The following is a 72089-nucleotide window of genomic DNA, read 5'->3' as shown; positions in this document are numbered from 1 at the left end:
ATGACCATAGGTTAGATTGGAACGTATGAGTATACTTAAATGCTTAGTAACCTTGGTAAGAATTGTGATATGAATTTAGTGCTTGTTTGATGAACTATAAATGATGAATTGATGATGCTATGTGTATGCATATATATGTTGAATAGGTAAAATGATATCCTATTGATGTATTGAGAGGTTGAAGTATGATGTTGTTGAGTTGAAAAATGGTAGAATTGTGAAGATTGTTGTGATATTGATAAAGATATGTTGTATTGATGATTATAAGTATGATGAGTTGAGTTGGAGTGAGTTTTTAAAAGAAAGTGGAGGTTTTGAGGTTTGTGGAAAAATTAGTTTTTGACCGAACTTTGGCAAGCCATAACCTGGCTTCCGGATCCCCAAATGGTTTCAAACTCATTTTATATAAAAATTGTGTCCGTGGAGTTTATGGCGTTTGAAAAATGGAGGAAAAATGATTTAAAACAAAAAAGTTATGCGCATTGGAAGTTTGGGGTTAAAAATTGGAATTCTGCAACTTTTTCAAGCTTAGTAAAATTTTTGGAAAAATGTACGCCCACGCGTACGCGTGACATGGAAATTTTGCGCATGCATACACTCTGTTCGCGGACTGTCGCCACTGCCTTCTCCCTATGCGTACGCGAAAAAGCCTATGCGTACGCGTAATGGGCTAGGATGCATGTCCAAGCGTACGCGTGACCCACACGTACGTGTGACATGGGATGCTTGCGTACGCGAAACTCCCATGTGCATCCGTGCGCTTCTGTTAGGCGCCCATGCGTACGCGTATATAGGGGATGCGTACGCGTAATGGTCTGTTTGCACGCCCACGCGTACGGGTGGCCCATGCGTATGCGTGACTCCCCTGTTTTCAGCAAAGGTATTTTGAGCTCAATTTTGAACCTCCAAACCTCTATTTTCTCCCCTTTTAGCCCTAGAACATAATGATAGGCCTAGTAATAACTTGGAGGAACGTAATAGAGGTAACTTGGGAATGAACTAATGGTTAAAAGTGATGAGTATATGAGGAGAATGTGCATGCATGAAGGATATATGATGCCATGGTTGTATGAACAATTATGTAATGAATATGAACGATTATGAATACTTATGTGGCTTATGCATTTAATGTTATCTGAGATACGAGTTTTTTTGGGTAGAATACCGTGGCTTGCCACCACGTATACCAGGTTGAGACTCGATACTCTGTTGACCCTACGTCGTAAAGATGACCGGGCACGTATAAATTTTCGGGAATGGCTATCCCTCATTGAATAAAATTATATATGGATGTATGATTTATGAATGAAATGAGAAAAAAAAGCTATGCATAGACTCATGGAGATGCTCAACGGGTGGATAGTCCAAGGGTTTCGAACTTGTCGGGTTGGCTTGATAGCCAATAGATGAGCCTCATCAGCCATAGGACATGCATACATCATGTGCATTTTGTTTATTTGTTTGCAATGCCTTATTTGGGAATGCCTAACTGAATATATTATGTTAATTGTAATAATTGCTACTTGCACTACTTGTCTCCTACCTGTGCTTGTAATTGTCTGTTGGTTTGTCTTTGCAAATTCACCGGAGATGGAGGAACGAAGGAAAGGTGGACAGGTTGAGTGTTAAGATTAAGTTTAAGTTGAGTTTAGAATTCCCTAAATACATACCCTTTTTTCATGGTTTCTGTTTAATACTTTTAAGCTTTTCAATCTGAGTGTCGGCGTTCTAGGATTGCCTTTAGCATTCCCAGGGCCTTATATATTATGTGTGTGGCACCTTTACCATGATGAGAACCTTCGGTTCTCACCCCCATAATGTGTTGTTATTTTTAGATGCAGGTCGAGAGGCTCCTCGGTAGACATCTGGATTTCTGAAGCGGAGCAGGTTCTGGGTTCCTTTTTGCTGTATAGTTTATGTGTATATATACTTAGCTTCCTCTCTGAATAACTTATTTATTTTGTTCCTCTTAGAGGTTTAAGGAGAGTTAGGTTTCATCTATGTATTTTGGGTTTTTGGGATATGTATATATGTATGTAAATATTCTCCGGCCAGCTTTGACTTCGCACGCTGAGTTAGGAGCTAGTTATTCTGTATCCTTGACTCTCTATTCCCATTTTTTGTTTATTTATGCCCATGATCATTAGTTTTATTCGCACGCAAGTAATCTCGTTTCCTGAGTGAGGCGCTTTTATTTTCGCGATTTTGTTTCATCTGTTTTTCAAGGCTCCTAGTTTATTATATTCTTTCCGCTACTATATGTATATAGTTATTTTAGAGGTCGTAATACCACACCACCTCTATTTTACGGCTTAAGCGTAAAGTTCTGTGTGGTAGGGTGTTACAAGAAGCATGCCGCCGCTGTTCTTCGCCGCGGCTAGTTATTGGAAACACTTCTTCTAATGGAGGGAAACGACCCCGTTCCAGTTTCTGTCTGATCTCTTCCAATTCCAACCCCAAATTCTCAATTCCAAACCTTAATTCAATTCTCTTATCTTCTTCTCTTCTGTTGTTGCTGTTAATCTGTTATGGCGGAAAATCTAAACCTAAACCCAACCATGGTCGGCCAGAAGCAGAGACTTACCATGGCCGCTCGCATCCAGTTCCCTACCAACCCCTTCTTCTTGGGTTCCAATGATGACAAACTGGAACGCACTACACGTGCGGCTGACATCCGCCGCAAGAACGTCGCCGCCAACTTGAACTCCCAATCCTCCGACGCCAACTCCAACCTGTGCCTCAACAAGCAGCAGATTCTCGGTTTGTTCCAGAACTGCATCAAGCTTGCCAGCGAAAATGTAAGACAGACAGAAAAAGAATAAGAAAAAAGTTTTTGTTAAAATAAATTGTGTTTCGATTATTTGATATTTGAAATTCAGATTTATTTTTTTATTTTTTTCTATTTTATTTGTTTATTATATTATTTCTGCTTCTGATTTTATTGTTGTTGTTGCTGATGTTGTGATGAAAAAGAAGAAAAAGAAGAAGAGATGATGCTGTGATAAAGAAGAAGAAGGGAAATTGAATATTTTGGTGATGAAGGAGAAGGGTAGTTTAGTCCAAAGGACGATTTTAAAATTAAGCCAAACCTTAGGCACAATTTTAAGTGCAAAAAAGGGTTGGAGATGAAAAAAATTTTCAACTTCTACCTTAAAAACCAAAATCGTACTTAACATTTATTTTAATTATGGTTGTAACCCATGATTTTGGTAAATTGAAAAATAAGTCCATTTGTGATTTGAACTCTATAATTTCAAATAATTTTTTTTTTTTATAAGTGGAGCAAGAGCAACAATAAGCAAACAGAAAAGTTAAAAAAAATTGCAAAAAGACTCATCAACTAGTTTTTGTGCTCCTCTTTTCTATAGTGTACTCCTAATTTTGTACTCGTAGAAATATCTCCAGCCACTCCAATCTTACTAAAACTCTGTCAAACCGATTGTAAGATCGCTAAGCAGAAGTCTACCAATTGCATATCTTATTGTATCCAATTCTTACTAAAACACTGTTAATCTGACAACATCTTTTCTCCCCTCCACTTGCACAATCTCATTAAAGTCTCCTATAAAGACTGACATAATCCTGCAATATCACTCCATTCCTCCCACACAGCAATTTTCTCTTTTCTTGTATGAGCCCCATACACCAAAGAAAGCATAATTAAAATTATTTTTGATAAGACCCCTTCAACACACAACCAAAGCTCTCCTTCATAACAGCGACTCATTTTAAACATTATTTCATCCCAAATTAACAGTAAACCACTTGAGGCACCTTCCAACTCAACATATTCTCATCTTGCAACATCACTCTCCCAAATTCTTATTGCATCAAACTTCGTCATTACCTGCCACTTAGTCTCAAACAAGCTTAATATATTCAACCCCCTAACTTTCCAAGAACAAAATTATTTTAATAAATTATTACACACTTTTTTTATTTTTGGCCCTGTAGCGTCTTGCTTTCTCTTTCTATTTTGCCAATCTTCTTTTTTAAGCAATTTTTTCATTCTGTGCTTGGAGAATAGCCATAATATCATCTTCTTCATTGTATAAAATTGCACCTGATTCCAACGCAAGGTCCCAAAATTTTCTATTTTCAAGTATCTGCTCCTCCAAAATACTATCTCTGTTTTCCTTACTTCCTTCATTCTTGTCCAAACCACCATCATCAACAACTCTCTTCCCAGCTACTTCTTCATCGTGTTCCGATAGCTCCCCTTGTCCCTTTGTCAATGTTGTTCCCTTTATGCCGGAACCCATGCCACTGTCATTCACAATGTCGTCCCTATCACCCGTTCCTTTATCAACATCTTCCGCACCACCATCATCAACATACACACCCAACCCACCAGTCCCTCCATTCAATGTCACCGCCGGGAGAGTAGTGGCTTGGTTCTCCGCCACCAACTCTTCTTCGATCTCATGACCCAACATAGGTGGCGTCAGGATTGCACATCTCCCTTGCCATGTTGAGCCTCCTCTGCCGTGGCCAGCCTTTAACTTCCCTCCTTCAACACCGATTCGGTCTCCCTCGGTCATCTCCGCACCGGTCTCTAGTGCAAGTTTCGCAGATGCAGCTTCCTGCACACTTGCCGTAGACCCTTTCCTAGTGTGTTCATCCCTATCGTGGAAACCGTGCTCTATTTCTATCAAGCCTGACCCGAATTCTAGACCCAACCCAACATCACTGAATCGGTTGATTGAGGAAACTGGACCCAAGGATCCTTCCCTACCTTTTTTGGACATCCTTGAATTATTGGACCTAGCACAAAGCTTACAAAGAACCTTCTTTTTCTTATTCCTTTTGTCCCTCCTTTCCAACCCATTAAAGTTACCTTCATAAACCCATGTAACTGTATTTTCAGAATCAGCTTCATAATTAATATAATCACATCCCACACAATCCGATCTCCCTTCAATTCCTTAATAAATTGGTTGATATGTTACCGTTTTTACTTGATTTTGTTTTGAATGATCATTAATCCACTCATTCAAAATAATTTCAGGAATTACCAACCTACCCTTATCTTCTCGGTCTTCCCTCAGGTCCCCATCACCACATCGGCTGCCTGGTCGTTGAAAACCGCCGGTTTTGTAGCCCGTGCGCTCCTTAAACTCGTACACGCACACTCTCTTTCCGCATCTGTTCTTCGTTGTTCATAGTTATAGTCACTTTTTCCATTAGCTTCTTCATAACAATTCAATTCAAAAGTCTCCTGTCCCACTTCTTTCACTAGCACATCGAATCCACTGATACCTATTGTGATATGGACTCATTCATTAATCATATCCATGATACAAGTATCAATTTGCACTCGTCTAACACTAAAAGACATGCACGAATCTGTCACTTTGTCACAACCGACTACTTTTCCCATTGGCCTCCTAACATACTAAATGTATCTGCTGACCACGCATGTAATGAAACTCCGTAGCATTCTAACCATACTCTTCGAGTTTCACATCGCTCCATCTCATCCCATCTCCATATACTATGGAAAAATTGCAAGAGACTATGCATTTTAAACGTATATGCTTCTTTCGCATTCAACACAGAATCAAAAGTCAAAAGAACTTTATACGCTCCCAGTTTCCGTACTTGGACAACGTGAGGTAGGTTTTTTCCAATCATCTTCCTCAAGGAACTAAAGTCAATTGCCTTCGTCGTACCGCCGACCAGACTTCTCTGTAGCCAGTCCAGATTCTCTTTCACCACCGATACTTTCACTTTCTTCATCCACCCATTTCCATGCGGGTCTGGTTCTTTTTGGTGCCTTATTAATTTCTCTACCTGTCTTTGGTTATCTCCTCCCTGAGGCTAAGAATTTGTCTTGTTCCAACTATCACCTCCTTCCTGAGTTGTCTTTCGGACCTTTGTCTCAGTTGTTCGTCTATACTTTGCTTCTCCCACGTACACAATCTTTCCTCTCAACCTCATACGATTCATTTCTGATATAGCTTTCAGAGCTCCACCTTTCATTTTATATCGGATGAACGCAAAAACATACATACCACCTTTTTGTTTTCGCGATACATAGATGTTGTTAATGCGTCCAGTCCACTTAAACAGATGGAATAATTCATTCTTCGAAATGTCTTCAGGGAGATTATCAACAAAGATGGAGAAAGACTCATTTTCCAACCGTTGGTACTCTTCTCGATTCCAAATCTTGAAATCTTTTGCATGTTCCCTAGTTCTAACCCACCCTGTGTTTTCCATTCTCTCTCTCACTCCTTCTCTCATCTCTCAACATGTTAGAAAATAAGATTATTCAATTATAAATAAGGATTAATATTTATAAAATAGAAGTGGAAAGGAAAAAGAAAGAATAAGAGATGATTTCACCTAAGTATCACAACACACCTACATAATATTAAATGATTCCTTTTCAATTTCAAATAATTTTTATGTGTTATTTGTTAATAAAAGTAATTAGATATCAATATAAGAAAAATTAAACTTAATCTTAAAAAATTTGTAACACATTATGAAAATCATCAAATGAGAAAACTTTCTACACACGCATGCATAAATTTTTTTTATTATTTTATTTTGATAAGAAAAAAATGGGTGAGAATAGAAGAACCAAAGAGCTCGAAGAAAGAGAAGAAAAAGAAAAAAAGAGTCCTCATAAGGAGAATAAAAAATTTTAGAGTTTTCGATCTTGTTTGTTATTTTACCATTGAATTGAGAGTAAATAGTTAAATTAGTTCCTAAAAGATTATTCATTTTTTAAATTAATTTCGAAAAATTTTTTTAATCAAATTCGTCTTTTAAAAATTTTAAATTAATTATGTTAATCCTTCTGTCACTTTTTTTTATTGATGGTGTCAAAAATTGCTAATGTGGTACGTTAAGTGACACCCCAACACATACCCATGAATCTTAATTGACTGTTAACATAATAAATTTATGAAATTAGATCATAATAAAACTTAATTGAGGAGAAAATTTCAGCCATTAGAATCTCTCAATTTTGGGGTTGATTTAAATTAATTTCATAAACTAATTATATTAATAGTCAATTAGGATTATTAGGTGTATATTTTGATATTACTTAACATACAACATCAACAAAATTTGATGCTGTTAGCAGTGGAAGTGGCCAAAGAACTAACATGACTAATTTAAAATCTTTAAAAGATGATTTGATTAAAAAAATCTTTCGAGAACTAATTTAAAAAACGAGTGATCTTTTAAAGATTAATTTGACCATTTACTCATTGAATCGATAAAGATAAGAAAAGAAGAGAGAAGTTCGGCTATATACTAATATCACCATCATACCATCATCATCTTGGAGTACATGGACGTGGGCAACCCAATCTATTCCGACCCGATCCGATTACTATGGGTATTGTACGGTAGGTAATCGAGTCTAGTTGGATAAAATTTAATTATACTCGATTTTTATTAGTCCGAATATGTATCGTTTTTGAAACTGTAAAATTCGATTTGACCTAATTATTCAAAATATTATATATAACTTTTACCAACCTAACCCTAATTATACTCATCCCTATCCACCAAAAATATTATTAAGAGTACAATATCATTTTTGTCTCCAACGTTTAGGATAAGCCTTATTTGTGTCCCTAACGTTTAAATCATCTTATTTGTATTTCTAACGTTTATAAAAGTGATTCAACGTTATCCTGCCGTTAATTATACTAATAGATCAGATTGTATTTTTTAATTATTCTCACTTAAATGTATTCATTCTCAATTAGGTCTCATGTAAATGTGTTCGATTTTAATAGTGTACCCAAAATTTGTGTTCAGGTTCAATTATGTCCCTAAAAAAAAGTGAATTATGTAAATATTACAGGGATTAGTTTCAACTTTTTAATGAGTTATTATCCGGAGTGGATTATCGATTTTGACCCAAATATTTGTATTCTAACTTCAAAAAGAGATTTTCAGAACTCCAACTAAAGCTCATGATGTGATGTGTAATCGACAACAGGATAACATTGAATCACTTTTGCAAACATTAGAGATACAAATAGGACGATTTAAACGTTAAGAACACAAATGAAACTTACCCCAAAGATTAAGAACAAAAATAATCCTTTACTCTATTATTAATATGTAATTCATCTGATTTTTTTTATTTAATTTCTTAGTGTTATAGATTTTTTTTCTTTCTATTTTTTCAATTTTTTACAAACGTAATTTTGATCAAGTATCTGATTATTAGAGCCTATCTAATCCAAACTTAATTATAAATGTATTTGGTGTTTTGAAATAGCACAATTAATTTTTTTTTATAAATATTAAGAGAATTAATTAAGTGGCAAAGCAAATCAAAATAGATATAAAAAAAAAACATCTAGGTTAGTTTAATTTTTGAACAGAACAAATATTTTAGTTTTCAATAAATTTTTATTATTCTAAAAATCTTTAGAATTTATTGGTATCAGACAAATAAATCATTCTATGATTCTATCGTTTCTAATAAAATTTTTAACATGTAAATTAAATAAATAATTTTTTAATAAATTAGTATAAGATAATTAAATTTTAAAAATATTATTATAAAATAAATTATATTTTTCATAAAAGGAGAAGTTTAAAAACTTTTAGAATAATAAAAACATATGGAGAATCAAAATATCTAATACATTTTTTTATACTAATTTGAGTATTTTTCTCGAATATTGATTAGAATCAGAACTCATAAGTCATAAGGGAGAGCATCTGGATCCTTGTTAAGGGAGGTCACTGCTGCGGACCCCACCTTTTCCTCTTTAAAGTATAAACAAGAGAGCCACCCACTCCTACTCTAATCAAATTTCTTTCCTTTTCTCATTTTACTTTTTAATTTCAATATTTCTTTTTACTTTCCATTCCAAACCCATTTAATAAAATTTTAATTTATACATATTATTTGTCATATAATATATTAAATATAAATACTACCCATTTCTTTTCAAAATAGTTATCCAATAAATAAAAAACATATATTTCAAAGACATAGTTATCAATTTATAAATTTTTACTCTAAGTTATTCTCATACATCCTAGACTTAATTTTGAAAAATAAAAGAGAATTAATTTTTATATGTGTTTATTTATTTAAAAATAATTTTATATATTTAGGTAATACAAGATTCTTTTATTATTTTTCTCAATTTTTATATTTTTCTTTCGGATAGTTATTTTAAAATAAAAAGAATGAGATTACCTTTACAACGTTTATATTTATTAAAAAGATTTAACACAACATCATAAACACACAATCAGACTTTTCTTTTTCTGTTCTTTTTAATGTTTTTCTCTTTCCCTAATTGCCAATTTCATCTGTGACACCCTGGCATCCTCGTCCGTACTATGTCTCCCTTTCTCTCTCCCACTTGCACCGGCTACCGGACCATCCAGTCACCTCTCCCACACGTGCCATCTGCGGCAAACCCTCTCACACGTGCCACCCTCACCCATACAGCATCCTCCTTTCTGTGGTGCAACAAATAAAAAGCTAAGATACAAAGAAGACCAAAATAAAGAGATAGAGAGCGTGTGTCTCTGCTACAAACATGAGAGACTTTGATACAGAAAAAGCCGTAGATTTCAGATTTTTCCCTTCTTATGTCTTCTTCTTACCATGAGCTAGATTAGTGTATCTTTACTGTTTTACCCTTTTGTTTCTCTCTCTAAGCATACTCGCACCTTGTTTTTTCATCATTATTTTTCCCCATATCTCTCTAGAACCGAAAGATCGCTTCTGGTGTGAAAGTTCTGAAGGCTTAAACCGAATCTCTTGAGCTAGAGAGGGAATTAAGTTCATCCATTTCATTCCAATAATCTTGCACCTATGAGGATCCGGAAGAGACAAGTGCCTTTTCCTCTCTCTCAGGTGTCTCCAGATCCCAACCGGATCAGCCGGTCACCGGTCATGGTGCAACTCAACCAAGCTGCCCCTGCCGACGTAGCCACGTCCTCGAAACGTTCTTGCACTGACGTTTCGGCTGCTGCGCCGGCACACAGCTTGGATCCATCTCAGCCGTCTGATCAGACGCTACACCCACCGATCGGTGAGGATGGAGAGCTTGCGAGGCTGCAGCGGAAGAAGAAGGAGGAATATCTGGTTAGTGGCGAAATTATTTTACATGAATCATCTTCAATTTTTGGTCTTCTTAGCTTATTTTCTTTTTGCGGTTGAGTTTGTAAAATTAGTGCACTTTTGTCCGATATTATCGCAAGTGTAATAGATTAAAATTGTTGTTAATATTTTTAATTTTTATTTGCCGTTCACAGAGGGATGTGTTATTAGTGGGTCCTATATATGTTGGTATGGTTGATTTTTGCAGGTAGAAGATGAAGATGGGAAGACACAAGAGGAGGGAGAAGGGGGACAAAAGGGTAATGATACCAGGTAAGAATAATGAAAGACACCAGTACACATGAAATAATATAAAATGATTAGTAAAATAAAATTAAGTAATATAATCTTCTTATAATGTTATTTCATCTCCGTTAATGTCTCGTGAAATCTCGTAGTGAAAAACATGGAGACCCATAACTACTTCATTTTATTAGCCAAGACATATAAATTATTTGAAGTTATATATATGCTTTTAATTTGTAGAATAGTGTTAGTGGAATGAAATACTATTGAAGTGTTTTAATTAAGGACATGTTTGGTTAGCAAAACTAGCAACTATACCCCCTATCTAAACCGATCGTTCTTTTTTTCAAAATTGGCTAACTACCATTTGCCCTTGAGGTGCACAATTAAGAAGCACCAAATGCTGGTCCCCAGCTACACATCACATCTATCCTTCATCTACATACACAAAATATTGCACATTCGATTCTATATATACTACTTTTCTTTTACTCCCTTTTTAATCTGGCCTTAAATTTTATGTGAATAATGTATATATTATATGTAGTTGTGGGCCATTCTCGGTCTTCTTTTGTTCGTAGGAAAGCATGCAATATGGGTTCCGAAACACCACCTGATGCCCTCTCACCCTCAAGCACCACTTGTAAACAAGGTAATAATAATAATAATATATTTTCATCAAAGTAACTTTTGAATGCATGAAATTTGTGGTCACTAGCGCTGAACACTTCATCTATGTATATATGTTCATTTGTTTTAAAAATTACTGCAGTACACAACTGGAGTAATATTATCGTTGCAATGTTGCAATGCATGCTGAATTTGCATTATTGCAGCAGTAGTAATTCTCTTTTCTTTCTTTTTTTTTTTTGTTATTTTAGTTTATATAAATCTTGTAGAATTCCAACGCCAAAAAAAAGTGAGGTAGAGTTGGTGTAGTTTATATTAGAGATATAATTATTCATGTCATTCTTTTTATGGGATTGAAAGGTTTAGAGTTTAATACTTTGTTATTTCAAATTAAATCATGAAGCATAATCACGCACTGTATGTCTATATTAGATTTGAGATGGCGCGAGGTAGAGAAGGCAATTCCGCTAAAGAAAAGAAGAGGAGATCAGTTTGATAATAACATGGAAGGAAATATTAGCGACAGCAACAGAAAGAAGACGAACAAAATCCAGAGTCGTAGCAGCAGAACGAAGATGAACATGGCATGGGAGCAAGATGATGACGAAATTATCAAAGAGGAAGAAAAAGAAGCCGAGGAAGAAGTAGTAGCAGTAGATGAAGAAGAAGAAGAAGAAGTAAGAGAAAGAATCCAAACGAAAAAGGTTAGTAAGAAGAAGAGGGTAAGGGGTGGTGCACTGATGGAAGGTTCTAGATGCAGCCGCGTTAATGGGAGAGGATGGAGGTGTTGTCAGCCAACATTAGTTGGTTACTCACTTTGCGAGCATCATTTAGGAAAAGGAAGGTTGAGAAGCATGACAAGTGTTAGAAGCCGCTCTATTGCTACTCCAACCACTGCTGGTGCACCCAAGAAGCTTCACCGCCAGTTAGTTCCACCATCTCATAATGAAGCTGCTAATTCGTCTTCTTCGTATTCGAACAACAATGCAAAAGAAACCAATTGTGTCGTCGCTCGCCATGATGATGACGGTTATGCTAACCACCACGCTGGAGGCGGTGGCCAAGACGACCATGACGATGAGAAGAAGCCGGTGACGGTTACCACCAAGAAGAGGGTGAAGCTTGGAACGGTTAAGGCAAGATCGATAAGCAGCTTGCTGGGACAAACAAACAACGAAATTACTATGCCTGACAACAACAACAATAATAATAATAATGTGAACTGAGTACTTACTCTTAAGTGCACAAAACTGTTATCATTTTATATGTAGTTTAATTGGTTTGGAAGATAATTTTGATACTGTGGAGTGTGGTGCAAGTGTGCAACTTCTTCATATTCAATTCTAGCTTACGTGCTTTATTTCTATGTCATAGTTTTCATATTCATGTTTTGATAAGCCTTATTATTGGTGTAGTTTGCACTCTCTTCTTTGCTCTCTGTGTGGTGAGAAATATTATTGAATTATATATATACATATATAAAGAGTTAGTATTAATTTAAATATAGGATAAATATAAAAAAATATATTAATAATCTAACATTTTATATATATAACAGTGTAAAATGAGAAATGATATTTAATTATTTATATTACTTTTTAAAATTATTATATATACAAAAAAAATTAGTTATCATTAAATTAATTATTATATATTTATATATAAATATATAAATTATTTAATTTATTTTTAATTGTATGTTTTATATTTTAATATGTATTTTATGTTGATAATAGATTTAAAGGCTGATTTTTAGTATGCATATAATATGTTATTATTTTTTAGTATATTATTTTAATTGTGTACTTTTTTACTTGGTATTATTAAAGGATATTTTTTTTTATTTTTTCTTCTAAAATTTCACTTTACATATTAAACAATTATACTTAAAAATAGTATATATTATAATTTTTTTTATAATTTTGTAGTATCAAATATTAAGGTAGCGTTTGGTGGAGAGACAGAGACGTAAAGACTGAGACTGAGAGACAGAGACTAAGAGACAGATATTGAAATAAATCTCAGTATTCTGTTTGGTGCAAAATGGGAGACAGAAATTGAAACAAGAATGAAACTCTAATTTAATTTGCACAAAGGGTAAAATTAGAATTAATTAATTGAAATGGGGTATTTTAGGTATAAAATGTTATTAAAGTTTCAGTCTCCATCTTTAAAAATTTTAGTCCCCTGTCTCTCTACTTTTTGGAGGTACTGAAATACTGAAATTTTGGAGACAGAGACAAAAATTTTAGTACCAGTCTCTGAACCAACAAACATGATATTGAGTCACAGTCTCTCAATCTTTGTCTCAGTACCTCAAAACAAACGCTACGTAAGAGTTAAATGTTTATGAACCATATAGTATAAGATTTCTGTAGTAAAGATATTCAATTGGGTGCTATATATTATGTAAATATAAAAGTAATTAATTAATATTCGTATTTACTAACTAAAATAAATAGCTTTTATGTATGTGACAGCATCTTATATTTGTTATATATAATGCTATTAGCATTATATCAAATTTAGATATATATATTCACTTCACATCTGATCTGTGTCTCCTCTGACCAAGGAAACAGCTTGAACTCTATCACGTGATGAAATGTTACGTATAACTGCATATAGAAGGAAAGTCAAATAACTGAACACATATACAATTTGGTGTAACATATGATCTTAGTAAACCATTCGGCATGGTCTCAACTCTCAACAATTGCGTTGATTTAAACATATAGGTCACATAAAGGCTACCGCTGCTACCAATGATAACTAAATACTAAAAAATAAAGAGTAAAACTCCAATCGGGTCTAATTCATTCACAAATTTCTAGCTATTTTATTTGTTCCTCATTAATTAAAAAATGATATTGCAGTCTTTAATAATTAATTTTATCAAATTTTCTACTTTTTCTGTTAAAGTATCCAGATTCCATTTATTTATATGTGTAATATTAATCCATTACGTATCAAACAGCTATTTAAAGGAACAAAATGTTTCTGTCCAGTCAACTTATCATTGTCGTTTTGGAGAATTTTAAAAAAGTTTTATTTTTTTTCTTTGTTTTTCATGCATTTAAAATCCTAAATAAAAGGATGAACTACACAGAACAATCTTCAATTTCTCACCATTCATAAAAGACTATGGAGAGGTTGATGAGATGTTATCAAAGTAAGATTGAGAATAATGAAACAGAAAGGAAGAAGAAATTCGAACACTCAAGTTTTAATTGCGGACGTTATGCAATTCTATTAGAATCTAGAACAAAAATGAATCCTAGTAGGTTGTTCTTTGGTTACTGTTACTTTAAGGTATGCTACCTTTCACATTTAGATTTGGTGTGACAAAAGACAAACGCCTCACAATGAGTTATTTTGTTCTCTATGGTCTTGCTTTTAGTATGATCCCCGATAGAATGTCAATGTATTGTGTGGCTGGTGCAGAAGGATTAACATTGTCCTCTTGTACCTACAAAAAAAGATTACAAAATAATTCCGATTTCAGATTGAAAAATCAATGATAGAGTCTATCAACAAATAAAAAGAAAAATATAGTAGTTCATAAAGTATGACGGAACTCTAAATTACTTGCCGGCCTTGTTTGGTGGTGGCAACCTTAGTTCTTGGCTTCTTCTTCTTTGGTTCCAACTAGGATCCCTTGGAGTACCTTTACAAGGCTTATAATAGTGACCCTTTTTCACTATATTTTCTGCATGTAACCTGGAAGGCTTTCTTAACTTTGTTTCCATTCCCAATTATTTGGTTTTCAGCATTTCCCTTGAGCTTTGGACGTCCAAGTGATCTCTTAATAGGGGGAGCCTGTGACCTTAAGTATGACGTTGGTTCCAAAGTCGCCACCACGATGTCACCGTATCGTCACTATACACACTGTCACGCCACCGTCAATGGCTCTTTGATTCTTGGATTTCTTGCACCAAGTGTGGAAAGCTTATGGTTCTGTTGTAAACTTGTAATTGTGAGAGACGAAAGCCGGTTAGTGAAATAGTTAGGACCGGGTTAGAGTTTTACTCAAAATAATTAAGTAAGAGAAAATTATATTATTGCCTTTAATAATAGAGTTTAATTTTAAACAATGTAAAACATTTTATATAATCGTCTAATTATATCTATTCTTTTAGATAATTATTTATATAATAAATATAAAATATAATTATTTTTATTAATGTGAGATTGTATAATTAGATACATGTGTAAAAATTATTTTATATTAATTAATAATATATCAAAAATAAATTATTAATAATAATAGTTGTAAACTTACAGTAAAATTTAGATGTCTTTAAAGTTTTTAAATAGTTTATAATTTTATATATATATTAGATCTCTTTTTTTAATAAATTAGTTTTTAGAGTTGTCAATGTAACTCAAATGGCATAATTTTTTTAGAGATCTTAAATTCTGAATTTAAAAAAAAAAAAACTAATTTTTAGAATTAACTAAGTTAGATTCACTTAATCTCAATTACAATATAGTATTAGAATCTGTTCGATGTAATATTGCTAGACAATCCACCCTGAATAAAACCGCTCCTCAAAATTTGTTTTTTTGAGTAACCACCTTAATCTTTCATTTTTGTTTCTATTAGTTTTAAAATTTATAAACCGTAAGACGTATTTTTTTTTATAAGTTTTTGTGATTTGGAGTTAAATTTAAATATTCTCTTTTATAAATTTAGGAACTATTCTATTTTCCAATTTATAAATTTAGAAATTAAAATAAATAGCCATTCAAAAACAGTTTAAAGACCAAGTTGAAATTATATTCTACTTGTGAATGTTTTGTATAAATATAACAAGTAATAAGGTCATTGTTATATACTAATATAAAGAGTGAATATCCGGTCCGTTCCTGACAATTTTTACGAAAGACAACAAGGCTCTTAGAAAAAAAAAACTACATTTTGGTCTCTGAAATTTTTTTTATGAGACAAATTAGCCCCTACGTCAATAATTTATTTTTGGGGTTAATAGAACGTGAATACGTGGCAAGTTAAGATGGTGATGTGTCCGTTAAGTGCTAGTTTGGATTGGCATATTAATGAATCACCCAACCCGATCTCTGACAATTTTTTGAAAATATAATTTCATGTTTTATCTGCACTTCACATAACATGATGAGCCCTAAACGCCTCTTCCTCCTTCCTTCTTGTGTAGAACCCTAACTGTCTACCACCATGAGCCATGAAGATCATTCTTTGGAAACTAGGAGTCGCAACCTGCGTGGTTATAGTGTTGGCGAAGAGAGTAAGTGCTGCACCTTTTCTTCTGGAAGAGTTTGGCAGCCAAGAAAGAAGAAATTCATATCTCCGAAATGTCACTGTGGGTCCTATGCAATTCTCTTCCAATCTTGCACAGAACTTAATCCGGATAGGTTCTTCTTGGGATGCCCTAATTACAATGTAAGTATTGATTTTTTTGTATATTTCGTAAATTTGAAAAATTAATGTAATTTTGGTTTTTTTAACAATCAAAATTTTTTTATTTCTAGGCACCCATCTCACATTGCAAGCATTTCAAGTGGCTAGATGTATTAGTTTACGAAAATATGGATGAGGACATTACTTCTGACAATGCTATTTTAATGGAAAGGAGATTGAAGGAGGTAGAACATAGAATGAAAGAGTTAGAGATGGAATTGAATTTGAAAAATCAAAACGAAATTGAATCTCAAGGTGGTAGATATTACTGCAGATGTTTTAGGCTCATAATTTTGGGTATAATTAATAACATAATTGCTGTAGTCTTTAGGATATGTCCTAAGTAATTGTCATAATCTTAGCTGTGACATTTTGTGATAATTATGTTGCGTTGTAATGCTTTCAAGATGTAACTGAATCTGTGTAATATTATGTTTTATGTTAATAAATTTGCTATCACTTTAATCTGAGATGATCTTGTATTGAAAGAAATTAGATTATATTACAAATGTGTAATCACATATTTTGATGGATGAAGATATAAAAATCTGGGTATGCAATGATTGTAAGCTAAATATATGTTTCATCAAATTAAAAAAAAGTCTGTACAATATGATTTTCATATGTGCTATATGATAATAAAGATGGAGCTATAAATACAATCCAACTAAATTGCCAGTTGTCTAACTTATATACCAGCGAATTCATTTACAACTATTAAAGAATCAAAAGATAATTAATTGAGTTCATAAGATACATATGAATCTTCACTTATAGACCAACAAAATACATGATCTTCACTTGGTGTTTTTAATCCATTAATGAATCTCCTCAAGTGTTAGTTGGAGGCCTAAAACCAGGTATTGGCATGAAGGTAAACAAGCTACCGAATGCCCTGAGGTAGCTGGTCCAAGTGACTCTAAATGGTTTTGAGTGGGTGGTATTGGTGGCCTCACAATGGTTTGCTTCATTCGAAACCCAACAAGAGGTCCAGAAATTTGCTATGTGGCATGCACAAGATAGAAGAACCATTTCAGCACAAAAAATCAGCAAGACAAAAGTCACCAAATATAATCCTATACTCACAGGTCTATCATTAGGGGATGCAGATTGAGATAAATCAATCTCTTCACCAAAATCTACATTGGATGAGGCTTTCAGTTTTGGCATCTTTTTCTTATTCTGTTTTGTCTTTGCCTGGAAATGATGATGCAAATATAACATATAGATTCAGCAATTTGCAATCAACAACATATGATAGACCTAGCACAATTAACATAATTAAAAAAAATAAAATACACAAAATAACAAATGCAACCTATGGATCATGTTGTTGTCCTAGCTTGTTTGTTGCTGCTCCAACGGAAGTTTCTGATTGAGTCTTGCTTTCCTTCTTTGTCTTTTTAGTCTTTGACTGCCAATTTAGATCCTTAGGTGCACCTTTGCAAGTCTTGTGATAATGACCTTTCTCTCCACACTTACTACAAGTTATTTGGTGCGATCCCCTAACCTTATTGCCAATCACCATTTTGATAGGAGCTTTCATTCTCCTAAGTTTTGACCGGCCAGCTGGACGTACGATTGGGGGAGGGAGGATTCCTTGACAATCTGTGGGGATCCAATATTCCTCACTATTTACTGGTTGGATCACATAGGAGTATGCTGCTTGGACAGCATCCATTGTCAGTGACTTATCGACAAAGTCCTCTAATTTGTATCCCATATTTTTCAATCTAAAAATTGCAGCAACTGCATGCTTGCATGGAAGCCCAACATACAATTTTAGTAAATCAAATACCATAATGACATAGCAGATAAACTTGAGATTTACAATTTTAATAAATTAAATAGCATAGTATACATGAATTACCTGTGAGCTGCCACACATTGCATGTGCATGTGTGCTCTTTGAGATTTACACCAACCTTGTGAAAATTTTTTTGAACTTCATAGATAATTTTATCATTATCTCCATTCCATACTGCATTTCACTTGTTACTTTCAGGCATAACAATTTGTTCCAGCTTAATCTGTTGCACAGGAGCCAATTTACTATTGTATATAGCTAGTTTTCTCTTGTGATTGGCCATTTTTTGAATAATATAGCATCTCAATTCCTCACACAATGTTAATATTGGTTTTTTTCCTATAACCAACCATCTTAACATTCCATACTTCACACATATTGTTGGTTATGTTGTCTACTTTTGATCCGTGACTGAAGTGTGATTTTGACCAACATGATGGAGGAAATCTCATCATATGCTCCCATGCATGACAACTTATCTGCTTCAACTTTTTCATGTTGTTATGGAACTGCATCTTAGTAGTTGACTTTGCACACCTCCATACCATGCTTTTGGACTCTTTGTCTTTAAATTTTTTTGTGAAATTCTTCCAAAGGTGAAGTACACAGTTTCGATGATTTGCATTGGGCATAACATTATTAAGGGCAGCTGCCAACTCCTGATTCAGTCCATCAACAAAATTCACAAACAAAGTTCACTAATAAAATAAACTAACAAACAGCGCTACAAATTAAATTAACTAATACAAATATACTAAATGCATTGACCCTAACATCCACTAATATCCTTCATTGATAAATTCTTATACTAGAATTCAGCAAAACCATAATGAAAGTAGATAAAATTCAGAAATAAAGTCCTACACCAGACTTCAGGAAAATCATAACATCATAACGAAATGAAATCATAACTCTAATAATAGAATTTATGTTATAGAATGCTTATTTTTTGTTGGTCCGAGATGAAATTTAGTTCTTCATTGCAAACATCACCCAAGTCTTCTTTCAACCTTGTTAGAAACCACTTCCATGTCTCAGTATTTTCACTGTCCACCACCGCATAAGATATCACAAAGAAATGATTGTTTCCGTCTTGTGCTATTGCGGATAGGAGCTGTCCACCATAATATCCTTTCAGAAAGCATCCGTCAAGGCCAATCAACCGCCTGCAGCCAACCTTGAACCCAAACATACAAGCCTCAAGCGAGATGTAAAGCCTATCAAATAGTGGCAGACCCTCTGGTTGAGGTATTGTCCACATCATTGCAGTGGAACCTGGGTTGCTCTTTAACAGCTCACTCAAGTAGTCTTGTAGTATACCGTATTGTTCTCCTTCCTTTCCAATTACTTGTTCCCTTGCAGCCTTTAAGCCTCTTGCGACCATCTTGTAATGCAGTTGCACATTATACTCGTCAACCATGTGCACCTTAGCCTCTTTTGGTGTCAAGTCCGGCCGAGTTTCTAACACCTTAACCAACTTGCTTGCAACCCACTTGTAGTCGGCCAAATTAGAAACAAAATCTCTCCCACATGTATGATTATCTACAAAGGTTTTGATCTGATAGCAACAATCTCTAGAATTGTATGAGGTATAGATTAACCATGGACATTCTTCGTCAGCACACATCGCCCTAATTCTTTTTGGTTCATTCCTAATATATCGGCATTCCTTTCTCTCATAAACGAAGTAATCCTTCAAGCACTCCTTGAACTCAGCCATTGTGTCAAATTCCATACCCAATTCAAAGTACACTTCTCCATAGCCATAACCGATTTTGTGCTCCGGCCATTCGTGTTTATTACCTCCTTCATCATCTGATGAAATAGGGGACACAAATGCTTTACTCTCATAAACATACTCCTTCTCTTCTTCAGAATCAACTTCTTCTATAATGGGTTCAACACCCTTAGTGTGACTTGACCCACTTTTATCTTGTCTAGAACCAGGTTGGGCCTTAGAACCACTAAGCCCAGTATGTTGTCCACCTATATTGCCCCCTAAACGAAATCTAACATTACCCTTTCCACTAGGACTAAAGTTGGGCCAAGCATGTTTCTTTCTTTTCCCTGCATACTTCCTTGAATTAGCCCTCTTCTTGTCCGTATTCACATTTCTAGCAGCCTTCTCGTCAGCACCACCATTCTCATTATCACAATCATCTTTCTCATCAGCAGCCTTCTTATTAGTATGTGTCCTTAGTTTCATTCTGTCTTCGTCACTATCAGTGTCACTACTCTCATCATATGCATCTGAAGGAGGATTGTATGCCTCATCCTCTAAACTTCCATCATCTTCATCAGATGAGGATGAGGAGGAAGAATCCTTAACTTGAGTGGCAGCCTGTCCTAAATCCTCATTAGCATAGCAAGGCTCACCAACTGGGTGTTCAAAGTATAAATTAAATTCTAAATAGTTATTCGCCAATAAAATGTTTCTCAAATCATTTGTCTCAGAATCTCCCTTAATCACATGCAGACCAAATTCTAAATTTCGAGCTGTGGGTTCTAACCAATACATTACAGCATAATCAGCATATCCTAAACTCTTTAGTAGTTCTTCTAGATAAAAAAAGTTCACTAAATTTAAGTCTATTGGAGAAAATTTATGTACCTTTCCATCCAAATACTTCAACATCCCATTACTATCCTTCCCAAGTTTCTCACCATGATGAAACACGGGTACTGCAAAATTAGACATCTGCAGCACCAATAAAAGACAAATTCAGCAACAATAACAATAGGTAATAGATAGATATATTTAAAAGTAATGTAGATTATTTAGTAATTTTAATAATTGATATATCAAATTTTAATACATAGATAGACAATTTTTAATGTACATTATTCATTAAACAGGACAATGTGAATTATATTTCAATTTATCTAAAATTTAGCAACAATAACAATAACTAATAGACTACATTAGTCAATTAGTAAATTTACTTTACTAAATTAGTAAATCTGCAGTGTGCAGTAAAAGCCATATCTTAATAAATCATTATTAAACCTTGAGGCTTTGAATCATAATATGGTCAGAAACGTATAATCACTGAATAGTTTTCATGTGCTAATACAAGTATATGCAGTAGCTATGATCCTGGGTTGTTAAATATTGATGATCAATTTAAGGAACTATTAAGTGTTAGCGGTACACAAATTCAGGATCCCAACCCAAAGCACACAATTTTTAGCAGCCTCCAATCACATTAGCTGTAGCCTACACCAGTTGACAACACAAGCAAATCCATTGAAAACTCAGAGGGAGCAGGAGCACTGAACGATTTTTTTTTTTTTTGTAAATACATAAGCTTTTCAGTCAAAATATACAGAGCATATTTGTTGTTATTGAATCCTAAACTATGTTCTAATTCAACCCTTCATGCAAAATTTGAATATAAAAACTCCAAATCATAGGTTTCAAAGCATGTTCAATGGCAGAGAGTGTGAATAAAACCACCTTCAACTTGATCATACACATGCAATGGCAGAGAGAGTGAATAACAAAGCTTACCTCTCAACTATGCAATTCTCCGTCACGACGCCATCAATAGCTCTGTCGGGACCAACGTCTTCCTCTAAGTCAAGCGTCTTCAACAAATTTTAGAAGGGAGAGCATTAGGGTTTTTTGTAATTCTGGAGAGTAGAAGAGGAATTATGTGTCATCACATATAAAATTTGTTTATTTTTAATGGAATTGTTAGGGGCCGAGTTGGATGGCCCATTAATCTGCCCATCCAAGTTAACATTTAACTGATATGTCATTAACTTAACGTGTCATGTAGGCATAGTGAATCAGTTTTAGAGACAAATTATTAACGAAAGGACTAACTTGTTTAACGGAATTAAAAAATAGGGTCAGATAAAAATTTCTTTTTTTTTAGAGGTTTCGTTGTCTTTTTATGTTATTGTCAGGGACGTTTTAATATTTTTCTCCAATATAAATTACTATGTATCTGATGTAATAATATATATATATCTTCTGTTTGCACTTGTTATATATAGATATTATCGAAATGGAATTACCCGTGGATGCTTTTTCTGAGCCTAATTGGGATTTACTTTTTCTTTCTTTTTAAAAGAAAAATAGAATTAATCAACTGAAAATACAAATTTTGAATTGATAGAGGTTAGTTACACACACAAATATTTTAAAATAATATTATATATTCAAATATTTTTGTTAGTTAAATTTAATTAAATTAGTTTAATATTAATAAAAATTAATTATAAATTTTATTATTTAATTTAACTAGATTTTATTTATAAAAAAATTTAAACGTGTAGTATTATTCTATTTTTTATGCGTTGTTTAATACAATGTATGTGTGTCTTCAGTTACCATTTACCAATAAGAATGATATTATATTTCGAGAGACATCTTGAGAGTTAAGCTTTTGTTTCGTATGAACGGAATCCTATATAAGTGTGTGTGTATATATATATATATATCGTCTTTTTCCACTCGTAACATGATTACCTACATTTCCGGTAAAGTCAAGCACCTTTAATTTGTCTCTATTCTTAATAAAATTAGTTTTTGTGTGAGTAAACACTCATTTCAGTCTATGTTTATTTACACTAAAAACGATATCAGTCTTAACAAAAAAAAAAAAAAAAAAAAAGGATAACGATCCCTCATTTATTATTTTGATTTTTGAGACAACATAACTTTTGTCATAACGTTAAAAAGTATATCAAATACTAACAAAAATTAATTCAACGACGATTTTGTGGAACTTTTGTTTTAACCCCACAAACTATTCAGTTTGAAAAATCAAAAATGTATTACGCTTTCGTTATAAAATAGATCTAAATATCTCTACAATAACAACCACTATCCGTTTAATACTTATTTAGTTGTGCTAGATTTGACCAAAAGAACTGTTTTAGTCAACGGAAAAAAAAATCAGAAAGCCATTAGATTGCCAAAGCAGTCCAATTTTATTAGATACAGTCTCATGGGGCTGCATGCATGTTATCATTCTCTCTCTCATTTTGTTGCATTCTCGGCTTTGCATAAAAAGATAGTAAACAATATTGTGGATATGAGGGGAGAAAATATTGGTTGAAATTTTATAAGGTACTAAAATGGATTAAATTTATTGGATTAATTTATTTATCTGTTTAAATAAATAAGTTTAATTTAATTAATTTAAAAAAATAACGAATTAAACGGATTAGTATGTAAACTAAACAAGTAGTTCGTTTTATTTTTTTATATATTTTTTTATAAAAAATAATATTTTTTGTCAATATTTTTTTATTCAATTTGAAAATCTGACCTATTAACGAAAAAAATACTGTTTAAAATTTTTTATTTAAAAATAATATTTTTGTCAAAATATTTAAAAAAATAAAATAAAAAAGTAAACAGGCCATTTTATTTAATCTAACATATTGTTGATAAATAATTCGAATTTAAAAATTATGGTCCATAAATAAAATTAATTTAAATGAACCAATTTATTTAACTTATAAATTTAAATAAAATAGACCTAAATAAATCAGACTGGTCCATTTGACAGGCTTAGAATTTTGAAATGTATGCATTGATATTTTTTAAAGCTATCGATTGAAAACAATCGGCACAATCCAATTTTGTATCCCGTCAACAAATTAAAGGTAAAGTTTTTCTATTATTCCTTGAGCAAGCTACTAGTGAAAAAGCATATGATAGTATATATAGGTGGACCCAATGATATGTATATATAGATGATGATTAACTCCAAAAATATCACTATGGTACGTAATTGACTTTCATTTCTATTAGCCTGTATTTAGAAGAGAAATTAAGAGTGAGAGGCAGAATTTAAAAAATAAAAATTAAGAAATAAAAATTAAATTAAATTAAATTTTTATATTATATTTAATATAAAATATACAAAAATATTATATTTTAATATTATATTTGATTTAAAATAAATATATATAAACGTTAAAAAATAAATTTAAAAATTAAAAATTAAATAAAAATATTTTTTTTAAAATATTATTAAAATTTCAATTTTTATTTTTAAAAATTTTAATTTTATATGTATTTTTATTTTTTAAAAATATTAAAAAGATTAAAATTATTTCATAATTAAAACTTTAGTTCTAATCTTTGATCAATAAACACAATATTCATTCTCAATTCTATTTGCAGAAAACAAACATAGCTTTATGGTACTATTGTGGTGATATATTTGTACTCATTATTAAATTCATTTTGAGAAATGAACTTTTATAAAAAAAATCATTAATTAATGTTGCTATTGTTATAATGTACACGATCTTTTTTAGTAAGTCGTATATGTATTTTAGGAAATTTACGTATATAAAGAAATAAACATTTATTATAAGAATACATAAATATTTGCTTATAAAAATATTTTAATTTTATTTATTTTTAATAATCTATTTAAAAAATATATTTTTCTAGATAATAAATATTTATTTTTTGTATATAACACTTAAGTACTATTTATTTTCTATAAGATTTATTTTTCTATATTATGACTCTTTTTATATAAAATATATTTACTAACAAAATAAATATAAAATATATATAAAAGAAGGTGTATAGCAAAACTCTCTCTTTAACTTAGCATATCATCACTGAATTGGAGAGGATTCTACGATTATTTTTTATTTTTTATTTTTTACATTTGTTCCCTTTCATTTACGGATTAAAATATCACGCTTAGTGTGTCTCTTAATATAACTCCAACTGAACAAACAACATTTAGAAATGAATTTTTATTTTATCGCTAAATTTGTAATAAGGGGAAGAAAAGTTGAGGTCGAGATATGATGCTTGGCATGGGCCGCATGCTGCATAATTAAGGTAGACCCCTATGGGGCAGCATTTTTCCAATTCCTGCTGGAATACAGTAACAATGTCTCTCTTTGATAATCCCACACAGGGAGCAGATAATTTTGCAAATCTAGCAAAGACCATTCAATGTTTTTGTTTACTCGCTGTTTCTTAATTTCACAACAATAATGGCACACTAGCAGTGATAAAGCTAAGATTTATACCATATCTCACAAATTAAAGACTTAAGTTTGATTTTTATTTATTGTGTGCGAGAGTAATAAAAATAAAAATAAATACTTAGTGAATAAGTTATTTTTTGGGTAATTCACTTTCATAAACAAAAGTCACTCTAATATTACTTGAATCCCACAAATCTAAAAATATTACGTGGTTGTCTCATTGCATATTTTTATGTAAATCGAATTTATCAAATTCGAATTAAGGTTGTTAGTAATAAATCGAATCTACTATATTCAAATTACTTGAAGTTGTGATACAAAAGTAAATCGAATTCAAAGAATTCGAATTAGGTCATCCTCTATTAGATCAATCTATAAGTTTCGATTTATATGGACTATACTAAATCGAATCCATAAAGTTCGATTTAGCCCCCTTAGTAAATCGAATCCATTAAAGTCGATTTACAGTGAGTATTGGGTAATGGTAAATCGAAATCATTAGATTCGATTTACTAGAAAATATTCCATATGTATAATTCGAAACAGATTAATTCGATTTAGTATAGTCCTAACATATATAAATACGAGCTGAATGTGAATTTTTCACCATAATGGGACTCACAATGGCTAGTGATGAGAGTTTTTTAGTTTTGGTGCATTATAGAGGGTCCATTAAGAAGAAAACGTGATTAGGAACAAAATTTACTGATAAGGACCCGCTGAGTGTTTTCCTCAAACCTTTGACGAATTTCACTGAGTTTCAGAATACTATACTCTAGAAATTGGGGCTACATGGCGTGAAATGCGTGGAGAAGTTATTCCACAGAATTTCAATTTTCGTGTTACGCGATGATGTGAAGTACGATTCATTTGTCATAGGCAGTGACGAATATTTACAAGTTCTGTTCCATTGTCAACTTCTCGAGATGAGGACCCCTGAGCTGTTGGCGAAGCTTGTGGATGTGGTCTATAGTTTTGGAAGATCGAATCGAAATCCTCAATCCTCAGCAATGCCAGCCTGTTCTAGTTCTATGCCTGTTGGTGCCTCGTCAGCTGTACCCGTGATTATACCCGAAGCAATTTTAGTTGCATCTCCGTTCGTTGCAGCTAATCTGAATCGCGGTCGTGATGGAGGAATAGGTGACATTGGACCCTTGGGTGAGGTTGCGATTACGACACCTGGTACTCCTATTATGGTCCCGGTTTTCGAAGAAGGTGAAGTGTCGAATGGCGTTGAGGATGCACTGCATGATGATGATGATGATGATGATGATGATGATGTAGAGCCTGCCACGATAGATGATGATATAGCAAGGACTACTCCAGTTGTGGGTGGAGGAGCATATAGTTCAGGAACTCATCAATGCCCCCTCCCCCCCCCCCCCCCGGCGCATTTTTCAACTTTGAACTTGGATGCCATGGCACAGTCGGGGGATCTGGGAGTACCTATTGATTTCGGGTCAATAAAGGATTGAGTATAAAGTGTTGGAATCCGATCATCGTAAGTACTATGGCAAGTGCAAGAAGTTCGGCAACGGGTGCACATGGCTCATTCGGATCAGCCTCCGCCAGTGCAGAGGTATTTGGGAGGTAAAATGGTATAATGGTTTTCATACTTGCCTGGCCACATCGATATCCAGTGATCACAAGATGCTTGATTATCATGTCATATCGGCCTTCATACTGCCCATGATCAGAGCTGATGCTGCTGTCTCGATCAAGGTACTGCAGAATGCAACAGAGGAACATTTTGGGTTTAGACCGACTTATAGGAGGATTTGGATAGTTAAACAGAAGGCTATGGCACAGATTTATGGAGATTAGAAAGAGTCATATAATAATTTGCTGCGATGAGTACTGGGTGTGCAGATCACGATGCCAGGTAGTGTCATGATGTTGAGGACGAACCATGTGCGGGTTGGTTAGCAAGTGGATGACTAATCAGCTTATTTTCATCGGCTTTTGACGGAGGAAAATGTCGGTAAAGATTTTCACAAAAATATCGCGTTGCAAGTATAGTTCTAAACCGACAACTAAACCTCAGTCAATGTTTAAATTGTTTGTCACTTAAAGCAAACCCAATAAAATTAACCGAAGTATTTAAATCTCGGGTTGTCTCTCAAGGAATTGCAGGGAAGTATGTTACTATTGGTTATAGAAAAGTATTTTTAGGGTTTTTGTGATAAGAGACAAGTAATGTAAATAACAAGGAAATAAAATAACAACTAAGAAAAGTCCTAGCAAGGATTGAGAATTGGAATTCCTATCCTCATTATCATCATCAATTGTGATGGTAATTGCCTTTTACTTTCACTTAGTTAACCTCTAACAATGAAGAAAAGTCAAGTGAGAAAAATCAACTTAAGTTCACAAGTCCTAATCAAAGACTAGATTTAGTGAAGTCTAAGCCAACCAGCAAGTCTCAATCTCCATTCAACAAGAGACTTTTGATAACTCAAGAGTCTCTAATTGGTCAATCCAAGTTAAGAACATAAAAATCTAATTTAAAATCCAACCAAACATTTTATCAAACACTTGGAAGGCCTAAAATAAAACTTAGAAAACTAACAAGACATAGCAAAATCTAAAACCAACCAAAGCAAAGAAATAACAATAACAAAGCAATTGAACAATAAGAAACGTGAAACATAAATTGCATTAATGAAAATTGAGAGTAACACATGAACTCATAAACTAAATTAGCAAAGTAAAGGAATCAATGAGAGAAGTAAACAAAACAAAGTACTAGAACAAATGAAAGTAGAAGAAAACTAAATAAAAGCAAGGTAGAAATCTGAATTTGAGAAAAGCTAAACCTAAAAACTCTAAAACTTAGAGAGAGGAGAGAATATCTCTCTCTAAAAAACTACATCTAAAACCTAAAATGTGTGTATAAAAGTGTGAATGATTGAATGACCCCCTTCCAGCTCACTCTGCAGTCTCTAATAAGTATTTTCGGGCCTGAAACTGGGTCCAAAACAGCCCAGAAATCGCCCCCAGCATTTTCTATTTAATGCAGCACGTGACGCTCGTCACGCGTACGTGTCAGCCATGGGTACGCATCGCTGAACAAATTCCTGGTCACGCGTACGCGTCATCCACGCGTACGCGTCGCTTGCCTGATGCACTAGTCACGCGTACGCGTCATCCATGCGTGCGCGTCGCTACCAGATCCTCAAAACTTCAATTTCTTGTGTTCCTTCCATTTTTGCATGCTTCCTTTCCATCCTCTAAGCCATTCCTGTCCTGGAAAACCTGAAATCACTTAACAAACATATCATGGCATCAGATGGTAATAAGAGAAGATTAAAATTAGCGAATTTAATGTCAAAGAAGCATGTTTTCAATCATAGTACAAAATTAGGAAGGAAAATGTAAAACATGCAAATTATATGAATAAGTGTGAGAATAATGGATAAAATCCGATCAATTCAATACAAAATAAACCATAACATCACGGTTTATCAGCTTTTTTGGGCATTTCCACCGTGTATCGAGGCCTCCGTCATTGCAAGCCGTTGGTCAGTGTCGACGAGACCCAACTGTACGGCAAACTACTTGTCGTGATTGCTCAGGACAAAAACTCCAATATTATTTCTATTGAATTTGCACTTGTAGAGGGTGAGAATGCAGAATCATGGTCATTCTTTTTATCTCACCTTTGGCAGCATGTAACGCCTCAGTAATCATAAACAGTAAACAGTGCAAACACAACATTAGCGATCAACAAATTGAAACCATGAATACTCACATTCCCGGACTGAAGTAAATCTATCCTAAGCCTCCACTGCATGACTTGAGGCCCCTTGTCGCTCAACGTCGGCTGATAACCTGACCATCTGAAAACCAAAACATTTTATCAAGAAAGTAAATTGATAACTTATTAAAAACATGGTGCATAACCCAAAAGCAAGTACCTCGACGCCAATAGCTAATGAAATATATCAAATCCATCCAGCCGGAAAACAGAGAACCTCCAAAAGATCCACGATTGCAGGAGCTGTAATGGACCGGCTAACTTGACGATATTCCTATTGGCCACATGATATATCCACTTGTATAACCATGACAGAGCAGCAGACCCCTAACTATACCGACCCATGTCCTCTAGCCTGGCGACGTAGGGTAGCCAACGAATGTGAAGACGTGTACCAAACTTATTCCCGAATAGCTGCGTCGATAAGAGCATCATGATATACGCCTAGGCATACCTCCTAACCGTCTCATCGTCTCTACCCTACGGAAGCTCACTAAATGTCTCCTGCATCCAAGTGCACTTCACCGTGAACTTATCGATGTAGTTCGTAGGAGGAAAAACACCCAACAGCTCCTCGAACCATGCCCACGCTGGGCGGCCACCATCAATATGTCGCTCAAAGTCCGTGAGGTATCCGCTAACATACTAACCGTCGATCAGGAGCCCTAACTGGTACACTGCATCTTCCAACGTGATCGTGCACTCCTCAACTGACATGTAAAAAGTATGCGTCTCTGGACGCCATCTCTCCATGGATCGGACACGCTCACTAATGGCTCATCCAATCTAAACTAAGTCTCATTCAGCCTTGCAAGATGGTATAAATCAGTCATCTACAAGTACGGCACGATCCTGTCATCTAATGGTATACCTGTTGCCTTCTCATGTTGGTGATATATCGATAGATTGGACAACGATAGAAAACTGTTTATCACAACTGTAACAAAACAATGTTCGATTAATAAAATTCTAAAAATGCTAAACACTGCACGCCCTAATTTTAAAAAAATCATTTACAATAACCATAAACAAAATTGTTCATAGAAACCAATACAAAACGCTAAATAATGCATGACCCAATTCAATTAAAAAGAAACTTAACCCAAATATATAATCTCACACGTTCAAACAAAGGTAGAAAATGCTAAAACTAATGGGTTTAAGTAGGTGACTACTCTAAAAAAATTTATCTTTATTGTATAAAAAAATCTCGCAATACTCAATCAGCATCATGCCTGCCACAATTATGTCATATTAAACCCTAATCCTAAACTAAATCTCGCCGAATATAAAACTAATAACTTAACAAATCTAACATAGCCTACAATCCTAACTAACATTTTTAGATACCATTTCAAGTTGTCAAAATCTAACCAACTAATACCTTACTACTTTTAACCAGTGATTATATTAAAAAAAATTAATTTTTTAATTACTAACTAAGGACTATAAACAACTACTACAAGAACCATGTTAACATTACTATGATGAATAATTTATGTTCAAAACAAAAATTTTTGTTCACTAACCTCTTCATGGACGGCACCAGCAATATGCGCGACTCCATTTAACTGATAGAGATGATTCGGATCTCCTCCATTCGTTCATATTTGAATTTTCTGGGGTTTCTTTCCAAGATTTTGGATTCGGGTTGTGTGTGGTGGCCGCTATGATGCACGGACACTAACACGGATACGACACATCACGGGACACGCATACATATAAAATCTTATAAGACATGGGGACACGCATACATATAAAATATAAAGTATTTTTTAGATAAATCGTAATGATATTTTGATATTTTATTGATATTAAAATATAAATTAATGTTTTAATTATTTTTAATGTCTTATTTTAATTATATCAAGTATTTAAAATATTTTTTGTTTTAATAAATAATAATATATACTATATCTAAATTTATTTCAAGAATATATGTTAAGAATAAGACTGAACATGTTGACACGTTATGGTATTTAAATGTGTCCAAGCGTACGTCCAGAAAAGAATTTTTTACTTTTTATTAAGACACGGTTGGATACAGCAGACACACGTGTCGGTCGAGTGTCGGTGAGTGTTGTATCTGAAATATGTCTGACACGCAGACACGACAACTCAGCGAAGTGTCCTTGCTTCATACCACGCTCGGTGGCTGGAAAGGGTGGTGTTTAATTCGAATTCTATATTTATAGGTACAATAACACTAAATTAACCCCATTTGATTCGATTTAGTATAGACAAGCAATGGTAGTAAATCGAAGCTATTAAGTTCGATTTAGCAATGCCACTGATTCGAAACTACTTGTTTCGATTTAGTACCAGCGAAATTCAAATCTATACAAACCCATTGTAAAATCAGCCTCAATCAATTTGATTTAGTAAGGAGGAAGCTAAATTGTGTCTACTTTATTTGATTTAGTAGTAGATTTTTAATTCAAGTAATTTGAATCCAATAGATTCAATTTACTATTAAGAACCATAATTCGAATTTGATGAATTCGATTTATATAGAAATATTCAACGAGACATTCATGTAACGTTTTTACATTTGGAAATTTAAGTAATATTGGGGTTAGTTTGGTTTAGGAAGATAAATTACCCTTATTTTTTAATTAAATTTAATTAAATATTTTTTATATTTGTTTAACTAAAACTTTTATGATTAATTTTTAGATTATTAAATTAATTAAATTTAATTAATAAAATAATTTAATCATCTAATATATAATGTTAAGAAGATTATAAAAATCAATCTAAAAAATTTAAAATTATTTTATTTAATATTTATTAATTATTTTTAAAATAATTATATAATTTTAAATATAATAAATATATAATTATAAATATTATATATATAAAATTATAAATATGATATTATATAAAATAATTTAGTATTATCCAGGTCACTCTAAAAACCCAAATTTGACTTTAAAAACATTCTCCCGTTTCTCCCACCACTCTCTAAAACCCCTCGTTACGAGCATTTGCTCTCTTCCTCTCCATCTCTGGTCTCTATTTCTTCTACTCTTCTCTCTCCGCCTCTTGATGTTAGTGACACCCCATCCTCCCTTTCTCTTTTTCTCATGTAGCCTCTATTCACGAATTGGCAATGCTGCCTCATAGCTCTCTCACATGACAGTTTTATGAAAGGTTGATGGCGGTGATATCTTCTTTTAGTGTAATTGTCATGGAAGTTCGTCTTTGCTACTAGTTTTAATTGGTAGTATTGCCATCCAGCTGCTTGTTGGTACGTGATAGAGGGCGAAAGTGTGAGGTTGGAGAGAGAAAAACAGAAAGAATAGCTTGTGTATGTGTGAGTACAATGAAATTATAAATTGATTATTCGTCATCTTTTAAATTAGTTGCTATATTTAGTTCGTACTATATATGATGATACAAAAGAAGTAACTAACCAATTTAACTTTTTTTTAAAGGAATTTAACTTATTCTAGTGTAACTAATTTTTATTATTTGGTGATGAAAATATTAGACCCATAGTTGCAGCAGTAAAAAAATATTATTATTCTTTTAATAGTTATATTATTTTTTAAAAAACACAGATAAAAAATGGCAATTGTTCATTTAAAAATAAAAATAATTAAAAAGATGAAGACTCCTTTTTAATTTTAACCTTCCATACTTGAAGTGGGGAAGCCAGAAGCACCTGAGGTGCATAAACTCCACCCTGGAGAAGTAGATGACTAACTTGTACCTACTATTACAAAGGAAAAGATGCCGTCAATGGAAGCTCTGTAAGGCAAAGGATGCAGAGGTTTCACCAGTGCGATTTGGTGCAGCGTGGTACCCCCGAGAGTGGAGCTATTTGGGTGGTTTGTGCTAGTGGATAGAGTTAATACCAAGGAGCGGTTGAGCAGATTGGGTGTTATTCCTATTATTGACAATGTTTGTGTCCTGTGTAAAAAGGAGATGGAGACTGTACAGCACTTATTTCTCCTATGTGAGGTTACATGGCAGGTGTGGTGCATGTTAGAGAATCATTAGCATCAATTTACATCAATTAGTATCGTCTATATTTATATAGTATATCTGTATATTAATTATAGGATTCTATGCCTTTATTACTCTGATTCATTTAGCACCTATAAATACCTCTTGTATATTGTACCTTTTCACACAATTGAATAATACACTTTTCAGATTACTCTGTCAGTCTCTTGTTTCTAACATGGTATCAGAGCCATGGTATCCTCCTTGAAGAGGATAGGTTGTTTTCCTTGAGGTGAAATCACCGTAGTTTTTTGCATTTTTTTTTCTATGTCATTCATCTTTCTATTTTGTCACTCCTTTGAAACTTTTTCACCTCATCGACTAGCCTATTTTCTCTGTCCTCTATTTTTTTCGAGTTGAATGATCAAACACCATTGTCATCCGCTGCTTACCTATTCTCATGAAGAAATCATATAGTTTTCGCTCTCTTTCGGCAGTTCCGTCTGCGTTCTCTCGTGGCAGTTCCGTCTGTGTTCTCCTGTGGCAGTTCTGTCTGCGTTCTCCCGTGGCAGTTTTGTCTGCGTTTTCCCGTGGCAGTTCCGTCTGCGTTCTCCCGTGGCAGTTCCGTCTGCGTGTTTCCTTGTGGCAGTTCCGTATGCGTTTCTTTCTGGCAGTTCCATCTGCGCTTCCTTCAGATAGCGGCAGTTCCGTCTGCGCTTCCTTCAGACAAGCGGCAGTTCCGTCTGCGCTTCCTTCAGACAAGTAGCAGTTCCGTCTGTGCTTCTTTCATATAGCGGTAGTTCCGTCTGCGCTTCCTTCAGACTAACGGCAGTTCCATCTGCGCTTCTTTCTGGCAGTTCCGTCTGCACCCGTTTTATCAATTTATGCAGTTTTTTTTTTCTATTTATTTCATTGTTTTAAATATGTTTCAAACTCAAGTTATCACTTGAGTTTGAGGGGGGATGTTAGAGAATCATTAGCATCAATTTACATCAATTAGTATCGTCTATATTTATATAGTATATCTGTATATTAATTATAGGATTCTATGCCTTTATTACTCTGATTCATTTAGCACCTATAAATACCTCTTGTATATTGTACCTTTTCACACAATTGAATAATACACTTTTCAGATTACTCTGTCAGTCTCTTGTTTCTAACAGTGCACATGGTTGAGGTATTTTCGTACAGATTAGGTTGTTCCTGGTACCATAAAAGGGCTGTTTGAAAGTTGGACAAGATTTCACACTGGAAAACAAGAGCAAAGGAAGTGGCTGACGGGGTTCTTTGCAGTGATCTGGAACATCTGGAGGGAACGGAACGATAGAATTTTCAACAATAAAGAAGCAGGTGTTGAGGAAATACAAAGCAGGACAGCTGTGAGCTACCAAGAATGGACGTCCAGTGATCCTAGTGGGTGTTGAGGGCAGATACATGGGAGTCAAGGAAATAGCTATCTCTCCTGTAGGCAGTTTTCTTTGTGTTTAGCTTTCTTTTATTTGTTGCTACTTATGCTCCACTTTATTGTGTTGAGCTTTCTTTGTTTCAAAAAAAAAAAGGCAAAGGATGCAGCCCAAATTAGAGCGTTAGTTTTTTTTCCTTGAAATGGATATTGGATTGAGTTGGTTAAAGAAAAAAAAAGTATCCGTTGGAAAAGTAACCCATCAAGTAATAAAAATCATTCTTTTTATAAATTTAGACAGAAAAAAGAATTTACTGAAATTTTATGACTGTAATCTATCGACTTTGGATAGCATAAGATATCTCATAAGAAACATATTTTTTTTGAACATGCAAAGAAATAAAGTAAACACTATCCTATATTCGAGCGGATAATTTATTGAAGACCAACACACAAAACTCAGACCAAATAATATGATAGAGTTACTATTGGCACTATATCTAACTATCTAATTCGCAGCTCTATTTGCTTCTCAGGACACTTAATCAATTCAACGTGAACAAGTCAAGAACGAGATGAAAGCTCCTGAATCACTAAATGTCTAAATTTGTTACTTCAGATGAATTTCCACTTTGTAAGATCATGCATGATGGGTAGAATGTTAAGATAATCCGTTTCACATATAATTGAGGAATGCTAGAGGGCCAGCAACTTTTGTGATTTGTAGCCATCAAATAGCCATCAATGATGGTTTTAATGGTGTGAGATTGGTGTGAGATTTCATCCAATGACTCACTTTTCTTTGCTGGTTATATGCTGGCCAGAATTTAACAAAGTTGCTGGCCCCCTAGACGTTTTCCATATAATATATATCCTTCAAATCGCAATCCCAAGTTAAAACCAATCATCTCCAAGTAGCAAATAACTCACATCTAATGATAGATCAAGGAAAATTCTTCCAGAGCAGCACGAGATTCAACCTCTCTTAGAATCTCTAATAATACACTTGAACTCCGTTATATTTGAATCCAGATACAAGCTTGCATCACAATTAACTTTAAAACTATTGCTTATTGATGGTTTTCAGCATAGGTGATTTTGAAAAGCCTTAAAGCATAGTTTCGATTCCTGTAACTCTAAAAGCTCTTGGCGATAATTCTGGTCAAAACAATAATCTTGTGATTACTTTTAATATTTTATTCTTTCTTCCGTATTTTATTTTTAAAATAATGTAGTAAGTTGGTATATTTATCTTTTTGTTTTTAATTCTGTCCTTACTATTAGCTGCTATCATTCAATTAAAAATTAATAATTTATTTTAAATTAGCATATTCTAAGTAACAATAAAAGAGGAAAAATAGTGTTATATAACGTTATTACTGTATGGACTTTTTAAAAAAGTAATATGCAAATCTCTAAGTGTTGATACATTCTAAGAAATGGAAATTATATATATGAACTCAAATCAATATCATATTTCATGTTTTTCTTACTTGTTTAACTCATGGTTTTTTCTTAATTCTTCGCTCAATAATCATTTTAGCCTTTTTCTATTACTGAAAGAGATAAACTTAAAAAATAAAATAACTCTATAAAAATTAAGACATTAGTGCGTAGTGTTAACTAACTTAAAAAAGAAAGTAGGTGGGGCTATAGGCCTATATACCCGGACCGTTTTAGGTCCCATTCAGCAAAATAATTGGTCTATAGTCCTGAAGTCTATCAGCACGCAAGAGGACCGAAGCCTCTTTCTTTTTTTCGCTAGCATATTCGGTCTTAATGAAAAAGAGAAAAGAGGAGGAAAGTAAAAAGGCAATCAGACTGACTTACAGGCCAACTGCTTCAAAGCCTAGCTGTGGCGTCTCTTACCAGTTTGTTGTAGTTGAGGGTCTTTAGGCACTTTACTGTCAGGAGAAGATTGATGCAGGGTTGGTGGCCCTTGCCTTTCTTACTAGAAAAGAATCACATCTTAAGACATTCTTTTTTAGTTAAAGAGAATAAAGAATATTTTTGTTCAAGCATAAAGTGGGAAAAGAAAAAGCTTTTAAGAGAAAGAATATTGCTCATGAACTAATATCTCTTTTCTTGACTTCAATTTTAAGGTGAATTCTCTTAGGTAGAAAAGGTTGTTGTTTCTACACGTGTAAAAAATTGTTGACAATGTGAGATGAGGATAAGTGTCCATTAAAAAATAAATTCTGCACTATATTACAGGTTGGACACAAAGCATGTTCGATGAAGTTTCTGTTGCGGTGATAGTTAATGATAGTATGATTAATTAAGGTTTTTTTTGTAAGAGACTTCAATGTGGGTTTGGAAAAAAATTTATGTTTGTAGTGAGTTTATTGTTTAATGTTGACATTATTTTGAGGCATAAACTATTCACTCTAAATGAATTTCAATGAAAATGTCTAACATGGGTTTATCTTATGTCCAAAAAAATATTATGTATATTGTTATGATAATCATATTTGTAGTTAATTAATAATTTATATTTGTATTTAATTAATCATTTATATTATTAATAATTATATTTGTAGTTAATTAATAATTTATATTTGTAGTTAATTAATAATTTTTATTATGTATATCTTTCTTCCTTTCATAATGAATATTATATTTGTAGTTAATTAATAATTTATATTAATTATTTAAATTATAATTAATTATATTAAATTGTTATTAAATATTATGTATATTGTTATGCTAAATTATAATTAGTTAAATTTGTTTAGGTAAAAAAATAAATTTAATTTTTACACATTTAAAAATAACTTTTGGTTAGGTTATTTATTTTTATCTATAAAATTTAAAAATGCTAACCACATTATAAAATTAGTCGTTACAAATTTAAAAATGCTAATTATTTTATAACTTTTTTAATATTAATATTTTTTAATAGTAAATTATTTTGAATTCTTATATTTGAATAATATTATTGTAAAAGAAATAGTAACTAAAATAATCTTAATTATTTTAAGTACTTAATGTAGTGGGATCATCGCAGGGATTAAAGTTAGTTCCTCCTAATGGAGAAGAGAGATGCTTTGAGTTCCTATTTATTGTTCATGATGCAAAAACTAATGTGGAGTTACTTTTTATAACAGGTGGACCATAAATAGGGACTGAGATGAGTTCCGTACTGGAGATGGTCTCTCTCTCTCTCTCTCTCTCTCTCTCTCTCTCTCTCTCTCTCTCTCTCTCTCTCTCTCTCTCTCTCTCTCTCTCTCTCTCTCTCTCTCTCTCTCTCTCTCTCTCTCTCTCTCTCTCTATATATATATATATATATATATATATATATATATATATATATATATATATATATATATATATATATATATATATATATATATATATATATAACTCCCTCTTGTTGCTGCTGGCTTTCTATGTTATATCTCCATAGTCTTTCTGACTCCCCCTGTCTCCCATCTCTGCTCCTGTCTCTCTCGCTTCCCCCGTATCGCTCTATCTATCGCTCTATCTCCCAACACAGGCTGTTTGGTTATCTAACGCCATTATTGAGAAAGTTGCTAGAAGGAACATAACGAGAGCATCATGCCGAGAAAAAAAAATAAAAATTTTGAATCAAACTAAGTCACAGTATGAAGTGGCTAGAAGGAACGTAATGAGAGACAATAATTACTCAACAATTAAATTTAACGGGTATATTCTCAGGTCATTTTTCAATACCCAAGACGTTGATTTACAATCATTTCATTGAGACATTCCACTTTTTAGTATCTAAATAAAAAAACATAACAAATGGGAGGGTTGCCAATATAGTTAACCATGTTATACAAATGATAATTAGATCATTCTTATATTCTACAGTCTATATGCATGCATGTTGGATTAACTAATTTACTCATGCTCACAACATTCTAGTGTTAATAGGATGACGATGCGGTTGGGATGGAAGTCATACGACCTATAATTTGTTAGCACAAAAAATTTATGCCTCTTGTTGCTATGTTTCATCAACCACAGTGACATTTTCGGTCCTCAATCCAATAACATCTCACCCATAGAGTTAATGAGCCTCAAGGCCGTTGATTCTCAGTCCACCCTACGTAAAAAACACACTCCTACGGCATATCAAGAAGGAACTATTCAACCTAATTGAAATAAAAAATAGTACAACATAACACTAATTCACAACAGTAAACAGTTAATTCCCCTATCGTTCAAGTACAGATACATACAAAGTGTCATCTTAAAACATCTGACTTCCCCTTACACATACGGTATTCATGCAAAGTGACTATATACTATTCCTAGACAACACATTTTTAAAAATATACTCGACAAAATGCTAGCTGAGGTTGTGGAGCAGTTCCATGACCTGCACAGAGACAAAACTAAACTAATCCAATTTTTGCACCGCACCTTAATTAATGATTGACAAAACATGCCGAACACACGATAGTACAGTTTGGAAGTCGTGATTACCTCCCTAGTTATGTCGGCAGGGTCCAGTAGATGTTCTGACCTCACATTCCCGGTTTGCGTCGTTCCTATCACATCTTTGCCAAGACCAAGCGGGCGATACGGAAATACAAAAAAATTGGGATAAGACATTTTAGCAAAATAAGAAATACAAAAAAAATGCTTGACAAATACATATTATTTTTTTTCTGGGAGTGTCAGATGTCATTTTTTTTCCCTTTTTCCTTTAAAAGAAATCATTTTACCATTTGGTTGTGAAAAGAATTAACATCTTTCTTACACTGACTACAGTTGTCTTGAATGCGATTGTAGAACTACTTTTTCAACATGCTTTTAGGATACACAAGCTGCTGCCCATGCTCAGGTGGAAGCAGTCAAAGAAACGAAAATAGAGGTAGACAAGAAAATAGAAGCTAACCTGAAAGCAATTACAGAAATTAAGGTTGCAACATATATGGCTCTGAGGAATGCAGATATGACAGATTCTGTGATAGAAGCAGTTAAGGATGACCCAAAAAGTGGCGTGAAGAACAAAACAGCAATATGGGCTACACAGAAAATTAACCAACCTCGTCAATCTCCTTGCATACAAGGCAATAGAAAGTCAAAGATCAGATATATAGATAGTGTTCAATCTATAACAAAAAATAAGCAAAAGGGAACCATATTGGTTGTAGCAATTAAAATTTTGCCCTTTCTCTTTCGGATTCGGGAGTTCTTAATCAACTACATGTCCAGCACGATCATCTTACGGATGAACAACTTCTATAAAAATATTTTGCAATCGCAGATAAACTCATTCTCAAAATCTGTTTCAAAGTATTTAGCAGGGAGACTATACATGTAATCAAACTACTTTGGCATATTAACATTGCAAATTAGCAATTAATAACACCATTACTTGCTAAAATTGTGCGAACTGTTTAAATTAAGTTACCATTGAAAATCGAAATGGAATGCTGTTTAAACTAAATTCTGTTATTACAATTGCAAACTTTAGGCACAAATTTGTTGGGATTAGAAATTATGAACACGGTCCTACAAAGGTAGAATCAAAACTCTAACATTTTCTTAGGAAGCACATCACATCTTCACCCAAACATGAGCATACCCACATTTCAGAGACGAAAAAAACTTATGGCATAATAGTTTCATCTGGACTTTGAGCAATGAAAATATACAATGCATACCTCCACCGGCAGATCGCGATCGATGGCAGTCTCGCCCAGCTTCGGTGCTCCATTTTTTGTGCATCAACACTGTCCCACCCGCAGCACAGCGTACTCTCTAGTGAAGCCAACCAATCTCTGCCAACACACGTGGAGCCACCACCCAGGGAAACTCAGTCTCGCTCCGGCACCGTCAAAGGAGGAGCAAGTTCTTCTCTCTATCTAGGGTTTTTATTTTCCCTCTGTTAAGTAGTTCATCCCCTGGGTTACCCTCTTTCTATTTCCAGCGAAGCAACCTGAAGCCACTACCAAAGCCATTTTTTCTACTCCATTTACAAATACGTTACAAAAAAAAATCCACTTCAAATAGGTCCATTATTAGCTATCATAACGGATCCCGTAATACAACTTAATTAATATACTTCATCCCGTAATCTTCTAAACTCACCTGTCTCAACATTCACGGATTCACACTCTTCTCTGCAAACTGCTACCAGCTTTTTCAGAATCGGTCTCATGAAGTGGACAAGTGTCACTGAATTATCCTGTCACCACATTTCTATACGTGTAGAACATAACTTTCTTTCTACACCAAAGAATCCACCCAATTTTAAAAGCTACAAGTTATATAGATGAATGCCAATTTCTAAAGTTGAATCAAGGAGATCTAAAATTCTGACTCTTTTGTGTGCCAAATGCCATAATCTTTGCATATTGTCCATTTGTTTTCATTATGATTTTGCTAAATGCGCTACTATGATGCTGTCGTTATCCTTTATTCTTATCATAATCATTTGTATTAGGATGATGTTATTATTTCCTTTCTTCGTCTTCGCCGCTTCAAGTAGCACCACCCAACGCAGTGACGGAACTTAGTTAAGGCAATGGAGCCATGACTCCCCAAATTTTCTATAAAAAAAATTAGTAGTACTTCTTTAAAAAATAAAGAGTAACTCAATTGGTTCAAATACCTCTTTAAATTTTTTGTCTCCCAAAATTTTATTTTAAGCTCCGCTACTGACCCAACGTTACTCCTAGTGAGGTGCAATAGACTTTGGAAGAAAATTTTGGTTAGTCTCCAATATGGACTTTTTACTTGTTAATTTGGACTTACTAGGGATGAGTACGGGTCGCGGATACCCAATTACCCGTTCGAATTCGAACCGAACCAATTAAATTGGTTCTGGAACTAACGGATAATCTGGTCCAATTCGAACCAAATCAATGACTTTTTCTAATAATTGGTTCGGATAACGGTTCTAGGAGTGCGGAACCCAAACCAATCCGCAGACCGACTATATATTAATTAAATAAAAAAAATTAAAATATATATATGCCTTTTAATATGTTTGAATTTTAAAGTCTTTAGTGTTTAATATGTTTGGATTTTAATGTATTTAGTGTTTAACATGTTTAGATTATTTTTATTAATGTTACATGTTTATTGTACTTACAGAATTTTTAAGATAAAAATTTTATTTTTTTATTTTTTTTTATGAATTTCTGTTTCACCGGGTACCCAATTACCCAAACCGAACCAATCCATTTTTAATCGTTTTATTTTTATTCGGGTACACAAAAAAAATATAAATCTAAACTAATTACAATTTAATTGGTTCAATTCTAATTTTACCTTAAACTCGAACCAATCCAACCGTACTTACCCCTACGCACGACTCACAACACAAAAATAAGCACATCAAATTGTTGTAAAATAAAAGATATATATAATAGAGATGTATAAATAGAAGACTCTAGTATTAAAATAATTAGCCCAATAATAATTTATATATATATAATAATATAATATGTTGTAATGTGTATATATATACAAAGATAGAAAGGAGTATTAAAAATAAAGAGAGAGAGAATCGCATTTGTTTATTGTTACAATCTCAATATAATAAAGATGATTAATATTGCTATTAATATTATATGTAAAGAGTAATAGAAAATAGAATTTAAAATACTTATAAAATAAAAGAAGAGAAAGAACTGTAGTAGTAATATAAAGAAAAGAGTATTTGATTGTAACATAAAGAGAGAGTATTTGATTTTATTATTTGCTTGTGTGTCCATATCATGCACTGAGGATGTCTATTTATACATGCAAGGAGGCTATAATTTTCAACTATCATTAAATATAAGGACATTGATAATGTAGCCATTCAGCATGAAAAATATGATCTGCTCATGGTCATCCATTTTTATCCTTATCGCAACCCAAATCACATTAAAAATTTAGACTATTACTTTATAATCCAGCTAATATTTACTATTATCAAATATTGTTAATTTTAGCTCTAGAAGCCGCATAAAATTTTTATTTTAGGTTTTATATTTTCTATTAATAATATGCACATAAACATGAATTCTTAGAACGTCATCACCTATTATTCGACACTTGGCTACAAGGTTTGGGTAAATTCTATCCAATTTTTTTTCAAATAAAAAATAAATTATCTCCTATAATATATCTAATAATTATTGAATGAAATAAATTATATCATCATAGTTAATATTAATTTTTAATTTAACTTAAGTTTTGACAACTAATTAAATTAATTAAATATAATAATTTTTTTTAAATTATAAAAATTACAAAAGAGATTTTATTTTATAACTTCTTTTTTTTAAACTACGCATATATTAATTAGATCTAACGATACAAAAAAAAAAACTAAAAAACTAAAAAGAATAAATGAAAAGAAAACTCAAAAGGTCAAACCACAAATTTAAAATAAGGACAAATAACTGATATAAGCTAAAGGGAGGAAAAATTTATACAAATAAGTCAAATCAAAAAACTGGTTCATGAATCAACCAAGAGATATTTCTATATAGTTCGAATTAACCAAATTCGAACTTCAATCTCCATGTAATTCGAATCATAGTGATTCGAATTACACACACAGTAATCAGGGTGATTCGAATTACACACCACACGCGTTCCAAGGTAATTTGAATTGGGGTGATTCGAATTACTCAATTTTTGGCTCTAGTAGTAATTCGAATTGGGTTGTTTCGAATTACTCTTGCTTCGGCTATAAAAGGAGTTCGAACCAACTTCATTCGGACAACTTTTTCATTATCATACCCCACCAAATCCCAGAGAAAACGACACAGAACGATTCCAACAAAGGCTCGAGCAGGATATTCAGCCCATAGGGATGATCCGGAGAAACTATATTGTTTGGATGGAGTAGCTCATATAGCCGGGGTCATCAACGAAGAAGTTAGTACGTAATCTTTTTTTTTTAAATTAGGATTAAGTAACTTATTCGTTTGTTTATATACGTTATGTTAGTGGTTTTGATGGTAAATGACGTTGGTAACATTGTATGTGACTGATTTTTTATGTTTCGTTAGTGATAATGTATGTGATTTTGTTAGTGGTTTTGTTAGTGATTTTGCAAGTGGTTTATGTTAGTGGTTTCGTTAGTGGTTTTGTTAGTGATTTTGTAAGTGGTTTTGTTAATGGTCTTGTTAGTGGTTTTGTTAGTGGTTTTGTTAGTGATTTATGTTAGTGGTTTCTTTAATGGTTTTGTTAGTGGTTTTGTAAGTGATTTTGTTAGTGGTTTTGCAAGTGGTTTATATTAGTGGTTTTGTTAATGGTTTTGCAAATGGTTTATGTTAGTGGTTTCGTTAGTAGTTTTGTTAGTGGTTTTGTTAGTAGTTTTGCAAATGGTTTATGTTAGTGGTTTTGTTAGTGATTTTACAAGTGGTTTATATTAGTGGTTTCGTTAGTGGTTTTGTTAGTGGCTTTGTTAGTGGTTTTGTAATTGATTTTGTAAGTGGTTTTAATTATCTGGTCCGTTATATGTGCAGCCCCAGCGATGCATCTCGAGCATGCGACGGCAGCAGGGCATGCTCGAGATGCATCGCTGGGGCTGCACATATAATGGACCAGATAATTAAAACCACTTACAAAACCAATTACAAAACCACTAACAAAAGCCGCTAACATAGACCACTTGCAAAACCACTAACAAAACCACTAACGAAACCACTAACATAAACCACTTGCAAAACCACTAACAAAACCACTAACAAAATCACTAACATAAATCACTTGCAAAATCACTAACAAAACCACTTACAAAACCATTAACAAAAACATTAACGAAACCACTAACATAAACCACTAACAAAACCACTAACAAAAACCACTAATAAAATCACTTACAAAACCACTAACAAAACCACATACATTATCACTAACGAAACATAAAAAATCAGTCACATACAATGTTACTAACGCCATTTACCATCAAAACCACTAACATAACGTATATAAACAAACGAATAAGTTACTTAATCCTAATTTAAAAAAAAAAGATTACGTACTAACCTCTTCGTTGATAACCCCGGCTATATGAGCTACTCTATCCAAACGATATAGTCTCTCCGGATCATCCTCTATGGGCTGAATATCCTACTCGAGCCTTTGTTGGAGTCGTTTTGGGTCGTTTTCTCTGAGATTTGGTGGGGTATGATAATGGAAAAATGGTTTGAATGAGGTTGGTTCGAACTCCTTTTATAGCCGAAGCATGAGTAATTCGAAACAACCAAATTCGAATTACTACTAGAGCCAAAAATTGAGTAATTCAAATCACCCCAATTCGAATTACCTTGGAACACGTGTGGTGTGTAATTCGAATCAGGTTGATTCGAATTAGTGGGTGTGTGCGTGTGTGTGTAATTTGAATCATTATGATTCGAATTACATGGAGATTGAAGTTCGAATTTAGTTTATTCGAACTATATAGAAATGTCTTTTAGTTGATTCATGAACCAATTTTTGATTTGGCTGATTCGTGTAAATTTTTCCTCCCCTTAGCTTATATCAATGATTTGCCCCTTAAAATAATAAAAAAAATAGATAAAGTGTTAATTGAATAAAGGTAAATTCCATTATTATTAATAAAATTAATATAAGAATTGTATAATTTTGTAAGTATATATGAAGTTTAGCTAATTTTACTATAATTAATTAGTTTTTTGTTATTAAAACTTAAATTAAATTAAGAATTAATATTAATCATCTTGATGATATAATTTATTTTATCCGATAATTATTAGATTTATTTTAGAAAATAACTTATTCTTTATTTAAAAGAAGATTAGATAGAATTACCTTCAAATTTTATATTTTAAAAGATTTTACCCTAACACAAACTCTATCTGATTTGCATATGAATAAATAGGGGTGTCCATGGATTGGATCGTATTCGCAGATCCGCGGTAAATATCCGCATCCAATCCGAAAATTGCGGATACGATCCGATCCGCAAATTGATCGGATCGCGGATATCTGCTCTACATCCACGTATCCGATCCGCGGATCCACAGATCCGCACTATAATAATTAAAAAATAAATAAATATATATGTTTTGTATTATATTTACTTGTTTGTATATTTTAGTTAGTAATTATTATTCATATATTATATTATTTTATTTTTGTTATTTAGAGATAATTTGATTAAAAATATTTTAGGAATAAATAAGTTTAAAAGTATGATTAAAAAAAGAAGGTTTAATTATGCGGATATATCCGATATCTGATCCGATCCGATCCGCAAATGTGCGGATCAAATCAGATCGGATCTGGCACTAAAAAGTGCGGATATCATATCCGATTCGATCCGATAGAAATTGTGCGGATCGGATCGAATTTTCGGCCATATCCAATCTGATCCGATATGCGGACACCCTATGAATAAAAGAATAAAAATAAAAAAGCAAAGTAACGCACAATAACGGCAAACCTTCCTAGTGTGTGTAAAACAGATTCAATGGGATACTGTCTTAATTTATGGGGCTTAGGAAAAAGGGGCCTCTTCCTGAATCAATAACAGTGTAATTGTTAAGTCCCCATCGCAACAAAGCCTCCCATATATTGCCACAGTTTGGCCATGTTATCTCGTTCGTAAGCAGTTATAATTTTAGTGAATTGGTTCTATCTTATTACCATGCCTAACGAAACAACTACAAATCATATATAAACATATGTCGTTGACAGTGAACAGTGATTATGAGATAATTCAGTAGCTTTACTATTGGCAATGAAATATCTAACAAAGTGTAGATTGATAAAGATAAATATTAAATGTCATCAGAATTTATTATTTTTATAATTATTTAGTTATTAATTTAATTTTTTTAATTTAATAATTTAATAATATATTTTATTTTATATTTTTAAATATTAATAATTAACTGATTGTTAAAAATAATAAATTCTGATTAATTCTTTAATATCTTTTGTTAGTAACTGTTTCAAATTTTATTCACACAAAAATAATAAATTTTATTTAAATAAAAAATCCCACCAAATCAGCAAAGTCAAGAGGGGATATGTAGGTGATAAGTCGTGCACCACAAAGCCACCAATTCTATTTCTTGTGATGTCGCAAATCAATCAAGACTTTGCACCTTTGGATTCGTTCGTGTCATCCCACAGAATGTTTTCACACCAGACACCCCCAATTAGTCCAAGTGGATTATTTTGATTAAACATTAATTTATTATATATCATGCACAATGTGAATTTTTTTAAATAAATAAAATAAATATATTAATTATGTAAATAAGCATTTATCAGTATTTTTACTGAAAAATATTACATTACTTATCTCGTTTACGGTATAAATAAAATAAGTAAACACATTTCGTTTACACTATAAATAAAATAAAGCTGAGAATAAATACAACATATATTTCGTTTATAGTGTAAACGAGATAAGTGAATAATTATAATGTGTATAGTATAAACGAGATACATTAAGACAAATTTTTAGCGGCTATAAAAAGATGTGCAACCTTTTATATTCTCCACAAACATTTCACTACTTCTTTGTTATCTATTCCTCCCGAAAATAAGCCAAAATGTCTAGTAATAATAGTTTCTTGGTTGTAACTTGTAAGTGTATATCTGAATTGCCTTACGAGAAATAGTGATAATGGTGTAACATTTGAGTGTGAGAATCTAATTCTATTGCGTACCCAGCCAGTAAATTCATTGGCGGAATTGAAGAGTCTGATATTAGGTAGCGTCGGTGAGAGTGAGAAAAAAAATAGATTGAAAGGATGGAGTATAAATTGCTAACACTGATGAAAAACAGAGACAAATAACAAAATTAATTTAAATAAAATTATTTAGTGAAATAGTAAATAACAAAATTCAGTTCGCAACTCCTATATTTAGTAGATTAAGTGAAAACGTTTACTTAAGAAAACTTAACAAAAAACAATTTACTTAGATATTTGGTAAATACAAACATAAACATTTTGCTTTATGATTAGTTTTAGGAAAAGTACAGGAAACCAAGTTAGAGTCTGCCAAATTTTACCAACAACAATTAATTATTAATTTTAAATTTTAAAAACAAAATTTAAATAATTAGTATTAAATAGAATTTGAAAGATAAGGATTAGGCAAACAGTAATCGCCCCATAAACGTCTCCACCCCTTCCCATCGCAGCTTCGGAAGTGTCCTGGCTTCCATCGCGTAGACCACTGCATCGCCGCCTCTGCAGTGCGCCACACACGTCACCACTCTCCCGTCGCACCGCTAGCTAATCTGCGTCACTCGCATCCACGCCGCTCGACTGTCGCATCCTCGCCGCTGGCGGCTTGCATACCCAAGGCCAAGCCCGCGTTTGCGCCACCGCGGCCTCCACCTCGACGATCCTTTGCGCAGCGCTGGTGCCCTTCGCAACCAATCCCCATCGCCGCAAGGCGCTCTCTGCAAGCACTGTTTCCTCTCTCTCGTATCCACCTTCTCAATCCTTTCTACTTCCTGTCCGGTGAGCCAATTCATCTTCTTTTACTTTTTCTTTTCTGATTTCTTTCTTTTTTCTCTAATTTAAATTAAAAATCAATTTTTTTAATTGTTTTGGTTGTTACAATATACATGTTGTTGTCGCTGGATTTGTGTCGAAATTCATGATTTTATTATGTTTTTTTCTGGTTGTTGGTTCATTTTGAAATTTGCACTGTTTGTTGATTTTGTATTATATTGATGCTAATGAAGATTTAGGTATGCAATTATTCTTGGAATATGATTTTACCTTTGTTGTGAAGTTGTTGCCCTATCAAAAATCATGAAAATTTTTCCGAATTAAAGATGTGAATATTATAAATTAGATTGAAAGTTTTATGTTTCATAATGTGTTTTTAACTCCTTAATTATCAATATGTTATGATCCTTTTTTAAATTGACATAAATTATCGATCTGATAAAGGCTATTCTGACATAAGTTCTAGCCAGATTTTTTCTCAACTAATGACCAATGAAGGCAGATAGAGAGATAGGATCAAACATGCTACAAATGTTGCAAATTCTTGCTGTAAAAAATATCATTTATAAAGAGGTAATTATAGTTAGCTGCATTTACTTATAGTTTGTGATACAAATATTAGAGAAATCTTTGTTTTTATCATGTTTTAAGCTTTATAATATTAAAACTTTTCTATGATATAAGTATATTCTTCTGCTTTAGTTGAAAGATGAACAGTTACCATAAAACCATGAATCTAATTTTTTATAATTACTTTAATTACTTTCTCTTGTACAAAATATTAAGAATAATGCTATCACACATGAGGCCATGAATGAAGGAACAATTTCTTTAAATTTTTCAAAGATGCATTTCCATTAATTGCTAAATCATTGAACTGTTTCTGTCCAACTTTATTTCTTTACATTACTTTTAGAGATGAGTTTTTCAAACACCGTCTAATAGTATTTGATAAGAAGGTTCTTCTATTTGGGTCTAATAAGAAAAAAAAGGTTAATTAAAAAGATAAAAAAATATATTAAAAAAATCTATTAAATAGAAGCTCAAGTGGAACCACCTACAAACAAATTATAAAAACTCTATAGAACTATAATTATGCAATAATATTATTTCTCTATTTATGATTTTTTATCTAATATTAAATATAATATAAATTTTATTTAAATTAAATTCATATTCCATCAAATAATAAATAAAATTTGAAATTTGATTGTTGCTTAAGGAGTCCGACTCATTTTGGTATGAAGATAAGTGATTCAGGTTGATGATTATGTTTCTTAGTTCTGGAATATAATTGGTGCTTGATTACATAAGTTACTAACCTTCAAATTTAATTTCCTTATCTATATTAACGGATCATATGTTGAGAGGGGCAACTGAAGCAGATAGATCAAGACATCCTAATCCATATGAAGATCCTGCGGTGCCCTTTGATGCTGAGACTGACCAAAATAATAACTAATTGATTTGTTTTAAAATGTTAATTAAATCCTTTATGTCAAATTTTTTGCTTTTTGCATAGGTGATTGTAAAGCTGTCAATATTTTGATGAAATTAGATGCCAACTATAATGTATAGTGGTGTTGCTTACAAGCCTTTTATTCATACATGATGTTTGCTCGTGTATTATCAACCTCAAAATATGACATATTATTTTTCTCAAATTTAAAATTTATTGTTTAGTTTTCATGAACCGTAAACTTTGGGTTGTAGTCAATTATGTTCAAATTATATGACAAATCATTATTTATTTCTTATTTATTTTTGTGGTCTTCATCAAAGGTTGGTCCTCTTTGCTAAAGGTTGCAGCTTGTATTCAAAGACCAGATTAGGTGCGCCAGAACGAATTAAATCTTACCTGATTTTAAGTAGTTATAAAATTAATGACATATCCAATCAAGTTTTAAACAAAAAGACACATCCATCACAGACACAGCCAAAGAAATTTAAAACACAAGACACATCTATTAAGGACAATTAAAGACACATCCAAACATTAGTCGGTTAAAATAAAACAAGTGTTTAACAAATGCAAAAAGACATATCAATGCCTTAACAGAGAAGGCACATTCACACTTAAAAATTTTTTACAAGAGATAACCAAAGAAAGTTCACTAGTCTTGAAAAGCAACATCGAGGTTCTAAACAGAAGACACATTCATTAAAAACACATTCAAATAAGTTTTAAACAGAAGACGCATCCATTAAAAACACTTCCAACAAAAGACACATTTATTAAAGACACATCCAAACACATTTTAAATAGAAGACACATCCAACAGAAGACACATCCAAATATTAACAGGATAAAACAAAATAAGTGTTTAACAAAAGCAAAAAGATATCATCTGAAAAAGCATCTTTAACATATCAAAAAAATTAAATATCTCTGTCGTCTTCATTTCTAACAACTTCTCCTTGTATAATTAATCAAACAAAGCATCTTAAGAAACTATAATAGAATAATTTAACAAAAAATAATGGATCTACTAAACTAGTACAATTTCTGCCTAAATGAATTCAAAGGACACAAAAAAATGTTATGACATTCTATTTCTCGTTCCCGAAGAACATACAAGTTGGCTTTCAACAAGTTTTTTGAGCATCTCATTATTTGTAAGATCAGGTGAGGCAAGGGTCTTATCAAAGAATTCTCTATACTGCACAAGCTTTTGTTTCTTCTCCATCTATACATCTCCCGGAAAATTAGAACAAGCCTTCTCTTAGGAATTCATGTCAAGCACCATGTGATCAACCATTTACAAGTTCTGACTTTGCTCCTAAATTAACAACAGAATAAATTTTTCATAGTTATAAACAAAGACTAGCCATTCATGACTAATTCAACATCTCATCATAAGCATATAGAGCGTATAAGCATACTCTGCAAGTGGATCAATTAGGTAGATATTAGCAATAAAGCTTCCCAAAACAAATAACTTGAATCTTAACTTAAATTGACACATCCCAATAGTCTAAACTAAGCTGCTAGATACTTATCATGATTCATGGTGGTCAGTACTTCTCCTTGAATGGTGATGTCATTCAATTTAAATAATACCCAAAAGTCTACCAAAGAACTTACCTGGGGCAATGTATTCATATGATCCAACAACCCTGGACATGGCACCGGCACCGGCACCGGCACCGGCACCAGCACCAGCACCTCTGTCACCTGCCTCACGCTGCAAGGTCTTAGCAAGCCCAAAATTCGCTACATGGGCCTAAACTCATGATCAAGCAATATGTTATTGCTCTCACATCCCTATGAACTATAGCAGGCACACAATCATAGGGAATTAGTGTTTAGTAATGATAGATTTTTGGTAAATCCAATTCTATGTTGTTTTCATTGTAGCATATAACTAAAAAGCCAATAAATTCATCATAACATATAGCTAAAAATAGCAAAGTTTCACTAAACATACATATAACCAAGTAACAAACACATAGTAGCAAATGGAAATTAAATGAAATTACATAACATGAAAGTTCAGAATCAAAATTTGACCTTAAAATCAATATACAACATTATATTCTCATTAAAATAAACATGAACTAAAGGAGCTCAATGAACTGTAATTCAAAAAAAAGTTACAAGAAAATTGTATGAAACTATTTCAGAAGAAACATCCAACTAAAATCAATGAAAAATCCATGAATCCAACAAAAATAAGGAGCATCACATAAGAACCATGAATACCAAAATCGAAACAGCTACTATTACTTAAAACCCTAACAATATACTAACCAATTGGAGAACACTGGGATGATTGCAGAGAGCGGCGTGCGACGGTCAGCGGCTAGACGCGGCGGGCCGGCGTGGACACAGACGTGGTTGCTGTTGCGGCTTGGAGGAGGCAATGCATCGTCGACGCCTTCAGACGAGAAGGGCTCCCGCGGCAACATCAACCTCTGTGAGAACCAGCATCGGTGGCGTCGACCTCCATGAGTAGCAGCAGCGGTGGGGTTGTGTTGTGGTGTTGAAGACGACGGCGTCCTTGCGGGTGGGTGGAGCAACTCGGGCTGCGCAGGTGGTAGGTGGAGGCGGTGCCGAGGAGACCTGTCGACAGGGCTGATGGGTATGTAGAGCTGGAAAAGGATATGGGGGTTAGGGGAGTGTGTCCACGGTAACAACAAAAGGGTATAGGGTAAATTAGGGTTAGTGTGGTAAACTAGTGAAATTAAGATTAATCTGAGTTAATTGGGGATGTGGCTTTTGAAATTAAGTGGGTTAAGAGTCCAGCTCAATTAAAGTTAATAGATGTTGACAGAAATGTTGTTGGTAACGTAGCGGGATTGTTAGTTTTATTACAAATTGTTAATACCTTAAATTAATAACTAAATTAACAGATATATGCCTATGCACTTTTTCTTTTTGAAACTTTACAGGAGGAGTTTCTTTTTGCAATTTTACAGGAGGAGTATAATAGTCTAAATTTTTAAAATGATCTTTTAAATTTGGTTTGTATACTAATTTAATCTTTGAAATTCTGATTGCACTAATTTGATCTTTTAAATTGGCCTTTGAATAGCATACTAATCCTTTAACCTATTTTTGGCGTGAATCAGCAGCCAGACTACTAATATGGCACAACTAATACCACATGACATCATCACTAACTCCCGCATTATCATCATCCACATACATCCCTTCTCTCTTCCAAACGCTCCAGCATGCTCTCTCCCTCGCCCTAATACTGCCACTCCCCCAACCCCCCTCACGGCAAGCTCAAGACATAGAGTGACCTCCACTTCCTCCTCGACACCCTCAACCGCCACCTCTACGACTCCACCATTCTCTCCTGCATTTATATTGACAACGCCGCCGTCCTCTCCACCAACCTCCCACAACTCTCCACCAATCTAAAAGTGAAATTAGCTCCGCAAAATGGTTGCAGAGTGAAGAACTATTGCAATGATCGAAAATGATGAATTCGTTGGTGAGGTTATCAAGATCAGGGGAGAGGGAGCCCACCAATCAACGCCAGAGTCGGAGAGCATTTCAAATTGTGAAAACCTAAAGGAGCAATCGTTGAGGACCTTCAGGCGGCCTCTGAGCTAGTGTTGAACCATCTTAAGTCGAACTCCAACAAATCGACCAGCGGGCTGACCCACGTTCACTCTAGATCCACATGACATCATAAGAAGAAAAAGAGGAAGATGGAAATAGTGGATTCGCAAAGCATGGGGATTTGTGAGATCCGACTAGTCGGTTTTAATCAGTGAGGGACAGTGGACGTACCTGTTAGTAGTGGAGATGATGGGTGAGACGCCACAATTATCGTCTTTAATGCCGACGAAGCACCAAAAGTAGAGAGCGAAGTGGATGCTGAAGCTGAAACAAAAGCCAGCAGAGGTTGCGGATGTGAAAGGTGTGGACCCAAAGGCAAAAGAGGGTGCGGTGGTGATGCGATGGTGGATTAGGAATGATAGTTGTGGACTTGTGGTAATGTGGTTCAAGGAATTAGGAATGAGAAGGGATGTATGAGAATAATGATGATGTGGGAGTAGGGGTGGAAATAGGCCAGGTCAGGCCAGACTTTGCTTTTAACAGGCCTGACCCGTCATATAGTTAATTGGCCTGAGTCTGGCCTGCAGCCTGCTATAGACTTTTTTTTAAACTACTAAGCCTGGCCTGGCCTAAAACCTGTTAAAAGGCTTGATAATTTTTTGTTTACAAAAATAAAAATATTATTTAATAAAAAACTATTTTTTAAAAAACATATTTATATGTAATATGTCATATTTAATATTTATAAGAATTTTTAAACTTTAAACTATTTAAAATATACAAAACTATTTATAATTAAATATGATAAATATAAAATATTTTATAATTCTGTTAATAATAAAAAAATTATTTATATATGTAATTATGTATTAATAGGTCCAGATAGGTTTGACAGACTAATAAAATTAATTAGTGAGTCTGAACTTAACTTATTAACATAATAAAATTTTTATAAAAACCTGAATTTGTACCTATTTTATAATAGACTAGATTAGACTGCAGCCCCGACAAATCGCCTGACTTTTTTTTACCTCTATGTAGGAATTTGTAATAATACAAAGGCTGATGATAATGCTATGTGATATTAGTTGTGCCACATCAGTAATTTAGCCGCTGATTTACTGTTGAAAATAGATTGTAAAACTAATATATCATTTGAAAGTTATTTGAGGGATTAAATTAATATAATTAAAATTTTAAGAGTTAAATTAATATACGAAAATCTAAAAAATTACTTTAAAGATTTTGTCAGTATAACATTCAACAAAATTACAGACATTTGTTTCCATTTTAATATAAGACATTGGCATTTATTGTATTGGTTTTAAATTTATTTTATTTATTTTTAATTTGGTAGATCATTACTCAGAACGAGCGGTTAAAGCCTATCTATTATTCAGTTGGAAAACGTCATGCATCACACGTCGTCATAATAATAAACTATGAATGTAACAATTGAGAAATACATAAGCAGAAAAGATAAAGAAGTTTCCAACATCTAATTAAAAATATTATTTTATAAATATATGATAATTGATTTTAATGATGGATTTTAGTGTGGAAATAATATTTTTAATGAATTATTCAATTGGAAAATGTCATACAACAGACGTCATAATAATAGACTATGAATAATAGAATATAAACATTGAGAAATACATAAGCCGAAAAGATAAGGAAGCTTCCAACATCTAATTAAAAGTCTACTCAAATCATTTGACCTCACCTAACTATACATGAATTATACAAAGAAAGAATGATGAACATAAACATCTCATCATAATACCCAGATAATTGGCCTTAATTAGCTTCAATAATCTCTTCCATAGTTCTTCCAACATGTACTTTTCTTTGTTACTTAAACATCAATTCTTACCAATCATCATCATCATAATAAGTATTATCACCCTCACCAAAGTTGGTTGCTTCGAGTTCAATTTCCCTACATTCCAACCACAAGATGAATCTCATTTACTGCTAAGCAAATACTCAGAAATCTACCTAGATGCCATCCAAGTAACCCCTGATATCCGTGGCGAAATACGCCATTATTCAGGACGGACATTCCACAATAAACCATTCAGATTATGGAGCAAGAACAAGAAACAAATTGCAAGTTTCAACACCACTTTTGTTCTTAACATCAATCCTCAAACTTCCCCTGGTGGAGAGGGCTTGGCCTTCATCTTAACCGCAAACACCGCTCTCCCGGACGACAGTTCGGGAGAGTGGCTGGGAATTGTGAACGCCACAACTAATGGAACTTCTCAAGCTGGGGTTCTTGCTGTGGAATTTGACACAAGAAAAAGTTTTGCAGAAGATGGCCCTGATAACCACGTTGGTATTAACATAAACAGTGTCTACTCCATCAAACAGGAACCATTGTTAATCAAAGGGATTAATATTTCATCAGGTATTAATGTAACTATAACAATTCAGTATGATAATGATGTTATATCCGTGTTTGGTTCCATGAGTACAAGAACTTCGCCAATGGAGACGCTTTTGGTATCTCCACCACTTAATCTTTCTTCCTATCTTCAGGAAGAGGTTTACGTCGGATTCTCTGCTTCAACGAGTAACTACACTGAGTTGAATTGTGTTAGAGCATGGGAGTTCAGCGGTGTAGATATCATTCATGATGACAAGAACCTGTTGTGGATTTGGATAACTGGTACAACCGTTATTGTTATTATGATTGGTGGTGTTGTGTTTCTCCTAAATTGGCGAAGGAATCATGGTGTGGGAGCTTCAGGAGATGCATACCCGAGGATAGAGGATCAGATTCAACATTCATCCATGGCTCCAAAGAAGTTCCGGTTAAAGGAAATTAGAAAAGCAACGGGCGGATTCAGCCTTCAAAACAAGCTTGGTGAAGGTGGTTTTGGAACAGTTTATAAAGGGCTACTCGAAAACAAGGAGATAGCTGTAAAGAGTCACTCGAAGCATTCGCGCCAAGGGAAGCAAGAATTCATAGCCGAAGTCACAACAATCGGAAGCCTCCACCACAAGAATTTGGTCAAACTTATTGGTTGGTGCTATGAAAAAGGAGAGCTCCTTCTTATTTATGATTACATGCCTAATGGAAGCCTAGACAAGTACCTATTCGATAAGAAAAACAATTTTGGCAATGAATTTGGGGAAGGATTTAACAATTCATCAACACTAAATTGGGAAACTAGGCAGAGAGTGATATATGGTGTGGCTCAAGCATTGGACTATCTCCACAATGGTTGTGAGAAAAGGGTGATTCATAGGGACATCAAGGCCAGCAACATAATGTTAGATTCGGAATTCAATGCCAAGTTAGGAGATTTCGGATTGGCGCGAACCATTCAGAAGAGAAATGAAACTCACCATTCCACAAAGGAGATTGCAGGGACGCCAGGGTACATGTCCCCGGAAACATTCCTCACCGGAAGGGCGACGGTGGAAACCGATGTGTACGCGTTCGGCGTTCTTGTGTTGGAAGTAGTGTGCGGAAGAAGGCCAGGGAATGTGAACGGACAGGATGATTACAAGAACAGCATTGTGTATTGGGTTTGGGAGCTTCACGGAGAGGGGAGAATAGTGAGTGCTGTGGACAAAAAGATAAGTAAAGAAGAGATGAAGGATGAAGAAGCTTCTAGAGTTCTTGTTTTGGGGTTGGCTTGTTGCCATCCAAACCCGCACCATAGGCCTTCAATGAGAACTGTTCTGCAAGTTCTGAACGGGGAAGCACCGCCGCCAGTGGTTCCTCAACAAAGGCCTGCTTTTGTGTGGCCTGCTGTGCCTCCATCTTTCAATAAAGGTGAAGATACTTATTCAGTCCTCAATGGACAAGTCACTCCCATATTCACTGATATCACTGGTAGGTGATCCAACATTCAGACCATCATTTTAATCAACCCTGGAAATTAAGATGATCATACTTCATTAATGCCTCTTGCATTGCAGTTACTGATGATTATTTTATGTATCTTTGTTGAGTTTATTACCATATAATTGGTAGCTAATTGTGTACTATATACGCTATATAATATAGCTTCGTATATATGTGTATAAAAATATTATTTATATATTAAAATTAGTTATTATTATATATTTATATAAAATTAAAATTTAATTTTGATGTATTACTAGTGTAAAGTGTTTTTATGATTTAAATGATCATTTATGTAGTTAATAAAAAAATAATTATTTTTATTGATATAATATTATGTATTGAATACATATTAAAATTATTTTACACTAATTACATTAAAATTAAATTCTAAAAATATATATGTAATTTAATTTATATTTAATATATATTTTATATTTTAATTTTTAATAAATATTTTATATTAATAATTAATTTTGGTGATTAATTATTATGTAAACCTATCATAATTGGTGTATATATATTGGCACTAGTCTCTTTGTGGGTACTGGTTACACTTGCACATGTTCATCCTTTAGCTTTTTGGACAATGGGAATATATTATGCCTTTTTTCTTGTGGTAAAATTTTCTCTTATAGAATGATAACTAATGTTTTGCTATTAACAATACGTCTATAACTTGATCATACAAAAGAATAAATAAAAGCGAGGAACTATAAAACATTGTTAAAAGTCGTCATAGTAAGTTTCAACGGAAAATGTTAACGGATCTTCTCAATTCTAACTATCTAATTGTAAAGCAAAATAATATTATTTAATATTTATTATAGTCAAACAATTGCAAGAACACTCTTGGAATTTTCGGGCACGAACATAGTTTGACTCAAATTTATTTAACAAAATATATAATCAATACTATCTTTCTGACGACAAATACAACCTATGAATCACGAGACTCTGATCTAAATACATCACATGTTAATATGTTTTTTTTTTTATTCTTAACATATATTTTTAAAATAAATTTAAAAATTATATATATTATTATATATTAAAACAAAAATATTTTAAATATTTATATAATTAAAATAAGATATTAAAAATTAATTTATATTTTAATATTAATAAATATAAAAATATTATTATAATTTATCTAAAAAATATTTTATATTTTATATATATGTATGTTTGTGTATTTTATAAAATTTTAAAATTTGTATGTTGACGTATTTTGTATCACGTCATGTCCCGTATATACATCATAGATTACAATAATAATTCATATATACCACAAAAGAAGAGATGTTAATTTTGAAGAGAATAGAAATTAAAATTGTGTATTACTAAAATATGAATTGTTCTACCAATGAATTATGAGAATTCTGAGATATATATATATAAAGAATCAGTACAAGAACACATTTTGTTATGACCGTTAAACAGAACGTATATAAAAAAAATTATTATCCTCCCTCAAATTAAAGGTGTAAAACCTCTCATATTTTTTAGTGTGCAAGTAAGGGAGCTTCCACCTCTATGAAGGTGATGAAATTTGATTTGGTCATAATTGAGGAAATATATATTGCATATTCTTCTATAAAATTTTATTTGGGAGATCTTGACAAAATATTCATTGATTTTGGCCCAGACTTCATACGCATAGTGACATTCAAGTATGCGATTTTTAAAAATATCATCCATAGAAGTGAGTAACCAGGTCATTAGGTAATGATCTTTTATCTTCTATTTTTTGTATGCCGTTTGATTCTGTTGCTGGGGCCATGACATCATCATTTTTTACTCTGTAGGAGCTTTATCTAAGTCATTGACATTGATTACGTGAAGAGCCAATTGTTGTCATGTTCTATTTATGATAGCATAGCGTTTTTGTCAATGATAAAAAAAATAGGGGTTAATGAGAGAATGTTGTGCCACTGGAATTTGAGAATATTTGAAAACATAAATAAATTCTACCAAATTTTTATTTTATTTGCAAGCGTTCTCTGCACAAAGGATGGAGGTAGAATTTAGAGTATTATGATAGACAGGTTGGTTTGAATTTAGAGTAGTCATGAAGAAATATTTTCTCCTATTTGCGTAATAAATTTTTTTTATTCGAATAGCTTAGACAGCTTTTAATTCACACTCACACACACATTTAAAAATTCTGTTTATTACTTGACCATAGTTAAGGTTTGAATTCGTATGTAACATATTAAGAAGTAATATATTATTATTTTCTTTTTTTTTGGTCAAATACCTTACAAACACAAACACACCCCCTCCCTTTTCCATGGGTTCCATATATCAACTTCTTAGCTAGAATTTGAACCCGGTACACCTCTTAGTAAGACAAATATAGTTGCCATTAAACCAAACCTTGCGGTGCAAGAAGTAACATATTTAACTACTCAGTTAAAGACTCAGTTGCACTGTAGTGAAGTTTAATTAGTTGGGAGAGCATTCTTGTGATATTATTTTTGGGCAGAGGCATTATCCGTTTTTCTAAAACTCATGAAAGACTTGTTACACTCATCCAACATTGGTATTGTTAGTGGCCCCTTTTTCTGGGCCTTAGGGTATTTTACCGAAAAACTGAGAATGTATAATCAACCTTGTGGACAAGACTATAACATAAAAAACACCAGGTTATGGTAAGCATCCATTACAAAAAGTGGCTAGGCATATAGCCCAACAACTAAGATTGGCAATACAGATAATCAACCATCCTCCAACAGTCCAACTGTGGACCCTAAAAAAAAAAAAACCTCCAACCCTAATAATCCCTCCTCTTTAAATAGTTTCGTTCTTTCGGCTGTCAACCCTGTACTTCAGAGTTCAGACTACGCAAAAACAAGGGGTTTTTACTTTTTTTTTTTCTTTTTTTATTTTAATTTTAGTTTCCACAAAATTTTGGTTTTTCTGTGTTAGGTTTCTCTTCGCTCCTTTTTATGTTCATATCTTAATGGTTTCCGGTTAGGTTGACACATGAAAACCATGTGATGAATTTGGATTTACATTTTCTCACGACGGTCGTCTGAGAATCACTTGATGCAAATGATCCGCTATTTCTGATGGTTTTCATTTTTATTTTCCTATAAAACTCTCGCCTTTCTTTTTTCTCTTCCATTCCCAGAATGATTTCTACGGTGAAATTTTGGTATTTCAGTTTGAAACATCGTTTTCGCTCATCTTTTGAGGTTGCCTAACGACATAAAAAGCGTACAACTTAAAAACACTGTAGCTATGTAGTTCTTTATTGTAAATTTCGTGTTCATGATTTTTTATACAATGAATTCCTTTGTTTTTTTTTTAATAATTATTAAACTCGTATTTAATTTAGATTTTATTCTTTCAATTAAATATATAATGGAAATAGCTTTTTTGAAGTTGAAAAATAATTTTAAAAATAAATATTAATATAAATGTTCTTTTGAGATATGAGACATCTATTGTTAATACAACACAGACAAGCTATTTTTTTTTATCTCTTTGTGTATCCCCACAACAAATTATTATTAATTTTTATTTTTGTTTTTTCAATTACATTGCAACTATTGATAAGGATAATATAAAAAACGTTTGTATTTTAACTATTTATGTTGTACAAAGTTTTAATATTTTTTTTAGTTAATTTTGTATCTTGATGGTGAATAAATGTGTGGTTTTGATATTTTGAAAGATGATGTTTCACAAAATTTTATTTATGCCAAAAAGTTTTGAATATTTAAAAATTTATTGAGAAGGTTTAGGAAAAATTTATCTTTTTGATTATATTTATCTTTTTCACTAATAAGAAAAAGTAATGTATACTTGTTATAAAAGAATTATAAATCATTGAGTTTTTGATAAAAATATGGGTCGCTCTAGTGTAGATATTGCTCACCGCATGCTTGATCTTTTTCGGTAAGTAAGTAACGAGCAAATACAAGAGGGTTAAATTAATTCAATTAAGTAGAAGATTAGAGGTGGTCAAATTTTTGTTATTGGTTAGATGAATTTATAACTAATATAGTTGGTTAGTTAGTTACTTGTAACTTTAACAGTGATTAATGTGTTATTTAAGTATAATGAGTTACTTAATTGTATATTAAAAGAATTGTATATTAGAAGTGTTTCAGTGCAGTGTGTAGTGATATGCCTTATTTGTGGCTTTATTTGTGGAGTAGAATATAGCCTCGTTTGGGATATTTGTGGCTGATTTTATGAATGTATAGATGGTGCGATTATGAGCTACATTTCTCTAGTCTGTCCGTGTTCAGGCTAGAACGTCGGCCAACTGTGTCTGCGGGAGTGACGATGATTACGATGACGAGGAGAGCTTTGAGGCCCGAGGGGTCCCGGGGCAGCAGAAATGTGCAGGGGATGTTGTTGATGGTAACGGGTCTGGTGGTGCAAATGACGTGGAAAGCAGCGGTCCGAGCCGACAAGTTGTCGCGAAAGATTTGTTGGGTAGAGAGTTTGCTATGGAGGAGGATGTCTATGCTGCCTACAAGAATTTTGCTAGATTCAGGGATTTTGGTGTTCGGAAGGGAAATGTAGGTCGTGCTAATGGGATTTTGGTGAGGAGAGACTTTTTTTTTTTTTTTTTTTGTCATCGACAAGGTACACGACACACTATGACCGACTTAAGCGAGCAAGGGATGAGAGGCTGGAGAGTCGAACGGATTGTAAGGCCAAATTGAATATTTACTATGATATGCAACAAAGTGTGTGGAAGGTAAGATATATTAGTTAGATATATTACTAAGGTAAGCACATAGACACACACAGAGAATGCACAGAAGCATAGTCAGTCTGTTCCTCAGACTCTACTTTAACACCTTACCACACAGAATCTTATGCTTATGTCATAAGACAGAAGTGGTGAGGTATTACGACCTCTAATAATAAAATTATATATATTCATAGTTGAAAAAGATTTATATCTAGGAGCCTTTGAAGAAAAGTTAAAAACAAAGCGTTAAAAACGAAAAGTGCAACACTCACGAAGCGATAATGTAACGGAACAAGGCAAGAGAAAGCTAACATGGATGTATATATATAAAGAGGAGTTCCAAAATACAGATAACAAAGCTTAAGACTCGGCTCGCGAAGAAAAACCTGCAAGAGCACATAAGTATATATACATATATATAAGAAAACTCAAAATAAGCCCAAAATATAGAGTTACAAAACTTATTTCTTCAAAATAACCTTTAAGAGGAAGTTAATACATAAAATACATAAGCAGTGGAGATAAAAGTATCTACATATATACATATATCCAAAATAAAGTCCCAAAGACAGATCTCCGCTATCAGAAGCTTCCAGCATGCCTCAACGAGATGCCTCACGTCTTGCATCTAAAAACCACAAAATATGTATCTCAGTATGGTAACAGTGCCCACATATCTAACATATAATGTCTTGGAAAAGTCAAAGGCAATCCTAGAATTTCTGACATATAATTAAGTCCCATAGACATAACTAAACCATAAAATAAAATAGGCAACTAGCTAAGAGTCTTCCATCTATCTAATACTCTCGTTTTCAACTCCTCCGAACCTCCCAACCACCACCGAAATTCATTATTACAAACACAACTATTTCAAGCAAGGAAATCACAATTAGAATTCAAATACAACAGATAATCAAGTAGCAAATAGTCAAATAAAACATACCAAACAAACACATAGATGCATATGATGCATGATTGTCCTATGGCTGATGAGTCTCATCTGTCGGTTATAAAGCCAACCCGACAAGTCCTGGTAGCTAACCATTAGACTGTCCCTTTGTCGTGCATCCCTAAAACTCTAACACATCCGGAACTTTCACAGTGTCCAGCTACACTTACGACATAGGGTCAGTAGAGTATTGAGTATTAACTTGGAGCACGTGGTGGCTAGCCACTACTTTCACCCAGAAAAACTCGTATCTTAGATATTTTGGAAGTGCAACAATCACATTATCAATCATTAATCATATATATTCATGCTCAGCCATAACTCAACATTGATAAAGCCATCCGACTCATAACATAGTTCATAGTCAGCCACAATTCATTATCAAATACAGCCATCCGACTCATTTGAATGTTGGAAGAATGCCTTAAAGTTGAAAAATCATGGTTTTGGAAAAACAGGGACTCGTGTACGCGACCCCTGCTCACGCACACGATCCCTGCTCGCACACACGAGGAATGTAGTCAGCAGCTTATGCTCGTGTCGTGCCTATCCCTTCGCGTACACGACCTTTAAAAATTTGATTTCTCGCGTACGCGACACTGGCTCGCGTATGCGAGCTCCTCAACCCGTAAATACCGCTCGCGTAGCGCGCTATGTGGTCGCGTACACAACCAAGAAAACGAGATGGTTGCGTACGTAACACACATCTCGCGCACGCGAGTTATTGAGTCGGCAACCATTGGACGCATCGCGCATGTATCACGCGTACGCGGGCTTAGCAGAAGTTCAAAAAAAATCTGCTAAGTCCTGAAATCTCACTTTTGTACCCCAAATTTTGATTGCGCATAACTTTCTTGTTTTAAAACATTTTTCTTCCGTTGTTCGACGATATAAACATCTCAGACCAAAGTTTCTTTCTAAACACGTTTGATAAAAATTGGAGGTCCGGAGATCAATTTATGCCCCGCCAAAGTTGGATCAAAATCCTAGTTTTCATAAAACCTTTCAAAACCTCTATTTTCAAAACATAACAATTTCCAAACCTTTTAAAAGCAGCCCAAGCCTTACCCATTTAGCACCAAAACACTCTTAACTCATATTTCCAACTTTCTCTTTCAATCCACAACCCACCAATTCTCCACTTTTAACCAATCTCAAATCAATAATTCAATTTCAAACAACATGCCATATCTCAAGTTCCATCAATACTCAAGTTCATTAACCACTATACATTCAAATTAATATCATATACCGTTGCACACACATCAATAAGAGTCTCAATCACAACCTCCAAAACTTCAATCACATAATTAATACAATCCATCTCAACCAACCATCAACATTAACAATTCAATTCCTATCCTAGGGTCACTAGCCTAAGTTTTCACAATATATTATATTTTACATACGAGAAACCGAAACCATACCTTAGCCGATTTTCACGTATAACCCAAAGACTCCAACAAAGGCACAAACTCAGTCCCAAGGATTCAAAATCTCCACATTACCACAATCAAACATAACAACTTAATACCCAACACAATAAATTAAGAATTCCACTAGGGTTGAAAATTCTTACCATACCCACAGACCAAAGAGACAAGATTAAGCATTTTCCTCAAGCTAATTGGATCATATAATATCAAAGAACTTAAAATCTCAACACCTTTACTCAATAAATTCGAAAATCAAGGGCTGGGAGACTGGTGAGAAAATCATGACTTACCTCTTAAATAACCTTATAGGCTTTGTAGAGCTCGACGCCGCGGTCGCGTGACCGCAAACGGTGCGGCGATCGGAGCTCCGGATAAAAAATTATGGCAATTTGATTATGGAGTGAGGGTTTGGTTTGTTGGAAGTGTTCTTCCCCCTCCCATGGCCGAGCTTCAACATTTTCAGCATGCAAATGGAGAGAGAAATGATCTGAACTCACTTTATTAAGTGAATGGGTTGGGCCCATGGGACCGATTTGCTTGGTTCGGCCCATTTGGCCTAATTTTAGGCCAAATTCTTTAAAATTAGTGTCAAAATTCTCGTTTTAATTAGCCTATCACATTAAACTATAAAATTTAATTTTCTAATTTTCTAGAATAAACATTAATTTATCAATTAATTATTTATTAATTATCCGAATTTTACAGGTGTTGTCAATCTGGATGTCACATCCAATTGGGTTGGTTCGTAGAGGGTGTGGGGTTGCTGCCAAAATAACGTTACTTGGGAGGAAACATTAGACGATTAGTTTAAAAAACCGAGTCAGCGGTGTTGGTCCGACTGGAAAATTGGGTTACCAGTAAACCGAACCGTACACCTGTTTGGTTTACTCCATGGCTCGTTTAAATAAGACACCTGGTATGAACCGATAAGAACCATAGATAACCGAACAACATCGGTGAGGATCGGTACCAACCGGTCTAACCGAATCGGTTTGTTATAAAAATTTTCCCAAGTGCTGACGCTTAGGTAGCGTTTGTTTTCGGGGGCAGGACAAGGAGACATGGACAACACTTGTTTAAAAAGTGTTTGGAAGCAGAGACACGGACAGTGGACATATTGTCTCCGAGACAGTTTTTTATACTTTTGTGTCCACTCTTTCACGAAGGACAATGATGGACACGGGATTTGGAAGAGTGGACACGGACAATTTTATAAATTTTGTTTTCTTTTTTTTCCACTGTTATCCCTTCTTATTTTTCCTATTGCGTTGTTCAGTGATACTTTTTTCTTCCTGTTCTTCCTCTATCTCTTTCTTTTTCAGGTACTCTCTCCTTTCTGTAGAATTTTTTATTGGGGGTAGATAATTCTTTTCTTTTTATCATTTTACTTCAATACCATTTTAACCTTATATTATATTATTTGATTTGTAATAAAAATAATAACAAAAATAATTAATCTTGAAATTTTTGAAAATAAATATTAGCAAAAGTAAAATTAATCTTTTAAAATGCTAAAAAATAATTTATAAATTGTAATTGATTTTATATAATTTAAAGAAAAATCAGTTTTTTATAAAAAAAATAGTTTTTTTAAATAAAAATATATTTTTATATGCAAAAACTAATTATTTTTTCATGTAAAAATTAATTTTTTTTAAAATTAATTTTTTATTTAAAATTAATTTGGCTTATTAACTTAAACAAAATTTTTTATTATTCAAACTCAAATTTATTTTTTTTGTTAATCTTAACCATATGTATTCCTACATATTAATAATAAATTTTAAAATAAAATAATTATATTTATAAATTTTATTTTAATATAAATACTAATATATTTTTTTATTAAAATTTTTTGCCTCTTCAAATATTTTTTTCAAGTTCCGTCTGTACTCCTACGTACTCTCATTTTTTATTAAATTAATTTGTACTGATGTAGAAAATTTGGAATCATAGGGCTATTTTAGTCATTTTATATAATATTTTAGTCTTGTCCATGTGTATCCAAACATAATACTAGACATTACATTAGTGTCTTGTCCTATTGTCTCCGTTTCAGTGTCATGTTCTGTCCTATCTCTAAAAACAAACGCAGCCTTAGGTGCGACCCATGAACCTTAGTGTTCCTGCATCTTCCCTTGGCTAATCAGACATCATTTTTCTTATTATTATATACGATAGATAGTAATCATATAGTATGCATCATAGTTATCGAAACCTAACCGACAATCGACCTAATGGTGCTACTGGGTTACCTGGTTAGACGATCAACCGACAAAGCAGTGGTCGAACCGTTTGACCCGGTAATAATTAAATAAATATATAAAACTATAACACAATATTACTAAAAATTACAAAATTAATGTTTAATATTTCATGTTACCTAAAGTAAAAGAAATTACGTATAAATTTCACTACCTCATCGCTTTAACATGAGCTATACAACATATGTAAATTATTAGCCTTTAATGTAAATTATTAGCCTTTAATTTAATTATTAGCGAGGTATCCGGAGGGAGAATCTTAGGACCGAACCGATGCAAGGACCTCGAGATGGAAGCTCGGGTGCTGATACAAGCAACATAGGTCAATACTATAAGTCTATGACCCTTACTGATTTCCTCAAGAATGGTCCACCTCAGTTTAATGGAAATGTCAATGCATTGGAGGCTGATCAGTGGTTTCAAGACGTGGAGAGATTTTTGTACACTCAGCACATTCCTGAAGTACAGTCCGTGAAAATAGTGACCTACATGTTGGCGGGAGATGCTCAGAAGTGGTGGCAGGAGCTATGTCATACCTTGCAGGTGGAGCTAACAGATGTCCCTTGGAATAGATTCAAGACAAAATTTTATGGGAAATATTTTTTGCATGCAATTTGCACTGTAAAGGAGTTGGAGTTAACGCAGCTGAAGTAAAAGAATATGTCTATTGCTGACTATTCCCGTGAATTCGACAACCTGTGCCGTTTCTCAAAAGTTTGTCAAGAAAATTCAGCTGACTATGAGAAGTGGATGTGTGCTCAGTATGAGAAAGGACTTAGGAGAGACATCTTTAACTACTTGTATCCGCAGGGGCTAACGAATTTTACTGAATTGGTTAAGAAGAGCCAATTCGCAAAAGATTACTCCATAAGTCGGCGATGCTACAGGAAGGCTATGGAGAGACTGCTCCAGACGAGCCACATAGGGCCGGGCTAGGTGTATACGACAGGTGCAGAAAGTCGGGGCATATGGCTCGAGATTGTCCACACAGGAAACGCCGGGATGTGACCGAATCTGATTCTCAGACCCGAGGTAACCATGAACTAGCAGTTGAGTTTTTAGCTACCTTGCATATCATTAATATGTAATATCCATTTGTGAAGCATGACAAGTTTTGATGATCGTGGAGTCTGAGCCGATGGTTAGTCAAAGACTATTAGTTGTTGAGATGGAGCAATACTTAGTTAACTTAGATGAGTGGCTAGGTTCTTGAAGGGTAAGAATCAGAATGACGCAGTGGAAGCAGGGTGGATTATACCTAAGGAATTGAAACTGTCGAGAGCTATGCAGAGTTACCATTTGAAATCCAGTGATGTTAAGACTTCGAGGAAGAGGAATAGAGCATATTCAACCTTTAGTTGCTAATTGATTAAGAGATGAGTCACGATGAGACCAAAATCCTATACAAAAGGGTTTTTCGAGACCATTCTTGAAGATGTACCAGAATTTTCACTTTAGAGAGAACGTGAGTTTGCGATAGGCTTAGTGCCGAAAGCCGGATCAGTGTTAATTGCACCACAAGTGAAGACATCATTATAATCTGAAAAACTCAGGACCGAGTTGAAGGGAGTACTGGAAGAGAGAATCATCCAACTAAGTGTTTCCTTGTGAGAGCGCGCCAACTAATCTTCACGACTTAATCTAACCCTTCTCTTATAGCTTACATTGAAAACTCTGTCTTGAATCTTCTCCTGTAAAAGCTCAATTCATTGTTCTTCTGATGGTATTCCTACTCGTATAAAGCTTGTTTCTTTTGAAATAAGCTTGAACTCATCTTAATATAATCACATAATCTTTGAATCCTGGAGACCTGCGGTGCGTGGAGTTGCTCTCTTATGGAAACTCGCATTCCTTTAAAGCCAACTAGAACCTATTTAATTCGACATGTCTTATTCTTTCTATTCAAGTTTCGATTCAAACTTCTTCCCTGAGATGCAACTAGGTTTCTCTTCTTGTGCATTCCATTAGTTCTGTACAACTCCGGTTAATTGTATGCACGACTTTCTTTTGAATTCTCGCGAACACTGTTCGTGTTACTTGTTCGTCTCTTTGAACATAACATTTCTTGGAAAAAATCAACTCGTACTGGATTTTGCGTCACACATAACTCTTAGATGCAATTATTAGAGTGTCAATCCTTTAAAGCAAGACTTTTGAACATGAAAATGAACCAGCGACATTACTAGGGAATTTAGAGCCTTAATCCTCACCGATCGTATTGCTCGTGACTAAATAGATGCAATGAGGTGCACCGTGTGAATGAAATACCAGGATACGATGAAAGCCTTTGAGCCATAGAAAGAAGATTGATCTTCATGCCAATGCTTGTATCACTTGAGCCTAATGAACCATTTAGGGAAATGCTACGATGCATTATTAGAGGACTTAAGATGCGAGCTGAAGCGACATCGTGAGATCATAGTAGACGCCATATGCAAGAAGTTTCTAAGGAATTCTTGAACGTTAATTCTAAAGGAGGAAATATTATATGAGTTAAAGTTCTAAGTTGGAGAGTGAGAGTGTGGTTGGAAGTGTCGGACTAAATCCATTACTAGTTTACAACATGGTAACGATGAGATACGGGACGTGTAACGAGACAATAAGGAGCCAACAAAAATATTGAAGTCTGGTAAACAAAAGGGAACTAAGAAGAGATTTATATGCCTAATGCCAAAATAGAGATCGTAGAGTCAAGGACTTAGGGAGTGCAATAATGGTGATAAGGAGCTACTAAGAGTACTGAAGTCGGTTGAATCAAGAAGATACCAAGAGAGGGTTATGTATCGAAATCAGAAGTTGAAATGAGAAACTATTGCCCGAAGCTTACAAGAGAGGATTTTCGAATTTACCTTGAGATTTCTAAAATATACCACGAATCCAAGAGGATATTTTGAGCAGCCAGAAGTGAAGAACGAAGTGGCAATCTATGTGATTACATGTTTGGCGCATGAGAAAGAAATGAGAAACCACCAGAAGCCGTTCAAAATGCTATAATCGTCGAAGGTTCTATATTAAAGGTAAAAGAGAATAGTTATCGATTTCGTAATAGATTGCTGAGGTCTAGGACAAAAGGTGATGCTGTTAGGAAATCGTGGATCAAGTGATCAAGTCCGTTTTACCCATCGGAGTAAACTACTTATTGGGGATATCAACAAGACTATACATCAGGGAGAAGATGAGACTTCATAGTATGCTAAACACCTCTGAATTAATCAAAAACTGGAACATCGAACGTCTTAGTTCTTGAATTTGATAGCCGAGACAATGGAGAAAAAGTTACGCAAATCTGAGTTAGAATTCTCATTATGAAAGCCGATAAAAGAGTTAGGCAGATCTAAGAAGAAGACTTCTCAAGTTGGAAGGAAGAGGATACCTATCTCTGAAGATTACTTCAACGAACTAGAATCGGATGAGCAATCAAAAACAAGGAAGTTAAAACCCGCTAAGTTAGCCCATTTCAATTTTTGGAGAGTATTGATGGTCAGAGGCGTGCCAAATAGTTTTCTGCTGTACCTTTCGTAACTTCTGAAACACGCTTCTAAAACAGATTCATGTATTACAACCTAAGCCAGTCTAAATGAAAGGAGATGGATGTTTCGAGTAACGGGGTCAGCTTCAAGAAACTCTGAATATGCCAAAGGACTACCCGCACCTCTTTTCAGATAACTGAGTCTGAATTTTGAGGGCAAAATTCCTAATTAGGTGGGTAGGATGTAAACCCCGTAAAATTAGCGAATAATTGTCAATAAATTAAATTTTAATAAAATAAATTAGAAACATAAATTTTATAGCAAAATAGGATAGAGCAAATTAAAATAAGAATTTTGACACTAATTTCAAAGAATTTGGCCCAAGATTAGGCCGAACAGGCCAAACCGGTCAAACCGGGCCCAAACCAGGCCCGTAGGCCCAATGAACCCATCATACTTATGAGCTTTAGCTCATTATCTTCTCCATTCAGCATGCATACACGCTGGTAATATTAAAAAGGGGGCAGAACATGTATTGAGTTCACAAACCCTTAATCAAAATTCAAATCCACGTAACTTTTGATCCAGAGCTCCGATTGACGATCCGTTTACGGCCATGCGATCGCATTGTCGAGCTCTACAAAGCCCGAAACCTTGAGAGGTAAGGAAACCACGTTTTCTTCCTCAATTTTCTTAGTTTTAGTTTCGAAAATCTATGAGCAATTATGTTAAAAATTGTTCAATTTCGGTGTTTAGGATCAAATTAACTCGGTGGACTTACCGGGTCTTGTCCTAATTTCCTGTTGGTAAGGTGAGAATTCTAGAACTCTAGCTGATTCATTAATTTGGTATTTGGGTATTGAATTTTAGGAATATGTTGTGATAACTATGTTAGGTGCATGTAGATATGTGATATGTGGCAATTTGATATGTTGGAAGCTTAATTAGAAGCTTGGTGAGATTTCTAGTTGCTGAATTTTTGGTGGTTGGGGCTTACAACTTTGTTTTGTGGGTTACCTTGGATAAAAATACAATTTTGCTGAAAACAGGGTCACGCGTACGCGTGCATTTTGGCCCATTTCGCGTACGCATAGCCTTGTTCGTGTACGCATGTACGCTGGACAGAAGAGACCCTTCGCGAATGAAGGATATGCATATGCATATAATGCAGAAGCTCCAAAAAGCTGCTAAGTCCAAAATTTTCAGCTTTGTACACCAAACTTTGATTGAGCATAACTCCCTCATTTTAAAACATTTTTCCTCCGTTCTTTGAACGGCATAAACATCTCAGACCAAATTTTATTTCTAAATAAGTTTGACACAAATCGAAGGTCCGAAGACCAAGTTATGCTCCGCCAAAGTTGGGCCAAAATAACAATTTTCACAAAACCAAAAACCAAACAAACCTCAATTTTCAAAACATACACTTTCCAAACCCTTTATAAATCAACCCCAACCTTAGCCATTTAGCATCAACCACCCCCAACTCATATTTTAAACTTATTCAATCCACAACCCACCAATTTCCCACTTTCATGAATCTCAAATCAACAATTCAATTCAAACAACATCCAATCTTTCAAGTTCAATAATCAACAAAACCTCATGTTCAAACACTTATATATTATCATCATTCATTCAATCACCAATCACCAACTACATACTCACCGTCTTTACCTCTTTCCGGCCTCCGGCATAAATTCATGGTCTTCGACCCAATGTTTCATCAAATCAATATACATAAACTCATCACCATATAATTCACTATCCACTACCAATTTCAATCAACACAACAACAATGCATAATTCCACAATCCTTATCCAATATCATCTACTACGCATATAATACCAATCAATCATACCATTTAAGCTTAATCCTAGGAACACCTAACCTAGGAATTCTCATCATATCACACGGTACTTAAATAAAACTTAAACCGTACCTTAGCTGATTCCTCGTAAAACACAAAGACACCTCAAGGTCAACGTTCTTCAAGAGTCCACACCCCCAAAGCCTCATCGAATCCAATTCCAGCCACCAATGTCCCACAATCAAGCTCCCAACATCTTCATTGTTCTCCAAATCAACAATATCCAATCTAATCCCACAACATATTACCATAATCAACATTCAAGCATGCTAACCCACAAATCAACAAGGGCTTGAGGTTCTTACCTTATTTATCCGTTAATTGTGCAAGACCCACTAATTTTCTCCAGTTAATTTGACCCTAGAACATCAAAACAACTAAGAATCTCAACACTCAAACATCAAATTTTCGAAATTGGGATGGAGAGGCTGAGAGTGAGATTGAGGTTTTCTTACCAAATTTATTAGTGGGCTTTGTAGAGAATTTTGAGACGAACCCGTGGCCGCAAATGGTTTGTCAATCGGAGCTCCGGATAAAAAGTTATCTCACTTTGAAATCAAACCAAGGTTTTAGAATTTCACCACTCTCTTCCCCCTTTCTATGAGTTTCAGCATGTTGTTGTGTTTGATAGGGGAAAGAAGGGTTGTTGCCCTTCATTAAGGAGTCATTAAGTTGGGCCATGGGCTCGTTTTGGGTCAGGTTCAACTGGTTTGACCCAATCTTGGGCTAAATTCTTTAAAATTAGTGTCGAAATTCTTATTTT

The 72089-nt window shown here is 33.7% G+C and overlaps 2 protein-coding genes, 1 long non-coding RNA gene and 1 other non-coding gene across 6 annotated transcripts; 3 read left to right on the top strand and 1 right to left on the bottom strand.

The window, feature by feature from the left end:
- The first annotated feature begins 9471 nt into the window (after positions 1 to 9471).
- On the top strand, positions 9472 to 12347 carry LOC112776978 (uncharacterized). Its single transcript, XM_029295931.2, has 4 exons — positions 9472 to 10090; positions 10314 to 10378; positions 10933 to 11003; positions 11414 to 12347. Exons 1-4 carry the CDS (start codon positions 9818 to 9820, stop codon positions 12205 to 12207), a joined length of 1203 nt encoding a protein of 400 aa, XP_029151764.1. The 5' UTR covers positions 9472 to 9817; the 3' UTR covers positions 12208 to 12347.
- Positions 12348 to 27865: 15518 nt separating this feature from the next.
- On the bottom strand, positions 27866 to 36396 carry LOC140182007 (uncharacterized). Of its 3 annotated transcripts, XR_011877774.1 has the most exons (4): positions 30490 to 36396; positions 29121 to 29897; positions 28955 to 29042; positions 27866 to 28467 (listed from the first exon to the last, which is right to left on the bottom strand). It is a non-coding gene; the product is annotated as an uncharacterized lncRNA (long non-coding RNA). The 3 variants fall into 3 exon arrangements; XR_011877773.1 differs by having other exon boundaries at positions 27866 to 29042; XR_011877775.1 differs by having other exon boundaries at positions 27866 to 29042; positions 36147 to 36396.
- Positions 36397 to 54458: 18062 nt separating this feature from the next.
- On the top strand, positions 54459 to 56848 carry LOC112779879 (probable L-type lectin-domain containing receptor kinase S.5). Its single transcript, XM_025824234.3, has one exon. The coding sequence runs from the start codon at positions 54594 to 54596 to the stop codon at positions 56610 to 56612; it is 2019 nt and encodes a 672-aa protein (XP_025680019.1). The 5' UTR covers positions 54459 to 54593; the 3' UTR covers positions 56613 to 56848.
- A 2760-nt stretch (positions 56849 to 59608) lies between these two features.
- On the top strand, positions 59609 to 59696 carry LOC112781809 (small nucleolar RNA Z161/Z228). The gene has a single exon (XR_003192567.1). It is a non-coding gene; the product is annotated as a small nucleolar RNA Z161/Z228 (small nucleolar RNA).
- Positions 59697 to 72089: the final 12393 nt, after the last annotated feature.

The sequence above is a fragment of the Arachis hypogaea genome, chromosome 19 (genome assembly GCF_003086295.3).
Source record: "Arachis hypogaea cultivar Tifrunner chromosome 19, arahy.Tifrunner.gnm2.J5K5, whole genome shotgun sequence".
Classification (NCBI taxonomy): Eukaryota; Viridiplantae; Streptophyta; class Magnoliopsida; order Fabales; family Fabaceae; genus Arachis; species Arachis hypogaea.
Note: the sequence above shows the minus strand (reverse complement) of the source record. Positions and strands in the feature narration are given on the sequence as shown.

Excerpts from the sequence above, each read along its gene's own strand:
- LOC112776978 (XM_029295931.2), top strand. The coding sequence starts at position 9,818 with ATGAGGATCCGGAAGAGACAAGTGCCTTTTCCTCTCTCTCAGGTGTCT. Across the intron at positions 10,091-10,313 it reads AGAAGAAGGAGGAATATCTG|GTAGAAGATGAAGATGGGAA; the intron begins GTTAGTGGCGAA and ends TGATTTTTGCAG. Across the intron at positions 10,379-10,932 it reads CAAAAGGGTAATGATACCAG|GAAAGCATGCAATATGGGTT; the intron begins GTAAGAATAATG and ends TTTTGTTCGTAG.
- LOC112779879 (XM_025824234.3), top strand. The coding sequence starts at position 54,594 with ATGTACTTTTCTTTGTTACTTAAACATCAATTCTTACCAATCATCATC.